General features: G+C 36.6%; 6 protein-coding genes across 7 annotated transcripts; 5 read left to right on the plus strand and 1 right to left on the minus strand.

Moving 5' to 3' along the window:
* Positions 1-24,173: 24,173 nt before the first annotated feature.
* Positions 24,174-29,408, plus strand: LOC104119001 (protein NRT1/ PTR FAMILY 7.2-like). Its single transcript, XM_009630389.4, has 5 exons — positions 24,174-24,459; positions 26,606-26,720; positions 27,427-27,644; positions 27,757-28,316; positions 28,412-29,408. The coding sequence occupies exons 1-5, from the start codon at positions 24,397-24,399 to the stop codon at positions 29,277-29,279; spliced, it is 1,824 nt and encodes a 607-aa protein (XP_009628684.1). The 5' UTR covers positions 24,174-24,396; the 3' UTR covers positions 29,280-29,408.
* Positions 29,409-30,601: 1,193 nt separating this feature from the next.
* Positions 30,602-38,078, minus strand: LOC104119002 (arginase 1, mitochondrial). 2 transcript variants are annotated; one of them, XM_009630390.4, is made up of 7 exons: positions 37,780-38,078; positions 35,976-36,145; positions 35,072-35,231; positions 32,764-32,897; positions 31,752-31,961; positions 31,446-31,556; positions 30,602-31,167 (listed from the first exon to the last, which is right to left on the minus strand). In XM_009630390.4, exons 2-7 carry the CDS (start codon positions 36,114-36,116, stop codon positions 30,907-30,909), a joined length of 1,017 nt encoding a protein of 338 aa, XP_009628685.1. In that variant the 5' UTR covers positions 36,117-36,145; positions 37,780-38,078; the 3' UTR covers positions 30,602-30,906. The 2 variants fall into 2 exon arrangements, with proteins under 2 accessions (XP_009628685.1, XP_070039386.1); XM_070183285.1 differs by having other exon boundaries at positions 35,976-36,136; positions 37,780-38,035.
* Positions 38,079-39,461: 1,383 nt separating this feature from the next.
* Positions 39,462-43,485, plus strand: LOC104119003 (uncharacterized). Its single transcript, XM_009630391.4, has 3 exons — positions 39,462-41,115; positions 41,928-42,117; positions 43,063-43,485. Exons 1-3 carry the CDS (start codon positions 39,547-39,549, stop codon positions 43,188-43,190), a joined length of 1,887 nt encoding a protein of 628 aa, XP_009628686.1. The 5' UTR covers positions 39,462-39,546; the 3' UTR covers positions 43,191-43,485.
* A 2,572-nt stretch (positions 43,486-46,057) lies between these two features.
* LOC138906559 (uncharacterized) lies at positions 46,058-49,894 on the plus strand. The gene is made up of 4 exons (XM_070195628.1): positions 46,058-47,437; positions 47,534-47,726; positions 48,787-49,133; positions 49,262-49,894. The coding sequence occupies exons 1-4, from the start codon at positions 46,058-46,060 to the stop codon at positions 49,892-49,894; spliced, it is 2,553 nt and encodes an 850-aa protein (XP_070051729.1).
* Positions 49,895-56,188: 6,294 nt separating this feature from the next.
* LOC104119014 (uncharacterized) lies at positions 56,189-56,560 on the plus strand. The gene has a single exon (XM_009630402.2). It carries the CDS (start codon positions 56,189-56,191, stop codon positions 56,558-56,560), a length of 372 nt encoding a protein of 123 aa, XP_009628697.2.
* A 204-nt stretch (positions 56,561-56,764) lies between these two features.
* LOC138906560 (uncharacterized) lies at positions 56,765-59,875 on the plus strand. Its single transcript, XM_070195635.1, has 5 exons — positions 56,765-56,848; positions 57,130-57,548; positions 57,785-57,898; positions 58,125-58,373; positions 59,068-59,875. Exons 1-5 carry the CDS (start codon positions 56,765-56,767, stop codon positions 59,873-59,875), a joined length of 1,674 nt encoding a protein of 557 aa, XP_070051736.1.
* The last annotated feature ends 21 nt before the right edge of the window (positions 59,876-59,896 follow it).

Raw genomic sequence — 59,896 nt, forward strand, 5'->3', positions numbered from 1 at the left:
ATCAACGAGAGTTGAAGGCAGGTGCTTCAAAAAAATTGGTTGTTGGTGACAAAGTGCATCAACGAGGGTTGGAGACATGTGTTTCAACAAAAGTAAAAGATTGGAGAGAAGTGCGACAATACAACAAAAGTCGTATACAACTTTGAATTACGGGAGAATATTGGAAAACTAATTCAAAGTTGTAGTAGGAAACCTTAGTTATTTAGGATTTGATTTATTTAATTCATGTCTAAATAGGATTTGTAGTCAGAATTAATATAGGAATAGACTTTCATCTTTCTAGTTGACATATATTTCGTACTATTATAAATAGAGGTATTACTAGCTTATTTTATATGTGGAGAAAATAAAGAATTGTAGAGATCATTCAGAGATTTATAATAAAAATATTTTTCTTTCAAGAGCTTGTTTGATCAATGACTATCTTGTTATTGCAATTTAGTATTTCAAACAAGATTTAAATTTATTTTGCAGGAATTCCAGCCAATTTCTTACCAAAGTTGCAGACTTAAATTATTACTAAAGTTTAGAACTTTAAATAAGGCTTGAATTTACCTTGGAGGAATGTTAATCTACGATTTCCTTACCAAATTTACTTTCCTGAATCTATCCTTTAACTGTGGTTGGAATACTCGTTAGATTATTTAATCTAAACCTATAAAGAAATGAAGAGAAACAACAACGAAGAGGGGTCGAATCCATTTTCCCCCTTCTTCCCTCCCTCGATCTATTAAATAAAATATTCAAAAAAGATTTGGTCATATTCTATCCGTTGTGTATCGAATAGGGAAACTGAAATTTCTCAAGCTTCTCCCACATCGAAAGCGAAAGCAAAAGCTAAATTATCACAATAATCTTGATATTTTCCGTCATCTTCGTAGTGTGTTCATTTGGTGGGAGTAAGAGGAGTACTGGTGCATTAACTGTCATCCTTTTGTCCGTGCATACGATAAAATAGAGTAAGCAAAGGCCCCCTTATAATAATTACTATTTGCGCTAGAAATAAATGTATCACTCGAAGTGTAAATATTTTTATCTTTTTTTTTTTTATAAATGTGTTAAATTTTTATAATAGAGCATGAGTGATGATGTTAGAGATTATTGAGGTTGAAGGCTAACTTGAGTCGTCAAAGGTTCAAGACTCAATTGAGCGTTAGCAAAATTGTATTCTCACCACAAGACACTTCGAGTTATCAAAATGTAATAGTAACGTTATAGTGGTCCCATTTTAGTCGATAGAGTTAGAAGTAATAAATATTGTAAACGCACAAGTGAACGTTTATAAGTTTGGGAGTTGAAGAATATGGTAAAGATCCTCTTCTAGGGAGTGAGTGGGTGAGATTTAAACTCTGCACATAAAATCCAATCCAATTCCCAAGATTAATGAAGGGCTAATTGTGCAAATAGTAGTCCTCGTGCAAAATCACAATACAAACGACTACCGTACATGGGCAAAGTTTTGTTACTAATCCTATTAATTATTGGAATTAAATGGTTATAATTAGTTGAAATGTATTGAAAGGGGAAGAGGAGTTGTTCATCGAGCTAAGAAGGAGATAAGAGAGAGAAGAGAATGTTCTGAAAAAAATTGGACTCTATTAGTCAATCTGTCCTTACACGTGTGTAACCACTTGTATATATATATGACCTCACTAACTATTTCTAACAATACATATAAGCACATGTTAACACTAAACTAACACTAACTAATTATGTACAACTAACAATGCTAATATAGAACTCTATACTGCATCCAGGGGCGGATTTAGGGGGGCGGAAGGGGGTTCATCCGAACCCCCTTCGCCAAAATATTATACTATATATAAGGCAAAATCTATTTTTTTACATCTATATATTAAGTTTTGAACCCCCTTGACACAACTCAAAAGTGTAGCTTAGTGGTCAAGGGGGTTCAAAATCTTTGAAAGGTTATAGGTTCAATTCCCACTAGCTACGATCTTTTTTTTTCTTGAACCCCCTTCGCCGAGATCTTGCCTCCGCCACTTACTGCATCCATTGGTTTCAATACTCCCCTCAAGTTGGGTGATGAAAAATATTTATCATACTCAACTTGCAAACCATTTTACTGTGCAGTTGCTTCCCAAATGCCACGGTTAATATGTCTGCTATATGATCCCTGACACAATACAACTCCATGGACAGATCAACTTTCACACCTAGTTCTTCAAGCAATCCATGTATCCATACCAACTCAGCTATAGTTGTAGTCATATTCCTGTATTCTGCCTCTGCTGAGCTTCTTGAAATTGCACTCTGCTTCTTGGATTTTCAGGAGATCATTGAATCTCCAAGTTTTATGTAGTAGCTTGTTACTGATTTTCTAGTTACTAGGCATGATGCCCAGTCAGCATCACAAAATGCAATGACTTTGCCACTATGTTTAATACTTATCAGTAGGCCTTGTCCTGGACAGTCTTTCACATATCTTACCACTCTTTGGGCTGCATCATAATGAGACTGCTTTGGTGCATTCATGAACTGGCTTAACATCTGAAATGCAAAAGAGATATCTGGTCTTGTGATTGCCAGATATAGAAGCTTGGCAATTAATCTCTGGTATACCCTCATGTCCTCAAGTTCAGGGTCATCCTCTTGCATGCTAAATAGTTTGTCATACTCCACACTTGTTAGCTTCACATTCTGATCCAATGGGAATGCAACTGGTCCCCCCCCCCTCCAAGCCACATTCCGAGATAAGCTCTAGAGCATATTTCCTCTGATGCATAACAATGCCTCTGTATGACCTTGCAAACTCCATGCCAAGGAAAAATTTGAGCTCTCCCAAATCTTTTATCTTGAAATTACAATTCAGTATCTTTTTAGCATCTTGTATGAGACCATTTTCACTCCCTGTAATTAAGAGATCATCTACATACACCAATATGATCATTATATCACTACCACTCCTTTTGGTAAACAAAAGAGTAATCCCCCTGAATACCAAAGCCCTGTGGTAAGGACATATAGACTTCCTCTGAAAGATCACCTTGAATGAAGGCATTGTAAACATCCATCTATAACAAGGGCCAAGCACACTAGGCTGCCAGGGCAACAATACTCCTCACTGTGACCATCTTTACTACATGAGAGAAAGTCTCATAATAATCCAGATCCTCCTACTGAGTAAACCCCTTAGCCACTAACCTGGCTTTATACCTCTCTATAGACCCATCAACTTTGTACTTGACTTTGTAAACCCACTTACAACCTATGGGAGTCTTCCCTGCAGGAAAAGCTACTAACTCCTAGGTATTGTTGTATGTGAGAACCTGAATCTCAAGCTTCATAGCTTGCACCCAATTGTTGTCAGTAACAGCTTGATCAAAAGATGTTGGTTCTATGATGGATGAGTAGGATGACAAACAAGTTTGATAAGAAGAAGATAAGGAAGAGTAGTTAATGGAATCCGTGATATAGTAAGGTTTGGAGGATGAAGGTTTGACTTGATGACGAACAAAGTCTGTAAGCCATAAGGGAGGTTTGGATGGTGTTCCAGATTTTCTCAAGGGGGATGTAGGAAGAGGAGGAAAATGTTGGTGCTGTGGTGATGCTGATAGAGTTGCAGGAGGAGTGGACATGACAGGAGATGATGCTGGAGCATGAGAAGGAATTTGAGGGGTAGGGGGAGATGAGACGACTGGAGGAGTAGCTGGAGTAGGAAATAAAGCAGAGAGAAATAACAAAGGTGGAGACAAGGAATGGTCAAAGAAGGTGAAGGAGGATCAGAAGCGGGAACTAAAGGTGATGAGACATCCATAGTAGCAGGAAATGAATCATCATAATTAGAAGCTAGAACACTGATGAAAAATATAGGTGTTGGGCCTGAAGACAGAGTATGCAAAAAAGTGGACTTAGGATACTTGAAGGGAAATATTTTCTCCCTGAAGGATACATCCCTACTAATAAAGAATGTCCCAGTGGAGATATTGTATAACATGTAACCCTTATGAGAAACTGAATAACCCATAAAGATAGCAGGTATGGCTCTTTGAGAAAATTTATTTGTATTATTTAGGGTAGTTGCATAACAAAGACATCCAAAGACTCTAATGATATCAAGTGTAGGAGGATGTCTATAAAACACCTCATATGGGGACTTCCCAGATAGGACTGAGGATGATAGTATATTAATAAGAATGGCTGCAATGAGCACACATTCCCCCCAAAATTTTAATGGTGCATGAGCCTGAAATCTAAGAGCTTTAGCCATTTCAAATAAATGTATGTGTTTTCTTTTTGCTACTCCATTTTGCTATGGAGTGTGCATACAAAAACTTTGATGTAAAATTCCAATAGATGTGAAAAGAGTTGAACATCGAGAATTGAAAAACTCAAGACCATTATCTGATCTTATGATCTTAGTTATGGCAGCAAATTGAGTTTTGACAAGTGTGACAAATGATTTGATTAAAAGAAATACATCATTTTTCATTCACGTCAAATATATCCAAGTCATTCTAGAGTAATCATCTACAATGGTAAAAAAATACTTGTATCCATTGTAAGTACATTGTCTATATGGACCCCATACATCCATGTGTACAAGTTCAAAAGAAAATGCACTCCTTTTTGTTCTAGTAGGGAAAGGAAATCTAGTTTGCCTTGCTAAAGGACAAATAATACAATTCCAAGAGTCTTTATTCAACAAGTGATTCTTCAATAAAAGAATCTTTTATAATACTGCTACTAGAGCATGACCAAATCTTTGATGCCAAATAGAAGAATGTAGACATGACTTTGATGAGACACTAAAGGACTCTGGGACTGGAGTAGTAAAGGCTGGAATTGTTGAAGGTATAAAGGTGTTGAAAGCAGGAGCTGAAGATATTTCAGGCACTTTAACAGGTGATATTTTTTGGCAGGTTGAAGTATGTAAAGACCATTCTTCTCCTTACCAATCCCCCTTACCCTGCAATTGTAGAGGTCCTAAAAACTGCAGAATTCAGAAAAGAATAATGCACAATACTTTAGTTCTTTAGTTAATTTTGAGACAGATAACAAATTGTATTTGAAGTTAGGAACATAGAGGACATTATAAAATTTTAGATCATTAGAAAGAGTTGATGATCCTGTATGTGTTACTCAGGTAGTGTTACCATTTGGTAGATGTACCATACTAGAGTTAGAAGCAACAAAATTAGATTCAGTCAAAAGGTCCAAGTTAGAAACCATATGATTTGAGCCTCCAGTATCTATTACCCAAGAGTTAGCCTCAGAACCTGCAGAGAAACATGCATTAAGGAAGTCAGCTATACCTGTAATGTTTACTCTTGCATCTGTTACTGTTGGCTCTTTGTCAATTAACTTCAAAAGCTGATGATACTGTTCTGGAGTAAAGAATGGCATATTGCTGGGTCCTGATGAGCTGGTTCCTTCAGATTCTTCAACACAACTGACATTGTTGGATGTAGGTCCCTTGTTTCCTCCTGAATTTGACCCTTAGTCAAAAGTTCTCCTTTTGCTGAATTTGTGGTTGGATGGATACCCTACCAACTTGTATCAATTCTCTCTCTTGTGACCCTTCATGTGACAGTAATCGCACTGCAATGCACTATTTTCATTGTTCTTTTTGAATCTGTTACTCTATATGGAAGCTAAGGCTGTAGGATCATTCAAATTAAGTTGTTGCAAGGCTGGAGCTACATGTGTCACGACCCAAAATCCCACCTCAGGCGTCGTGATGGCACTTAGTCTCTAAGACTAAGTAAGCCGATTAGTTACAATTCAAGCCATTTTTTTTAAAAAAAAACTAATAGCGGAACAAATATAAATATAACAACCTCCCAAGACTGGTAGTACTGAGTCACTAACTCTAACTGAATACATAAAATTATCTCGAGGATCGAATATATAGTACTGATCGAATAAGAAATCAATAGTACAATAAAATGGAAAGACTCCAAGGGACTGCGACGACCAAGTAGCTCTACCTTGAATCCTTACGATCCCGCTTAACTCTGCCCAAGTCCGATATCTCTAATACTTGGCTCTGCACAAAAATTTACAGAAGTTTAGTATGAGTACACCACGGTCGGTACCCAGTAAGTATCAAGACTAACCTCAATGGAGTAGTGACGAGGTACAGTCAAGACACTCACTAGTGTAACGACCCGACTTGTCGTTTTAAGAAATTATGCCCCGTTCAGTGACTTAAAGTCTCGAGAAACTTCGCAATATGTATTGTGACTCGCGTGCATGGTCGAGTTTGGTTTTCAGAAGATTCAGAATTTAATTTAAAGAAAAATTCTCATTTTGAAGCTTAAATGGAAAGAGTTGACCAGAAGTTAACTTTTGAGCAAACGACCTCGGAATAGAATTTTGATGATGTCAATAGCTACGTATGGCGATTTCGGACTTCGGCGTATGTCCGGATTCGGATTTAAAAGTTCGTAGGACAATTCGACGCATTTTGGCGAAAGTTGAAAAATAGAAGATTTTTGGAAAAATTCTAATTTTTGGATAACGAGGTCGGATTTCGATTTCGAAGATGGGAATAGCTCCATTCCGTCATTTATGACTTGTGTGCAAAATTTGAAGTCATTCCGGATTGATTTGATATGTTTCAGCGCAAAATATAGAAGTTGGAAGATTTGAAAACTCAAAATTTGATTCGATGCGCGATTCATAATTTCGGCATTATTTGATGTGGTTTGAAGCCTCGACTAAGTTCGTATTGTATTTTGGGACATGTTGGTATAATTGGTTGAGGTCCTGGGGGCCTCGGGCGAGTTTCGGATGGTTAAACGGACCAAAAATTTGGACTTGAAGGAACTGTTGGAAATCTGCCACTAGTGTCATCGCATCTGTGATGAAATGGAGCGCAGATGCGCAATTGCAGATGCGAGGTTGAGATCGCAGATGCGAAAGGAGCAGGCCTGGGCAGTGGTCGCAGGTGTGAAAATTATCCCGCACCTGCGAGACCGCAGAAGCGGAACTTCTCCGCAGGTGCGAGAGGTCAGTGGTCAGTGGGCATCACAAAAGCGAGAAATTTCTCGCAAAAGCGAGCTCGCAGGTGCGTGAAATTAGCCCGCAGAAGCGAAATCTGGGCAGAACATTTAGGACCAAAAATGGTCATTTCGCCTTTTGCGATTTGAGATTTTGGAGCTCGGTTTCTGGGCAATTTTGAAGGAGTTCTTCACGACTTTGACTTGGGTAAATATTCTATATCCTAAAGTGATTATATTTCATGAATCTATGATTATATTCATCGTTTAATTCGGATTTAAAAGGAAGAAACCAAAAACGAAAATTTAAGATTTGAAGGTCGAATTGTTATTGGAATTCGATAAAATTGGTTTGGGTGAACTCGTATCAGAATGGGTTTTCGGATTTCATGAAAATTATGTCGGGTTCCGAGAAGCGGATCCCGCGTTGACTTTTGTTGACTTTTTGGAATATTTTAGTCGACGTATTATTATCCGGAATTGTTTCCGATGAATTTTAACGAAGTTATACAATTAATTTGGATAGAATTGAGCGGTCCAGAGGTCAATTCAAGCAAGAAGGCCAGTTTGGAATATCAGCATAACTTCAAAAAAAAAATAAGTATCTTGCCTAACCTCGAGTGGGAGAATTACCCCTTAGGCATTGAGTCTTATGTGCGATTTGTGTAATTGAAAACCATGTACGCGAGGTGACGAGTACGTACTTGGGTTATATGTGCAAATTATATTGGTTAAAAATCTTTAGACGCCCTTATGTATTAAATGGAAAATTATTGGCACCTATTAAATTCTCTATTTGTCATGCCTAGATCCTTGTTTGTTGAAATTATTTTTACATGATGATTTGGTGTAATTGCCACCTTGATTTTTATGTGAAATATTATTTTGTTGAGTTGTTTATTTTTGAATATTTTGTTAAGATTTTTGTGCACATTATGGTCAATCCATGGGCTCCTTATTGTGGAAAATAAGGTATGGTTGATTTTTGTGGCAAGTTGTGATATTTGAGCACTTGATGTGCAATCTATGATAATTGTAATATTTGAGCATTTGATATGCAATCTATGCTATGTTGTAATATTTGAGCACTTGAGGTGCAGTTTATGAGATGTGATATTGGCATATTATATTGTGGGAGTTATGTTCGGGTGTTTGCACGAGGTTTATGCCGTGCTATTGTTACTATTGATATTTGCACATGCGGCGTGACAAGGCGGGATATATATATATATATATATATATATATATATATATATATATATATATATATATATGTGTGTGTGTGTGTGTGTGTGTGTGTGTGTGTGTGTGTGTGTATATATATATACATGGGTTGCGCATGTGGCAAGACAAGATGGGAACATTATTGTGCACGTGTGGCGAGACAAGGCGGGCATTCACTTTATTATTGCACACGTGGCGAGACAAGGTGGGCTATGTCGGGGATTGATTTGTGATGCCCTGGGGGCATTGTTGATGTTGCATATTTACTTTTGGGACTACGAGGCGTTACCTCGGGAGTACTCTTTTTGTTGATATTTTCTATGGTTGCACTTGCCTTTGGTTATTTTATTTTTCCGTGATATGTAAATCCTTGTGTTCTTCCGCGATGTATTATTTGATTTTATTGTGTATTTATATTCCTTCGTTGTAATGTGTTGGCTTTGGCCCTTGTACGAGACTCTGAGGATTTGTGTTTTCAGCTTTTACTAATTGTTAAGGTTAAGTTGTTTTGAATAAAAGAAATTGTTGGATGTTATAATTCTTATAAGTTTCACATCCAAATCAGCAACTATCAGGTGTTTCATTTTTATTGAAATGTTATTTTCTCCACCCAAATGATTTCTAAAATAAACTCATTCTTTTGTTGATTTTCTACTTGATTTAAATATTTTAAACTTATCTTATTGGGAATAAATTGATCATGTGGATCTTATATACATTGATATTATTGGCACGTAAGTAGTCCATGCAGTTGTGATAGAAACATGGGCACGAGGTGCCGTGAAAATATAAAGGTGGGTTGAGACCCGTATTTGATGATTATGAAATGAGGTGTCACAGGGTGACTTCTAAGTTGAAGAATTTTATTTTAAAGATATTTATTTGAAAGAGTTTTATATTCGAAGGGTACATATTCAAATGAAATATATATTTGGAAGGTATTTTATTTGAAGGGTTCTTATGTGAAAGACTTGTTTAATTGGTTGTACTTGTGTCCTTTCTTATTTGTCGGAGCAATAATTGTGGTATTTTTGCTGCCTTACTATTTATATCACTGCTATTTGTTCTCGATTATTTTAGTATGACACAGGTTATTTGACTAGTGAGTGTCTTGACTGTACCTCGTCAATACTCCAGTGAGGTTAGTCTTGATTCTAACTTGGCATCGCTGTGGTGTGCTCATTCTACACTTCTGCACTTTTGTTTTGTGCAGATCCAGGTATGTTTCGTTAGTAGCTTTGCGGGTCGTTGCTGTGGAGACTCAAGGTAAACCTGCTGCTGCGTTCGCAGGCTTCTAAGTCACCTTCAAGTTTTCATTTTGCACTGTTTATTCTTAGTTCTGGACAGTTGTATTTAGAAGCTTTCTAGCAAACACTCTGTAGAGCTTATGACTTGTACTGCCGGGTTTTGAAAATTGTAAAACTTTAAGAGATTTCTATTTTAAATTGTTAGATGTTGTTTAAATAATGTTGTTGTTTCAATTAATGTTAGGCTTACCTAGTCCTTAAGACTAGGTGCCATCACGATACCCAAACGGAGGGGATTTTGGGTCGTGACAACTAGTCTAATAACCTGTGCAATATAAGATACAAAATAATAGAAAATAAATAGCAGTAATAGCAACACCAATCAACTAGTTATTTAAACAACAAAGTAACAAGAACACCATAAATATTACTCAAACGAATAATAAACACAGGTACAACCAATTAATCAAGTCCCTTCAATATACATCTTTTACCTATATATTTTTCAATAAAAGTCTCTAGAATATAATCCTTTTTAATAAATATATTTCGAATATACTTTCTTCAAATAAATATCCTTCCATTAAAATTCTTTCACATAAATATCTTTCGAGTATAATTCTTTCAAGTAAATATCTTTCTAATATAATTATTTCAAATAAATATCTTTCTAATATATATAATTCTTTCAAGTAAATATTCTTCTAATATAATTCTTTCAAATAAATATCTTTCTAATATATATAATTCTTTCAAGTAAATATTCTTCTAATATAATTCTTTCAAATAAATATCTTTCTAATATATATAATTCTTTCAAGTAAATATTCTTCTAATATAATTCTTTCAAATAAATATTTTTTTAATATATATAATTCTTTCAAATAAAAGTCACTATGTGACACCTCATTTAACTTTCCTGGCGTGAGAAATATATTCAACATATCACATCAAATGGCACAGCAATACCTTCGTGCATTTGTCTCATTCTCACCCAATATATATATGTAGATCAAATCAATTGCACGGCATCACCCTTCGTGCATTTATATCTTTATCACCGTGCATATATATAACAGTACCAACTAGGTGGGAGAAATGTCAATAACAATAAAAGAAATAAAGTGGAGGCACACACGAAGCAACAACGAGTACAAGTCACACAGAAAATATAGGTACACGATAACGTCTCAAGATAAAGGAATGAATGCATACACAACAAAACGATATCACAATGTAATGTATGTCTCTCGTCCTCGCCTGCACGGAAACACCCTTCGTGCCATGAATATATGATAATATAAAAATAATTGCACGGCATCACCTTTCGTGCTTTTACTCTCGTCCTCGCCTGATAATATAAATGAAATAGCACGGCATCACCCTTCATGCTTTACACTCTCAATGGTACGGCATCACCCTTCGTGCTCTACACTCTCAAATGGCATAACATCACCCTTGGTGCTTTACACTCTCAAATGGCACGACATCACCCTTCGTGCTTTACACTCTCAAATGGCACGGCATCACCCTTCGTGCTTTACACTCTTCCTTACCAAGCACATGTATATCATTAACAAGAAAGGTAGGAAGCATAAATAACATCAAGGAGAGTGTTTAAACCACAACACGATACAACAATTCATATCATAATTTTTCACTGACCACAACCAAATTTCAAATATGTAGCAGAATCAATAAATTTCTCAACAAATAGCCCAAGGCTCCACACAAAATATAATTAACCTCAAAACAATCAATAGAGGTAAAAAATACTCAGTATAAGGCAACGCCTTCATTAATCCAGATTCTTGATAATTATATTAACTCCTCAATTTAAACTTATTTAATAAATATTTACAGAAAAGGATTCCATTATGAATTTAATTCCAAGAAAAATATCAAATCAACAAACACACTGAATTCACATAAAATCCAAGTGATAATAACACCAAACTATTATATAAAATACAAACTTGACAATTAAGGAAAAAGGCGTGATAATTCAAGGATTTACTAATGCTAACAATTATCTAATTCAATACTTAAGAATGCTTAAAACTTTAAACCAATAAAATTTATACATATAAGCCCGAGTACATACTCGTCACCTCGCGTACACGGCTTTTAACATTTCACAAATGGCACATAAGACTCGATGCATAAGGGGTAATTCCCCCACTTGATGTTAAGCAAGACACTTACCTTATTGAAGTTATGCCGATATTCCAAAATCGTCGGCTTCTTGCTTCAATTGACCTCTAGACAACTCAAATCTATCCAAATTAATTGAACCACTTCATTAAAATTCATCGAAAATAATTCTGGATAATAAAATACCAACTTAAAAGTTTATTCTAAAAAGTCAGCGCGGAGCCCGCCCCTAGGAACCCGACAAAATTTTTACGAAAATCCGAATACCCATTTCGATACGAGTTCAACCATACCAAAATTATCAAATTCCGTTAACGGATCGCCCTTCAAATCTTAAATTAAAGTCTAGAGGATTTCAACCATTTTCAACCCAATTCACTAATTTAGTGATAAAAACAATAATAGATTCATGTAATTTAACCAAAATCAAGTTAGTAATTCTTACCCCAATATTTTCCTTGAAAAACTCTCAAAAAGTCGCCTCACCCGAGCTTTCTTGGTGCAAAAATGGAAGAATGAGACGAATTTGGACTTTATTCTGCTGCCCAGGGATTTGTTCTTCGCGTTCGCGACCCTTCCCTCGCGTTCGCGATGAATAAATTCTCCAACAACCATTTTCAAACTCTTCTAAGATAGCCTTAAGTATAATGGCCATAACTCTTTGTATAAGACTCCAAATGATAAATGGTTTAACTTTCTGGAAACTAGACTCAAAGAACTATAACTTTCATTTGTTTCTTAATTCCTTATTCTATATAGATTGCGAGATATAAGCTTCCAAAGTCAGCCTTGTGCAACAGAGATTTCCAAACTCTTCCCAGACAGCCTGTAGTGTATCCATTATAACCTTTGGTACACAACTCTAAATGACAAATGGTTTACCTTTCTGAAAACTAGACACAAAGGGCTACAACTTTTAATTTTGGATCATCTCCAAATTCCTTATAGATTGCGAGATATGAGATGGTGCATAATAATAAAAATTACTTTTGGACTTATAGCCCTCAATGGTGCACAAAAATAAAAATGATAAACACGGGCTCACATCTTCAAATCTCCCAAGAAGGATAAACATATAAGTGGATCACACAATTATGAAGCTCATCCATAAGCGGAGCATAATAGGAGGACTCAACTCAATATTCAGAACCGAATTAAACTAAGGAAAAATATCCTTTTATAACAGAATCAGGATCGTACCTGTAACGACACCATCTGGTGTATCGGCCTCAGCCAAAATCATAGCGATTATATCAACGGGCCGGGTCTCCACCTTTTAGGCGCCCTCTACCCGCCTGTCCTCCACCTCTAACTGACCATGCACGTGGAGTATTAACTGGAATAACCACTGTAAGAACCTCGTGCCGATGGCACATTAAAAGAACTTACTGTAGCACCCTGAATATTTTGAAATTGTTGTTGTGACCCCGCTGGTACTGAAATGTAGAATTATTAAGGACGCAGGAATACCGTAAGCCCCAGCATCATCCCATACAAATCTCACCCCTTAATCATAAACAAGTTTCAGAGAACATTTCATTACCACGTAAATACATCTCAGGCCAAAACTGATATAACACATGACTCCGCAATCTGATCGTTGATAGTGGACTCCCCTCACTTGGCGCGAAGCCATAGGACACATGCCAATGATCCAAAATACTAACCTTCACTGGTCATAAGACACCTCAAGCCATTTATTTGGCGCATGTCACCCGCGTGACAGTTAAACTCGCTTTCTCTAGTGCCTTGGCTGCCAGTATGTACCCTTCGCTAAATAGAAATCCCAAATGAACTACATAGTCTCTAATACCACCAACTATCTTCATATCTATATCCACCTTGTGACCCTATCACGATTGTGATGATTAGGCAATTAATTAAACATTCTTAAGATCATACTTATCAACCAGATGTTAGAACCTGCTGCACCCCCATGTGCACAACTGAATGATCTCTAAATACTTCCGCATCCTCGATCTGGATGACACGTTGTAACAATGGTTGAACAAACCTGGCACCCTTATAACCCCTCTGTAGTATCACAAATTGTTGGTGCATAGTCGATACCGAGTGCGCAATTTTATACACGAGCGGATGCAAAGGAACATAAGATATATGGTTCAAGCTGAATAAATGTCGCACGATAAGGAATGAAAGAAGTGAATTCTTCCTACTAGCTCTGTAGCCTCTCGAAGATAAGTACATACGTCTCCGTACCGATCCGCAAGACTCTACTAAACTCGTTCGTGATTCGTAGAACCTATGAACCTAGAGCTCTGATACCAACTTGTCACGACCTAAAATCTCACCTCAGGCGTCGTGATGGCACTTAGTCTTTAAGACTAAGTAAGCCAATTTTAATTACAATTCAAGCCATTTTAAAAAAAATATAGAAACTAACAGCGGAACAAATATGAATATAACAACCTCCCAAGACTGGTAGTACTGAGTCACGAACTCTAACTGAATACATGAAATTATCTCGAGGATCGAATATACAGTACTGATCGAATAAGAAATCAATAGTACAATAAAATGGAAAGACTCCAAGGGACTGCGACGACCAAGTAGCTCTACCTTGAATCCTTACGATCCCGCTTTACTCTGCCCAAGTCCGATATCTCCAATACCTAGCTCTGCACAAAAATGTGCAGAAGTTTAGTATGAGTACACCACGGTCGGTACCCAGTAAGTATCAAGACTAACCTTAGTGGAGTAGTGACGAGGTATAGTCAAGACACTCACTAGTCTAATAACCTGTGCAATATGAGATACAAAATAATAGAAAACAAATAGCAGTAATAGCAACACCAATCAACTAGTGATTTAAACAGCAAAGCAACAGGAACACCATAAATATTAATCAAACGAATAATAAACATAGGTACAACCAATTAATCAAGTCCCTTCAATATACATCTTTTACCAATAAGTTTTTCAATAAAAGTCTCTAGAATATAATCCTTTTCAATAAATATATTTCGAATATACTTTCTTCAAATAAATATCCTTCAATTAAAATTCTTTCACATAAATATCTTTCGAGTATGATTCTTTCAAGTAAATATCTTTCTAATATAATTCTTTCAAATAAATATCTTTCTAATATATATAATTCTTTCAAGTAAATATTCTTCTAATATAATTCTTTCACAATAAATATTTTTCTAATATATATAATTCTTTCAAGTAAATATTCTTCTAATATAATTCTTTCAAATAAATATCTTTCTAATATATATAATATTTCAAGTAAATATTCTTCTAATATAATTCTTTCAAATAAATATCTTTCTAATATATATAATTCTTTCAAATAAAAGTCACCATGTGACACCTCATTTAACTTTCCTGGCGTGAGAAATATATTCAACATATCACATCAAATGGCACGGCAATACCTTCGTTCACTTGTCTCATTCTCACCCAATATATATATGTAGATCAAATCAATTACACGGCATCACCCTTCGTTCATTTATATCTTTCTCACCGTGCATACATATAACAGTAACAACTAGGAGGGAGAAATGTCAATAACAATAAAAGAAATAAAGTGGAGGCACACAGGAAGCAACAACGAGTACAAGTCACATAGAAAACATAGGTACACGATAACATCTCAAGATAAAGGCATGAATGTATACACAACAAAACGATATCACAATGTAATATATGTCTCTCATCCTCGCCTGCACGGAAACACCCTTCGCGCCATGAATATATGATAATATAAAAATAATTGCACGACATCACCCTTCGTGCTTTTACTCTCGTCCTCACCTGATAATATAAATAAAATAGCACGGCATCACCTTTCGTGATTTACACTCTCAATGGCACGGCATCACCCTTCGTGCTTTATACTCTCAAATGGCACAACATCACCCTTCGTGGTTTACACTCTCAAATGGCACAGCATCACCCTTCGTACTTTACACTCTCAAATGGCACGGCATCACCCTTTGTGCTTTACACTCTTCCTTACCAAGCACATGTATATCATTAACAAGCAAGGTAGGAAGCATAAATAACATCAAGGAGAGTGTTTAAACCACAACACGATACAACAATTCATATTATAATTCTCCACTGACCATAACCAAATTTCAAATATGTAGCAGAATCAATAAATTTCTCAACAAATAGCCCAAGGCTCTACACAACATATAATAAACCTCAAAACAATCAATAGAGGTGAAAAATACTCAGTATAAGGCAACGCCTTCATTAATCCAAATTCTTGATAATTATATTAACTCTTCAATTTAAACTTATTTAATAAATATTTGCAGATAAGGATTCTATTATGAATTTAATTCCAAAAAAAAAATCAAATCAACAAACACACTGAATTCACATAAAATTCAAGTGACAATAACACCAAATTATTATATAAAATACAAACTTGGCAATTAAGGAACAAGGCGTGATAATTCAAGGATTTACTAATACTAACAATTATCTAATTTAATACTTAAGAATGCCTAAAACTTTAAACCAATAAAATTTGCACCAAGGATATTCCAAAATCGCCTTTTTGCTTGAATTGACCTCCGGACAGCTCAAATCTATCCAAATTAATTATACCACTTCATTAAAATTCATCGAAAATAATTTCGGATAATAAAACACCAACTTAAAATTTTATTCTAAAAAGTCAGCGTGGGGCCTACCCCTCGGAACCCGACAAAAGTTTTAAGAAATCCGAACACCCATTCCGATACGAGTTCAACCATACCAAAATTATCAAATTTCGATAACGGATCGCTCTTCAAATCTTAAGTTAAAGTCTAGAGGTTTTCTACCATTTTCAATCCAATTCACTAATTTAGTAATAAAAACAACAATAGATTCATGTAATTTAACTAAAATCAAGTTAGTAATTCTTGCCCCAATGTTTTCCTTGAAAAACTCTCAAAAAATCGCCTCACCCGAGCTTCCTTGGTCCAAAAATGGAAGAATGAGATAAATTTGGACTTTATTCTGCTGCCCAGGGATTTGCTCTTCGCGTTCGCGACCCTTCCCTCGCGTTCGCGATGAACAAATTCTCCAACAACCATTTTCAAACTCTTCTCAGATAACCTCTAGTATAATGGTCATAACTCTTAGTACAAAACTCCAAATGAAAAATGGTTTAACTTTTTGGAAACTAGACTCAAAGGACTATAACTTTCATTTGTTTCTCATCTGCTCATTCCTTATAGATTGCGAGATATAAGCTTCCAAAATCAGCCCTGTGCAACAGAGATTTCCAAACTCTTCCCAGACAGCCTGTAGTGTATCCATTATAACCTTTGGTACACAACTCCAAATGACAAATGGTTTACCTTTCAGAAAACTAGACAAAAGGGCTACAACTTTCATTTTTGGATCATCTCCAAATTCCTTATAGATTGCGAGATATATGCCTCCAAAATCAAACCATTGCAACTGAGATTTCCTTCTTCGCGAACGCGAAGAACAAAATCCCAGAAGCCAAATCCTTTCTTCGCGAACGCGAGATGCTCCTCGCGATCGCGAAGTACAACACCATATATCAGAAAATCAGCATCCAAAGTAGCCCAAAATGATCTGAAACACACCCGAACCCCTCGGGACCTCAACCAAACATACCAACGCGTCCCATAACATCATACGAACTTAGTCGAACCTTCAAATCACCTTCAACAACACCAAAAACACGGATTACACACGGATTCAAGCCTAATGAACTTAGAAATTTCCGAATTTCACAAACGACGCCGAAACCTCCCAAACCACGTCTGAATGACCTCAAATTTTGCACACAAGTTAGAAATGGCACAACAAAGCTATTCCAATTTCCAGAATCGGATTCCGACCCCTATATCAAAAAGTCAACCCCCCGATCAAACTTTTCAAAAATTCATCTTTCACCATTTCAAGCCTAATTTCACTACAAACCTCCAAATAATTTTCCGGGCATGCTCCTAAGTCCATAATCACCATACATAGCAATTGACATCATCAAAATTCCATTCCGCAACCGTTTTTTCAAAAGTCAACTCTCCGGTCAATTCTTTACATTTAAGCTTCTAAATAAGGATTGTTCTTTTAATTTAATTCTGAATCTTCAGTAATTCAAATTCGACCACACCCGCGGGTCATAATATATATTGCGAAGTTGCTCGAGACCTTAAGTCACTGAACGAGGCGTTAATTCTTAAAATGACAAATCGGGTCGTTACAACCTATGATATCATATTTGATTGTACTATTTAGCTTTCATCTTGCATAATCATCTTGTACGCCTGATTGAGAGTGGGAACAAGGACCGTTAATAATACTTGACTCCTTGCTTGTGCATAGGTTTCATTTAAACGCATTACAAATTGTACTAGTCTTTGTTGCGCCATGTGTTCTGCATATTCCTTATATTTTGTGCAGTCACATGGCAGTAGTATCATCGACCAATACTCATCCCAAGCACATTTCAATTTTGAGTAGTACTCTGACACTGATAAAATCCCCTGGCTAGTAGTACAAATTTCTCGAAGCCGTTGGTAGACTCTAGTGAGGATTTTCTTATCAAATCGCTCTTTTAGGTCTGTCCAAACACTATGGGCATTGGTTGACTACATTATTCCATTTGCTAGCTCTTTAGACACCGATTAGTGATCCAGGATAGCACAAAGGCATTACATCTCTCCTATTCATGTTCTAAGTCACCCTTGTATTGTTCCTTGCGATATTTTCCATCTATGAACCCTAGTTTATTTTTTGCTAGTAAGGCAACTTGCATGGAATTACTCCAAGTTGTATAATTCTCTATTCCTGTTAATTGTTGAGGGATTAGAAAACTACCTGGACTCTCTGAAGGATGTAAGTAGAGAGGATGTCTGGGATGTATGTTCGTGAACTTTTCTCTGTTGCCCTTCTCAGTTTTCAAAGCTGCGTTCGTCATCTTCAAAGCTTGAAATCAGTGAGTCGAAAATAAATTCAAGGTCGATATCTTCAAGGAAAAGCTTACTCCTTGCAGGAATTTACGAATTATGAGGTGAATCGCAAACCCTATGTGAATCGCCCAAATCTCTGCTGAACTCTCTTATTCTTAACTATCCAACGAAATTGAGTGAATATCTCAACACTAGCCTTCAATTCCTCAACGATTTAGCACGAAACCGCCATGAATCTATGGCTTTGATATCATATTGAAAAGGGAAAGGAAACTGTTCATTGAGCTAAGAAGGAGATAACAAAGAGAGAAGAGAATATTCTCGAAAAAATGGGACTCTATTATTCAATGTGTCTTTATACGTGTGTAACCACTTGTATATATATGACCTCACTAACTACTTAACAATACATATAAGCACATGTTAACACTAAACACTACTAAAAACAGTGTAATTCCGTCCGCTATTTCCGACCGAATTCCGACCGATTTTAATTGGTCGGGAAAATGATGGTCGCAAACGTGTACCGACCGAAATCGGTCGGAAATTTCCTACCGAATTCGGTCGGAAATTTCAAAGCGTTGACTGACTGTCAAACTTTAATTTCCGACCGAAATCGGTCGGAAACTATTAAATATATATATATTTTTTAATTTTCAAATTTTCAACCGAAATCGGTCGGAAACTATTAAATTTTTTAAAAAAAATTTCATGTTCATCTCTCTTTTTTTCTCTAGTTTTTGTCTTTTCAAGCTCTGCTGTCAGCTTTGCGATCTTCTGTTCCATAGACGATATAGTCGACCTATCAATCGCCTCGCCTTGGGCGGAAGTCTCTATACCTTGCAATCCAGCCCTGTAGCGCCGAAATGATTTATCTGGAAGGCCGTATGCTATCCCCTTTTTAGGACCACTTACAACATCCAACCATATCCTCTGCGCTTCTTTGTCTGAAATGGGCGATCGCTCGCCTTGCTCATTGAGATAAGTTGAGAGCGCTTGAGAATATAAATCTATATAAGTTGAGAGAGCTTGAAAAAACTAACATGCTAGTCGTCTTCGTCGACGTATCCTTCCTCGTCTGAAAATCCTTCCTCTTCACTTATTTCATTTTCATTAGGTGATTCTTCATGCTCATTTTCTATGATTGTTATTTCTTCCATATCTACATAAAGAACGAATAAATTACATGTTATATTGATCATAATTCAAATTAATTTATAGAATTAAGTTGCATAATAAATTATAATTTGTTAGCACACTCAATTAATCAGGACTTTGTGCAATATTAAGCCATATGTTTCGACATGATATATATATAAATAATTTCCCTTTCTCAATAACCACATTTAACCATTCTACTCTTTTGTATTTCATATAATACATGTAAGAATTCACTACATATTTTGAAACATATGAAAGCATGTTTAATCAAACATATGAAAGCATGTTTCCTTGGACAAGGAGAAGCAATTTTGCACAGTTTGTTTTGTTTAGGCAGTAAATAAAAACAAGCTTAAAGCAGTTCCAGACTTCCAACAAGTGTTTAGTTACTAAATTCTTCAACTGAATGATTTTATTCACATCTCAGAAGCTAACAAGTGTCCTGTTTCTTGTTTATTTTACTTAGATACTGCTCTTGCGCAGCTTAATAATGATAAGAAGTCTGCATTTATCAAGGCATGAGAAGAGAATGAAAATAGCAGAGTGGATAACAAGTAGGATTTCTAACTTCCTATATATGTTGTCAATTGTTAGTTATCATACAAAAAACTAATACTCATCAAATTTTAATAGAAATTACTGAAACATATACTAGTCATTATTTTGTTATCAAATACACTGAGAGATTATCATTTTTCCTCATCAAAAACAGAACTTTCTGAATATATGAGCTGCCAAACAATCTATTTTTCACATAAATCAACCCAAACAAAATTACAAAAAAATAAATACCCATCAAATATTTCAAAAATACACTATCATGTTCAAACATCTATATCATGTTCTCTATGCTCAAACACCTTGACAATTAATTGATATTATATTAGCTGGGATAGCAAAAATTTCAACGAAAATTAAGATGCTGATTCAAAACCCCCAACTGGTCAATGCAACAAGAAATTTTAAGGCATGAAAAAAGGAAGTTCAGAAACAAGAAATTCAGCTAAAATTTCAATAAAGACACTTACTTTAGGAGTAGAATAGTCAAGTTTTGGGTTGAATCCTAACTGTGACTCAATATCAGCGTGGCGGCGGTGGGCGGAGGGAGTCAAATCCGGCGAGGGTGGTCTGAGGAACCTTTTAAAAATAGCCATAATAAGGAACATAAAGATGAGAATAGCAGTGGCAACAAAACCGAAAGAAACAACATTCACAGCACTCACCCAAAAATGACCTCAACCACCCCCAAAAAGAAAACTTACCAGAGATGGAGAGGAGTCTGAGTGCCGACGATGGCCGCTTGGATTGCCGACGACAATGGCCCCTTGGGTTGAGTGTCGACGACGCCGGTGAAGCGGGGATTTGCTGAGAAAGAGAAAGAGAAAGGTGAAAGAGAAAGAGAAAGAAGTGAGGCGGAGAAAGAGAAAAGAGTAAAAAAAGTTAGGGCTTTTGCTGAGAAAGGCGTGTTTATTGATAGAAAAAAAAACATCTAGATAATGACCCATAATTTTGGTGAGAAAGACGTGTTTATTTAGAATCTACCATGTAATAATATAAACCAAAATTGATGATACAAGCTAATTAATTATTAATATTAATTAACGATGCAACTAATATATTTCTACTTACTTTAGTCATCAATTTAAGATAATTAAATAATCACTAAGATTTTTCACGTATACCATTAATAAACTTCTACTTAGTGTATAATTAACAATGTATAGGCTAGTAAATCACTAACATTAGTTAAGGACTTATCCTTAGTGCGTACACTTCTACTTAGTATAATTATCAATATCTATAAGCTAATTATAACTATTACACTTTTATACTTAATGTAATTATAAATTAATTGCATAATATATATATAAGCTATATTCGATATAACATTAGTTATATTTCGGATTTTATAAGTTTCGCCGGATTCCGAGAGTGGGCCCCACGGGTGATTTTTGAACTAATTTCGGATTTTATCGAAAGATGTAATATTTTCTTATGAAATTGATTCCTATAATTTTATTTGACTGTATCGAATTAATTATGACTAGATACGAGTCGATCGGAGTCGAAAAATCGAGGAAAATGCATACTACTTGGTTAAATTGGAGCAAGTCGAGGTAAGTGACTTGTCTAACCTTGTGTGGGAGAAATTTCCCCTAGGATTGGTATTGAAGTGATAAATTATAATGTGTTGAAAGTTGTGTACACGAGGTGACGAGTGTGTACACGGGCTAAATGTGAAACATTATGTTTTTAAATTGTGTAGATCATTGTTGCGCATTAATGAAACTATTTTATTCTGATATATTCTTCATCATTGATTTAATGTTTTAAAGTTGCTTGACTTTTTCCTGCTAATTGTTTTACCTGTTTAGTTGAAACTTGGTTTCTTTTATTCTGTGCATTATTTGAAGTTGATTTTCTTTAAATTAAATATTATTAATATGAAGTATTTGACATTTTTAAATTTGGTATTGAAGCAACACATTAAATATTTTAAAATATTATTTTGCTGAATTATTTATTCCTGAATCTTTTTGTAAGATTTTCGTACTCATTGTGATGGAGCCGTGGGCTCTTTATTGTGGAAAAATATTATTGATGATTTATGTTGGCATGAGTCGTGAGCTCTTTTATTGTGGAAAAATATTATTGTTGAAGTATTTTGGCAAGTTAAATTATTTGAGCACTTGAGGTACAAATTGTGATATATTGTGATGTTGATACGCATGCGGTGGTATAAGGTCTGGGTATTGAAACGCATGTGGTGAGATAAGGGTGGCTTGATACGCGTGGCTAGTAGGGGGAACTACTAGAAGTCATGCGGTGTGATAAGGATGGCTAAAACGCGGGATGCTATTTCGAAAAAAATATTTTCTTTAAAATAAATTGTGAAGGCTCCCGCGGTGAGATAAGAGAATGAGATATTCTAAATTTATTTATGATTTGGGACTACGAGGCGGTACCTCGTGAGCGCCCTTGTTGATATTGATTTATGGTCATAGTTGCCTTTGATTAGTTGTTGTGATTTTCATAAAGTTGAAAGGAACTCTGTTTTGATTCCACGAGATATTATTTGCCATTATTTTTTTGTAATTAAATAGTGACATGCTACTTGATTCATTTCCATTGTAATTTTATTTTATTATATTGTTAAATATTTTACCATGCAATTATTATTTTTCAGTAGGGCCTGACCTGACCTCGTCACTACACTACCGAGGTTAGGCTTGGCACTTACTGGGTACCGCTGTGGTGTACTCATACTACGCTTCTGCACATCTTTTTGTGCAGATCCAGGTACTCCTTACTCCTTACAAGCCCCGACATCAATGAGTTACATGTACACGGAGGTTTCGAGGTATATCTGCCAGCGTCCGTAGACTCCGGAGTCCCCTTCTATCATTATTGTGTTGCTTCCTTATTTTCTTTAGACCTTGATATATATATATATAGAGACATTGAGGATAAATTCTTAGAAGCTTGTGACTTATTTCTACCGGGTTTTGGGAGTTGAAATTGTTTGAATTATAGTTTATTTATTTCAGATTTAAATTTTTATTCTGCATTGATAGGCTTACCTAGTCTTAGAGATTAGGTGTCATCACGACATCCTACGGAGGGAATTTGGGGTCGTGACATATATACTAAATGTATAGTATATAAGTTATATTCGATATAACATTAGCTATATTAAGATGTTATATATATATATATATATATATATATATAATTATTTCAAACTTGGGCGGGAATTAATTATTTCAAACTTTTCGACCGATTTCGGTCGGAAATTTGAAAATTTTTTAATAAATAATTATTTTTGTTCATTATATACACGTATGACCAAATATTTGACCAATTTCCGACCGAAATCGGTCGGAATTTTTATTTTTTTGCTGTCAGAAAATTTTTGTTGATTTTTGCGACCAAATACTCTTATTTCCGACCGATTTCGGTCGATTTTTTTTCTGACCGATTTCGGTCGGAAAGCTTTGGACGGAAATCACCTGATTTCTAGTAGTGAAACTAACACTAACTAATTCTGTACAACTAACATGCTAATGTACAACTCTATACTACATCTATTGTTTTCAACAAAATGCTTTCAACACTTTTGTGTAAAATATTCCAGGAATAGAAAGATATCAACAAAAAAATACAGTTTGGCAAGACGCGAAAGACTGAAAATAGCTGTCGCGGTAAAACAAATGAATTATTTCCTGAATTTTGGTTTTGGAAAAAGTTGATTAATACATATGTATCTAAAACTGATGTAATAAATGATGAAAGATGTGTAGGGACCAAAGACAATCTCCGAAAAACAGAAAAGATAGAGCAAAAAGGCTCCTTAGAAGGGATTTGCTGACCCAAGAAATTTACTTCAATTCTCTTTGACTGTTTTGTTAGCTATATTCCAAACTTGTCGGCCATAGTCTGCCATTCACTTTTCTTATGTCATTTATTTGCCTATAAAACCTCACTTCAAATTCCCAGACTTTCATGTTACTCGCAGGTTTTTGCACTTTTACTGAAATAGACATATACATAGGCATAGCCATTGCATGGTTCCCACGTAAGATAAAACATTCCCCTAACTCTTACCCACAAAACCCACATTAAGACACTTGCCTTTTCACTATAAATTGCTGGTTTTAGTGCTCATTTTCTCTTCATTATATTCTGCCTTCCTTCTTTTATTTTCCTTGAAAACGTCTTGGAGCCATGGACCCAAAACAGCAATCTGCTGTCAGAGATGAATCCTCAGTTCCCATGAATGAATCCGAGGTACATTTTCACCTCATCTTTTTATTTATTTAATTGTTTAGCTATATATGATCATCTTGTTTGTATTTTTGGACTGTGTTGTATAGGATTCCTTTGGTTTTTCTTGTTCTATTATGGTTCTTTAGGAAACAGCATTTGCGATCCAACTATGGATTCGCGAATTCGACGGCTTTCAGTACCTTGATGTCCAACTCTATGTGTATCATCTGTCCGAAAAATTAAACACGTATAGAACGAGTTAGATATACATTTCATAATTCATTCTTTCGGCTCAAAATTCACGTCGTCTAAATTATGAATCAGCATTTAACAAACATAAGATTTCTGTATATACACCATTGTAGTTGATTAATTTGATTGATTTGATATGAAAAAAGTAACAGAACAAAGAAATCAGCCGAAAGGTTTGGCTATGATACAGCCAGCTGGGAGCTGAATGCTTTGTGTGATAATTATATCTGATTGTTTAACATGAAAAATGGTAATCATCGTCCATCATTGTATTGTCACTTGTTTATCTGACCAAAAAGGATACAGCCATTAATTAACTTATATATGTATCTAAGCCGCCTAATTAATCAAATAAACGAAGAAAAGAAAATTAAAAGGCATGCTTAACTTCACTAAAAAGTGACTTTAACTTTTCCTTTTTTTTTTTTCCCTTAAACAAAAACTCGCTATTTGTATTAATGCATGCTTTCTTCTCGTGCATCATGCAAATGAAAACCTTCAAAAAGGTAATAATGGATTTCACCTACTTTTAGTTTTTACTCAATCTCTCTAGTGATCATTATTATAAGTTCATTGTTTCTCTTTCACTCTTTAAATAAATAAAAAAGTCTGAACTATAAATATTTTTAAAAGTATTGATTTTACATTTGCTAATTAATATATACAAATACAGTAGTACAGTAGTTTTTTGCTGGAGAACACACCGAAAGGCAATTTCACCAAATCTTTTCATGCATACACTTTGTGTGGTATTATGTTTCGTTTTGTTAGCTTCTAATTCACAACTAATTATTTTGTTTTAGTTGCTATTTTCTCAATACTCCTTTTTTTCAATCTCAAATCTATAAAATTCTGGTCCTTCCCAATTATTTAGGACGTAAATCACCTTAAATTCCTTTTGCTATTTATAAGTAATGGCATTTTTTTTGGTTCTTTCCATTTTTTGTATTCGATCAACAAAATATAAATTATATACGTCTTTTTTGTGTGTGTGGACAATATAGGAGGTTGTGGGTAGAGAAAGAGTATGATTTGGTGAAAAATGGACCTTGCACCTCTCTCTACACTTCCAAGAAATGTGAGCTTTGATAGTCAGTTGAATTCAATACTCCCTCGTGTCCACAATAAGTGACTATTTTATCTTTGACACACACATTAAAGAAATACAAACTCTTAGAAACTAAATTAATCTTAATTAATTGTTACTTTGACACATTGGAATATGTAAATAAGGGCAAATTTTGAAAAAATAAAATTAATTCCTTCTTGATTATGTAAATGGACACTTATGTTAAACCAAAATAAAAAGGTAAAATTGTCCTATTGTGGACCGGAGGGATACCAGATTAGCTTTTTTCTCCGTCAGATTGATTATCCAATTTGACCACAAACTTTTTGTTAAAACAGAAAAAGACATAATCTAGACTCTAGAGTAAAGATTTGCATTTTGATTCCGCTCATAACTAAATTTTCTTTTGGAAAAAGAAACTAAATGCTAATAGCCATCTTAGCGTTATGTACTTTGTCAACTTTTATTTGGATTTCATGATCACCTCAGATTTATTGTGTCTACATCCAAATCTGACATAATCCTAAAAAAGTTACTCCTCTTTTTGACTCAACTTTTCAAAAACCTTTTACTAGAATTTGAAGCGATGAAAAAGAATTATCCCCTCTTTATGGTCCCACACGATATTCTAATTTATTCTTATCAAAACAATTATAGGTAAGTCAAAGTTAATCTAATTGCCAAAAGGAAATCTTATACAACATTTTGTTTGTCTTCGTTTTTTTTTTGTGCGGTGGGGGAGAAAAAAAGGAAGCATGCTATATATTATATAATATGAAACCTCATCATATTTGATGAAAGGATATAATATTTGAAATGCAATATCTTTTTATGTATGGCCAACAGGAAGGGAAAAAGAGACTTTTGGATTGTTGTACAAAAGATGGATCAACAGACAGGCATGGGAAACCAGCAATCAAGGCAAAAACTGGTGGATGGAAAACTGGAGCTCTTTTATTAGGTCTACTAATTATACTCTTATTAGCATAGTTCCCCCCTGCCACAACATTTTCTATTTAAGCACTTATGATAATAATTTCAATACTCAGGACACAGAGAATGAAAGTAATAGTTTTGTATATATAAAAAGATGAGATAAAGTAATTAACGACTAATTAGATCAAGCCATTCGAAGAGAGTAGTCAGTAGTTTAACCCATAAAAGTAGGGGAAGAAATTTTAAGACAGTTGAGATTAAAATAAAAATCTATTCCATTCAAGAAAAGATCGAACCATATGCATGGCCATTGTTTCTAGAAAAGCTTAAATACACGGAAAATGTAAAAAAATTTTACACTATCAATAGTGTAATTTAACATGTTCTGCCGGGTTATTTACTTTATTTATTAGGTTACCAAAATCATATTTGTCGTAAACAGTTACATGTTATGCCATTCATTAAGCTTAATCTGACTCTTTAGAGAAGGGAAGAGAAAGGGTTTCACCCTTGGGTTCAGAATATACATCTACAAGAAGAAAGAAAATGAGGAGTTGGTTTGGTGATGTCAAAATATACAAACAGAACTAAGAAGTAGAAAAACAATACGAACTCATAATTTCCAAGTTTAAAACATACATTTACAAAGTGCATAATATATAAGCTGAAAATCTATGAATTATACTTCTTTTACGATAATATAGTAGCTATCTGTTCTTTGCTTGATGCAGTCAGTGAAGGATTGGCTGCAGTTGCATTTACTGGAGTGGAAGTGAACATGGTTCTTTTCTCAAAGACTGTCTTAAGGCAGTCAAATGCTGAAGCAGCAAACATGTTCAGCAAATGGATGGGAACTCTTTATATTTTCTCTTTACTTGGAGCTTTTCTAAGTGATTCCTACTTTGGAAGATACCTCACTTGCATTGTTTTTCTAGCTGTTATGAATGTTGTAAGTTATATTTTTTCTCATACCCCCTTTGGCCCCACAATTCATTTTTAAATAATTGACGTTTCTGAAATGTGAGGATTCATATAGTAGATTCCAATTTGCTTTTTTGCAGGGTTTAGTGGTATTGTCTCTGTTAACTCAAGCATTTATGCTTGAACCTGAAGGTTGTGGCAAGTTGGGAGAGCTATGTAAGCCTCAATCACAAGTCGAGGTTGCCATGTTCTATTTATCGATATACTTACTAGCTCTTGGGAGTGGCTCTATAGAACCAGCACTTGCCACACTAGGAGCTGATCAATTTGATGAAGAGGATCCAGAAGAAAGTTGTTCCAAGACGAAATTCTTTAGCTACTTCTATGTTGCTCTCAACCTTGGATCATTGGTTGCAGAGACACTTCTGGTTTATATGGAAAACATGGGAAGATGGGTACTTTCCTTTTGGATATCTACAGCTTGTGGCTTTGTTGCCTTGCTCTCAATCATTAGCGGTGCCCCTAGGTACCGCCATATTAGACCTTGTTGCAACCCCATCTCCAGGTTCTCTCAGGTAATCATCGCTTCTATTAGGAAAATAAAGCTTACTGTTCCTTCACATGGAGAGGGGTTGTATGAAGCGCGAAGCAGAAATGAAAAAGACAGCACCAGAAGAATCTCTCATACAGATGACTTCAAGTAAGCTTAGCTTACCCTGTTTTAGGATCTTATAATGCTGATTAATTTCATCAACTCAAACATATGACACGTTCCTTTAACTTGTATGAGAATAGGTTTCTTGATCGAGCTGCAGTTGTAACCCCATCAGACATGCTAATATTACCTGATAAAAGTGAAACTCATAACCAATGGAGGCTCTGTACTGTGACACAAGTTGAAGAAGTGAAATGTGTGCTAAGGCTACTTCCAATATGGTTCTGTACAATCTTGGCATCCATTGTCTTTGTGCAAGTGCTTTCTCTCTTCGTCGAGCAAGGATCTGCAATGAACACAAGCACAATGATCTCGGGGTTTCACATTCCACCAGCAAGCATGACATCATTTGACATCATAAGCACATCCTCCTTCATCATTTGCTATGAGAAGATCATAATTCCTTTGTATGTGAAACTAACCAAAAGTAAGCCAAAGCTTCCGAGTGAGCTGCAAAGGATAGGGATTGGACTTGTCATTTCAACAGTAGCTATGGTGATTGCAGGCTTGGTTGAGCAACACAGACTAAGGTTTGCTAATGAAGGAGGGGAAGAGACAAGTTCTTTGAGTATTTTCTGGCAAACTCCACAATATGTGCTTGTCGGAGTAGGGGAAGCATTCATCTATGTTGCTCAGTGGGAATTCTTTGCATCACAAATTCCCGATAATCTGAAGAGCATGGGGCTTGGGTTGTCCATGTCTTCCTCAGCACTAGGTAGCTACTTGTGCAGCATTATATTAAGTGTGGTAATAAAGATCACAACAAGGCATGGAAAGCCAGGTTGGATACCTGCAAATTTAAACGACGGGCACTTGGATAGGTTTTTCTTCCTTTCAGCTGCTTTGGCTGCACTAGATCTTGTACTATTTATTGTGTGCGCTAAAAGGTACAAGTCTATAGCACTAGAAAAAAGAGAGATAGGACAGGAGATGGAAGCTACAGCTTGAACTAATGAAAATTGTAACAACTCCACAACAATTGTTCTATTGTTTAGGAAGAAACACAAAATGAAGTAGAGCATTGTGGAGCCTTACTCAAGAGGAAAGAAGAAAATTTAAATAGAAACCAAAAGAAAGCATGCTTAATTAGATACTGAATGTGTTGTGTTTTATGACAATCTTGGTATTGACAAAAACCTCCTTGCAATCTTGATTTTGTTGTAATGCTTCATATATAGGATCATGTTAATGATAGAACAGGCATGTTTTCATGTTTTGGTAGTCCACTCTCCACTCATAGTAACAAGACTAAAAATCTTTTGAACATTGTAACAGGCACTCATTCTACTGACCTCCAGTTGCAGGTCTTTAGCAATAGTTTTGTATATCGCTGCCATACCTATGTCACGTTAATGAGTTTCATAAAGCTATTTTAGGGACTGCAGTTTTCCTTCATAAATGTCTGCTTGTGGTTACATAGTTAACTGAAGAGCATTTAGATTTGGCAATATTCAGACTAAGCTATAACACATATTACTGCGTCAACCAGTTAAATAAATCGCCATAAAAGAAAATGTTATAAAGAATGAAAACTGGGACTCCCTAGGAGCAATGCAGCCTCTATCTGCCTCGTGCACACTTTACATCTTGAATTATTTGGACCTGTAGCCCCCAAACATTGTGTTTGAAGTTCTCTTTACATCTAAAAATATTTTTCTCCTAAAATTATTAAACTGGGTGGCTTAAAATATTAGGATGTATATACAATTTTATATAAAGGACAGTCCGGTGCACTGAGCTCCCCCTATGCCCGCGTCCGGGAAGGGTCTTGTGGTTGGGTCGTACCACAAGGGTCTATTGTACACAACCTTATGCAAGAGGCTGTTTCCACGGCTCGAACCCGTGATCTTCTGGTCACATGGCAGCAACGTTACCAGTTACGCCAAGGCTCCCCTTCGTATATACAATTTTATGCCTAGATAATAAAATCAATTCTTGTACAATGTATTGCTTTTGAATTATTCAACGTTTAATGCATTTTCTCTAAATTTTTTTAAAAATTTAATCTGTTTTTATTTCATTTTTTATTTTTAGAATTATCAGATAAAAAATCATGGGACATGCTTCCGGGCTATGGCTCGCCCCGTTGGTAAACACTTTGTTCTACACCACAAAAGATTAATAAACATCCGTACACAACAAGATTTGCATTACTTTCTCTTATTCTATAAGTGAGAGTTTAGCAGTTCTCCGTCAACATGTCTGTTTCACTACAAGGTTATTTCCGAAATTTCATACTTTATCTGCTTGGGCCTAGTACCAGTTATAAGTAGGAGCAGCGAAGAAAGCTTATTTTGGGAGGTGAGTTTACAGATATCCCAATCAATGACATGAATTAGTTCTCCTTGTCTAATTTGATCTTGCAATGAAAAACTGAGCATCTACTAGGTCTACCTGATACTTCCATTTTAAGTTCTAATATGCTTACAGTGCTACGATAAGGTGAATAAACACTTGCTTTGGTGCTTATCCTCTATTAAACTTCCCAGTAAAAATGAGTATAAATCTAGTGCCAGCGGTCTATATAGGATGCACAGTACTGCGTCCTTCATAAATTTAGAATAACCTGTGCAGATCATTTGGATATCTTGGCAGTAAGTTCTCTTACCAGCTTCGCAGCAACCATCGCAGTCATGCCATCAACAGTATCACGCTGTGGGTTGAACTCAACAACATCAGCACCAACAACATCCGCTTGAAGGTTATGCAGTATGTTTAGAACATCACGGAAAGAGAGACCGCCTGGTTCTATATGAGATACTCCAGGAGCAAATGCTGGATCCATACAGTCAATATCCACTGAGATATACACGCCCTTCACACCTTCACCAAGTTTCTGAATGTACAAAAAATATTTATCAATGTAGCAATGATGCACTGCCAGTGTACAGACATTGGAAGTTTAGTATTGCTACATTTGACATGAAATCAAAGGAGATAATGACTTATAGTAGGAAATACAGAGAATCAGAGAGAAGTATATGATAATATACATCTGAAATAGACTCGGCACATTTGAGACTTTTGAAGTGATGAACACGTTTGCAAGATATAATTCAGGGAGAAAAAACAAGAGGGGAAGGGAAAGGAAAGAGGTGGTAAAGAAAGACAGACCAGATTCTCCAAAAACTGGCGGTCTCTGGAAAAAGTCCGCATTTCATATTGCTCCACGCCAAACCTTTTCCCTTGTTCACGACCTTCTTTGGTAATTGATCTAATTCCCACCTACAAACAAGATCAAGGGTTTTGTTAAACAATTTCTAATGTTTATGCTAGCGAGAGTAGGCAACTTGTAAACCCAAAGAGTACATCATTGAACAGCTAATCCTATTGCAGGAGAGATCGCTTTACATAGGAATGCAAGAAATGTAGTACAAAGTCATACATGCTTAGTTGGTCTATAGGGAAAGCTTAGATTACTTGCAAAAGCCGTCGAGCGTAACCACCCTCCATAATTCGTGCAAAGCTTGATGCATGTGAATATTTGTTTCCTTCAAAGGAATGGTAAATATCAGGATGAGCATCAAGGTGAAGGATATCAATAGGTCCTCCAAGCTTTTCAGACACAGCTCTTACAACAGGATAGGATATGGAGTGATCACCCCCTAACACCAAGGGGCGCAATGGATCCTGAAAAGTCAATACGAGAATTGAATTAACAAATTATTAAGTACGGGGAAAAGAAGAGAAAGAAACTGAAGCATATAAACCGTTGCCTAATAAGAACTACTTTGAGTAGAATTCATAATTGTAGAGAATAGTTTATCCCGACATCAAAGTATATTAACATTCCATTCAGAAGCAAGGAAATCATACAACAAAAGTGAGTTTTGATGCTTCATTGGATAACAGCTGGGAAAAACTGATTTCTTTCATTCAACTGAAGATCTTTTTCTTTTGTTCACTTTGAGGTGAAAATTTTGGCAAGGACTATTGTGGCAGTGCAGAGAAAGCAACAATATTTTGATGCCCATATAGTCATCAGTAAACTGTCTCAAGCAGGTCCTTCCAGCTCTAAAAATCATATTATGGATAAAAGATCCATGAGAACGGCATATGACGTCATGAAGAGAACTCTCCTTTTCCCTTTTTAACTTCTCCTAGACATGAATGAAGGTGAGAGCTCACATTGGTAACTTTAAATAATATAAGCATAGAAAAGATAAAGTTAAAGCTAAAATTTTAGAATGGAGCAGGTAGGACTCAGACATAAGAAAAAGAAATAAAAAATTATATATCCTTTTTTTTTCCTGGTTTTGGGAGGGAGGGGGTTTCGGAAGTTTGATATGACGTTATAAAACGGATTTAGTAATTTCTCTAACTTGAATGGGTGCCACTGTCCTAGCAAGGCCTATGATTTTAGTATCCATCCCTTGCAGAAAAAGGACTCCAAATACTTTCTCAGAAGTTATTTACATAAAAGATGGTTTACCTCCTCCATCACTAGCTTGACAGATTCACTTATGATACTCATCAACCTATCATCATCAACGCCACTATCTCGTAACTCTTGAACTGGCACATCACCAACATCGGTCAAGATGCGTGGATCATTTAATTCTTTTCCTGCGTAATAGAAATAACTTGTTTAGATTTCAAACTTCGAATATCAGTTAGCTAAAAGGAATGGCAACATGTATGGTGAAAATTGCCGATAATAACATTCAGGAGGTTTAGCAAATTAGACTGAGTGCCTGGCTGTTCAAGCAATCAGACAGCATTTTTTGGTGCTACTTTATAGTGAGACTTCCTAGTGATAATTGAATATCATGTTATCTAGAAGGATCCGTCAAATAGAGAAAATCTTCCAAACACCATTGATCAGTTGCTAAAAAGCTGATCAGTAGATGCAAGAGATGAATAGGAGAACAAGGAAGACCGAATTACTCTAGATCAAGCGGTCATCGCAGAAAAAGGGAACATGAAATAGTGATTGATTAACCCTTCAGATTATGAGCAAAATCCGGAAGAGCGACCATAAGCTTCAAGCCACACATGGTTAAAACAATTTAGAACATCAAGTTTCTTCATTAAGATTCAATTAATTTATTTTTATTTTTCTCTCTTGGTTTCAACCAATAATCTTTGAAACTTCATTACGGTGCATTTGCCGAAAAAATAGCTCAATCTAGGCTACTAAGCTTTACAAAAATGTAATATAGTATTGTAACCAGCAAAACAACACTTCTCTTAATCATAGAACATCAAAGCACCAGCAGCAAAGCGTCAGATATCCAAAATTAAAGTTAGCACCATGACATCGAATTTCTACAACAATGAACTAAATACGTAACTTCTACCTAGCAGCTTAAGGTTTTCGATGAGACGATTAGCACACTTTAATATTTATCAGCATACATGGGTCTTGAATTTGAGTCTCACTATTGACCATCACAAAAATACTTACGTGCGTGGCACAATGAAAATTAGGCCCGCCCATGATGAGACTGCAATCTAAAATAAATAAATAGAAAATGTCCATTTCTAACAGTTTAAGAGGTGTTTGGCTAAGCTTATAAGCTGGTCAAACTGGCTTATAATCATCTTTTGGCTTATCTACGCGTTTGGTAAACACCCAAAGTGCTTATGAGCTAAAAGCAGCCATAAGTCATAAGTTGGTCACCCCCAACTTATGATTTTTCAGCTTATAAGCACTTTTAGTTTGACCTAGGCTTTTACTAGTTTATCCTTAGTAATATTTTTTAATTCACAAAATATTTTTCCCAAAATAAATTTTCTAACTTCCTCTTCATTCCATATTTGTTGTTCATCCTTTTCATTACAAGAAACTTTTTAATTCATAATCTTTTGTAAAGTTTTTAAGGATATTTTTGTCATTTTATTAAAAGAACAGCTTATCAGCACTTTTCTACCAAACACATCAACTGCTTATTATCAGTTTTAGCACGTCTATCCAAACGCGTAAATACTTTTTTAAAAAATCAGTTTCAGCACTTCAAACTTATCAGCTATTTACAATCAGCCAATCCAAACGGGCTCTAAATCAGTCGATGAGCCAGTTCACACACTTCAACAAGACCTACAACAGAGGAGGCCAAAACACCGAGGTATCTGGCAAATGAACCAAATGGACATGTGCAGCAGCCCGAACGGGAGATAGAACAGCTACTAGTAAATGCAGAGAAAAAGGTCTACGAAGTGAATGATTCTGACCACTTATCTAATAATATAATTGAAAGCTGCGCTTTGCGTCAAGATAAAATCTTGGATAAAGGGGCTAGTTTGGCTGGTGTAACCACTACTGAACTAAGGTTTTAGGTTCAAACACCTACATCTTCTTTACAATTTTCGAACCCCCCCCCCCTTCTTTCCCCTCACTATTAAATTAAACAATTCCAGAGTAATGAATTCTTCCTTACACAACATGATGAAAGTGATTATTGACTTTCCAGACTTCTGTACGGTAATTTACATGGAAATGCAGATGGTTCTGCAAAAAATACGCATTGCACTCTTTAGTCACTACAAATAGATTTCAAGAATGACGTGAGAAGAATCCGGGGGTGTTAAGAAAGATGGCTTTCACCATGTATATCAAAATCTCAACTGGAACTAGATCTGATATGGAATAGAATGAGTATAAAGCTTAACCCAATATTTATTGAATATAGGATTGTGATTGATACTCCCCAAAGAAATTATTGTCGTTTGAACCTCATCTCGCACGAAGTAAATGATGTGAAGAATAATCGTTTTAACAGGTAGATAACTTGATTTACCTTCCTCGGTTGTGGAGTTAGTGCTGCCACACCAAATAGCCTCTCGTATACGAGGAGGAGCGAATGCTGGCCCTTGGAGAAATGAAGAGTTATGTCCCAACGGAACTCCAAGAAGAGACGTTGAAGCCACAGCACCTCCGAGAGCACGAATAAGCTCTCCCTATAAGAATAACTTAAAAAGATCAGGAAGGGAATAAGGTCACTCATTCACGTCAATGGTCTTAAAGAAAAATAACTCAATCGTCAAAGCAGAACCAACTTGTAAGTCAGTGCGAATGAGAAACAACAAGCCCTTAAGGGAGAGCTTGTAAGACAATGCAACAGAAGTAGCTGCTAGCTTCTTTCTCTCCTTCTCCCCTGGTACCCCCATGTTCTATACTATTAACCATGATAAAGAAATTGACCATTATCATATTAGGATACACCTACCACTTTCCCATTACATTTGTATGACTAGATTAAGTGATGATGTAGGGATACAGATCAAGCAGAACGTTAACACTGTTTTTAAAATGGCAAACAATTGCCTGTAATAAAGCAAAAAATACAAAACTTAGAAACATCTCTGCTGCTGGCGAAATGTTTAGTCATGCATTTCAATTCCAGTCATACAAAACTTTTTTCTAATGATGATTATCATATGTAAAACTACTTTACATGAGAACTCAATACTGAATCTACAATCACCCACACCATTAAGAACCACCAAGATAAACCAAAGAAAGCTTTTGCATGGGTGCTGTTAGGCCATTAGTTCAAAACCCTTTTACAAAAGGTTCTACTCATAATTAGTACTTGCACAATTAGCTTGCTGTAGCCAAATACAAAAATAAGCAATACTAATGCATATCATTTCATCATATTTGCCCCACTATAAATTACATTCTTCCACGTCTTACATTACCTTAAGCTTTGCTCTTTCACGAATAAGTGTAAGAGATGCTTCTATAACACGATTCTGTCCTTTTTCTACTAATTCTTTTGGAACATTCGCCGCGTTCAATTTCTGCATATAGTGGATTCCCATCCTTCCTGCACTCTTCATATTTGCTAATTCTGGTTATCCTGCAAAGTCTGGTCAACATAAAAAAAACAAAAGGACATACAACTTAATACAAAAATCTAGAGCTGCTAAACAGACAAGAACAAGGCAACATAGAGAGGAACTAACAAGGTATGAAGTGACGCAACAAAATTCACCAGATATATTATATGACCTATCTTCAACGGTTGGTCATGTTTATGAACAAACATCAACCACCAAATTGCTATGTTTCTCCTATTTAAATCCCCAAAAGAAGAGAGGGCACTTAAAAAGACCCTCCACAAGTCTGTTAAGATTTCAAGCCAACCATGGTCTATCTACAGGAATAAGTCTGCTTTTTCAAGAAGAGCTTTTCAATTTTGCAATTGTTTCTGGTAAAAGAGTTTGTCGTCAACCAAATTGTAAACATACAGAAGCAGTAGTATAGTTAAGCCATGTCCTCACCAACAACAACTACATCTCACCCCTCAGTCTCAAAAAAGCAGGGTTCGGCTACATGAATCCTTACTGACTATATGTCTCCAGCTACGCTCAACTCATGTCATCATGATATTGAATAAAAATAAAAGCATTTAATATACATAAATAATATTAAAAGTTCTCTAAATTTTTAAGGGCATAATAATATATAAATCTATGATGAGGTCAAAATACTCCTAGAAAAGAAATAGGTTCAAAATCAACTTACTAACAAGACTAAAACCTATTTCCAACTATTCCCCACTAGTAGATATATATTCTTTCATCAGATAGAGAAAAAATAAAAGGGAAGAAAAAACAATTAAGGAAGATTTTTTGCAGTAAACTTATAATAGCATGTTTGGCCAAATTTCTAAAATCTGATTATTTGAAAAGCGCTTTAGTGCTTTTCAAGTGAGAAGTAGTTTGTGTTTGGCTAAATAATTTGAAAATCACTTTTGAGCAACAATTAGTGTTTGGCCAAGCTTTTAAAAAGTGCTTCTAAGTGTATTTTTCTCAAAAGTGTTTTTCAAAAAAGTATTTTTGAAAAGAAGCTAATTTTTCTGCTTCTCCGAAAATGCTTCTGCTTCTTCTCAAAGCTTGGCCAAATACTTTAATTTTGACCAAAAAAAAACACTTTTTGACTAAAAAAAAGCACTTTTGGTCCAAAAACAAAATCTTGGCAAAACAGGCTATAAGTATGTCTGAGCAAAAAAAAATCAAACTTTTTTCTTGACCAGAGATCCTCCAAAATAGGAATTTTTTTACTCAAGCTAAATAGCCAAACCCATGCTCATATTCCCGTACAATTTCCAGTTCTTACCTATTGTTTTGTTAATCAACCAAAAATAAAGCAATTTTCTTTTACTCCCATTATTTTTTCCAAGGTTATCTTTCTGGGAAGAGCTAAACTTTCTCTGTAAACGGAAATAGTACAACCCAACAACAAACGTACATACTTATAGATGAACAATGTTTAAAGAAGCACCAAATTCAAGAACAAAAGCTTACTTCTTGAATGGTTGATATAGTAACAAAACGGCAAAGGTATCAAATTTGCAGATAACATGATTAAATAAACACATAATTCAAGACAAAAAAAGCTTAATTGTTGAAGGGTAAAAGATCAACATAGTAGTAAGAAGGAAAAGAATAAGGTTCTAAATAGGGTATGAAAAGGAACAAAGCAAGAAAGTTATCATACCTGCAAGAAACAGAGGCAAACACTGGATCAAAGAACCGAGAGCTGAGGTGAGTTGAATAGATCTAAGGAAGAAAGGGTTGTGGGAGCACCGAAGAGCGAAAGAGGAAGAGGAACATGCAGTCCTTTTTGTAGTTAGTGATATTTGCTTATTGCAGCAAATGGAGTGTGAAAAGTGGAGACTGCCAGTAATGTTAAAAATATTACTCCTGTAGTTATCCAACTAGATTAGCGCACATTGCACGTAATCACCAACTGCTAAACCCAATCCATCCCCCTCTCCTGAACCGGACCAACCTAATTAAATATTCTTGATAATTCCTCGTGCTTGCTTTTATATGTCGTGGAACGATCGGGTCTAATTTGTGACTAATTGTATATATATATATTAAGTTGACGGGTCGGATTGTGATTAATTATTTACTCTAAATTAATCCGCCTATGTTGATCCAATCATATTATGAGCTAACCATTAATCTTCCGTTATCGTTAATACTCGTTTAAGGGTGGTAGTCAGTAGATAGTGAATACTGAATTGGAAATGAATTCAGTTACCCAAAATTGGCAACTCTGACGACATCGGTTACTTTTTTGCAAAGAACGCCGAATTGTTAGCGGCCCGTTTCCCCTTGTATATCACACTCTTCTATGTGTCAGTCACTACCGCGGACGCCGCAATTGGGCGCCTGACAGCCACCTCATTGGCCAACCATACTCCACCTCAAATTTCTCTAACCGGGGCGGATTTACCTTAGGCGCGGTATCACGTAATACTACTTCGCCGGAAAATTTCACCAAATACACATATAAATAATATATAAAAAATAATAAATATCGTGTAATAATATATAATGATACCACTTGATTAATCTAGATTGTTTGGTCGCTGATTAAGTCGTTACAATTCTCGAGTTTCATTCTAGGTTCGAGCCCAAAATAAATACATTATTGGCCTTTTAAATTTTACGTTCCCTTAGCATCTTTAAAAATGATTGATATGATTTAAATTATTATTTTTGTAACGCCATTTTAAATTTATTTGTTTACTCTTTTAAATGTGATATCGCTTATAAAAAATGCATTATGGTGTACTTATGCAAGTTCTAGCTCCTAGTATACGACATTCGCTATCCTTTGAAAAAGTAAAGTTAAAATGATTATGAACTTAGGTTTCGCAACTTGTTTGGAACGGGAAATTAAACTTGTTTGATTTTAAAAATTAAACCTTATTCGTAGTGTTTTGATTTCCAGACATAGGAAAGAATTCAGACTAAAAACAATGTTTTCATCAACATAATTATTTTTATCTTTGGCAGAGACGCTAAATATATTTGTACATTTACACCTTCATATATGTTAGTATACAGGATCACATAACCCAACCCAAAATTAAAGACCAATGCTGAAAAATGTCGATACACCAAGTCAGCATAAGAACTTCAAGAATTAAGAGCTAAAAACTGTCCATTTTTTTTTTCAAGAGAAAAGGGAGGGAGCCGCTGCTGGGATTGTTGTTGCATGTCACCCATTGGGCCTAACCTCAGATCAATTGCAGGTACTCACAGCTGGATTGTTTACATGACCCGAGCCCAATGAAAGTAACCCGTTGACGCTCGGAGCAAGTCGATCTAATATGGGTCCATCAAACATGGAACATTCCGAAAACTTCAGGTACCAAACCAAACTTCTTCTCCAGAACATTACCCCCCCTTCCCAAAATATGGTTAATGACAGTTATAGAAATAGAAACAAAAATAAAACAGCAGAAAAATGCTTCTGCTTCATCACAAAATTCCTCTTCCCTTCCACCGTCAATCTCTCCTCTTCAACCCCAAAATCATCCCCAGAAAACTAATAATCCCAATTCACTCCATGTCCACTTCATCTTCACAAACAACTCATCAACAGTTGGACCAACAGCAAGAAGATGAAGAAAAACAAGCTTTATTATTAGCGCAAGTCTTGAAATACCACAAAGAAACGAAACACTCTTTCACAAACTACGCTCGTGGCCCTCGTGGTCTTGATTGGGCCAATCAGCCCAACCCTTTTCGCCGTTACGTTTCTTCTCCACTCATCCCTCTCTTACACTCTCCATTTCCGGATGAATCATCTCCTCTTTACTCCTCACTTTTCAAGACTCTCCCTTTTCCAAAACCCATTTCCCATTCCACAATTTCTCAGTTTTTTTATGATTCTTTAGCCTTATCTGCTTGGAAATCTACTGGGTTTTCAACTTGGTCCCTTCGGGTAAACCCTAGTAGTGGAAACCTTCATCCAACTGAAGCTTATATTATTTGTCCACCTGTTGAATCAGTGTCAGATAAAGGTTTTGTGGCCCATTATGCTCCAAAAGAGCATTCTTTGGAAATTAGAGCTCAATTTCAATCTGGGTTCTTCACAAGATTCTTCCCTGAAAATTCTTTCCTTATTGGATTATCATCTATTTTTTGGAGAGAAGCTTGGAAGTATGGTGAAAGGGCATTTAGGTATTGTAATCATGATGTAGGTCATGCTATTGCTGCTGTTTCAATGGCAGCAGCAGGGCTTGGATGGGATGCGAAGGTTCTAGATGGATTGGGTTATGAGGAGTTGGAGAAGTTAATGGGCCTTGAAATTTTTCCCAAGTTTAATATCCCGTCTCGGCCAGTGAAGGGGACAATGCCTGAGATCGAAATTGAACATCCGGATTGTGTTCTTTTGGTTATTCCTAGTGGTGTGAATGAATTTGAAGTGGATTATAAGGAGTTGAGTAATGGTATTTCGGAGCTTTCGGGTTTGGATTGGAATGGCAAGCCTAATGTGCTTAGTAAAGAGCATATTTGTTGGGATATCATATATAGAACAGCTGAAGCAGCGAAAAAGCCATTAACAATGTTTAATGGATCTGTAGTTGATCCATTTCAGAGAAGTGGAACAATCAGTGAAAGCTCTTATAAGGATTTAAGTTTAAGGGAATTGGTTAGAAAGCGTAGGAGCGCGGTTGATATGGATGGTTTTACCGAAATGGCAAACGACACATTTTATCAGATATTGTTGCATTGTATGCCTTCTGGTTCTTGTGACGGGGAGAAGCATGCTAGGCAATTGGCATTGCCATTTAGATCACTTGCTTGGGATAGTGAAGTCCATGCTGCTCTGTTTGTTCATAGGGTTGTTGGCTTGCCTAGTGGATTATATTTTTTGGTAAGGAATGAGAACCATTTGGATGATCTTAAGAAAGCTACTAGAGCTGAGTTCAAATGGGTGAAACCAGATGGTTGTCCTGATGATCTTCCTCTGTATGAGCTGGCAAGAGGCGACTGCAGGGAGCTTTCAAAACGATTGTCATGCCATCAGGTATATACTTCTGCTCTTTGATTTGATCATATTAGTGGGGCTGCTTTTGGATAAGTCATATTAGTTGGGATCAATTTGTCTTTAAAAGACAAATATAAGTGCTGGAATGAAACTGGAGCAAATGGATCAGAACAGATGTTGAGGATTCATAGAGCCGACCAATTTAGTTTTGTGTTGAAGATTAATTGTTGTTGTTACTTTGATATGATCATGCTTGCGCATAACTTATACTATGCCTATCAGAATGTTACTATTTCTGTGATCAGATACCTCCTGTACCAGAAGATATACTAACATAAATCTTTTTACTTCATATCCAGATTTTTCGTCCTCCATTTCTCTATTATCTTGTTGTTAATGAGTCTTTTCACATTTCAATTAGCAAACCAATTATGGTTCCTACAGTTTTTTGATGTTGTGGCGGAATTTTCAAAGGTTGTCAGTGTACAAACTCACAAAACATATGATTAGTTCTTACCATTGTAAAAGCATCTTGGTTGAGTAACATACAATCTTATTTCTTTTTTTTCCCCATTCATACTAAGTGAATCAACTCTATATATCTGATTATAAAATTTCGAATGAAGTGTTTCATTCTCCAACTGAAATTAAAGCTAAAGACAAGGGTGAAACAATCTTTTTGTTTTACTTAATATATCTTGATGTCAAATGTAGTTGATCTTTTACTAGTTTTTCTCTCTTTTAATTGTCATACTATGTAGAATCATGATGCTAGGTGGACTTACAGTCAGATCAAGCCATTTGTTGCTTGTAGTGCTTCAAATGACCTCTTTGGGAAATTCTTTATGCAGGACATTGCTAGTGATGGCTGCTTCAGCTTGGGTATGATTGCTCATTTTGACCCCACTTTGCGCAACAAGGGTTCTTGGATGTACCCGCGGTTATTTTGGGAGACAGGAGTTCTGGGCCAAGTTTTGTATCTTGAAGCGCATGCAGTTGGCATCTCTGCAACTGGAATTGGCTGTTTCTTTGACGATCCCGGTATATCCTCTCTACCCACTCTCTTTATCTTTACATTGTAAATGTTTATTACTCACACTTGCCATGAGTCTCTTTCCTTGTTGAACCTCATTTAGGGAATAAAAATGTCCAAGCTGGACTCAATATTATCATTTTTAGAATTGTATTTTCCACTTAAGATATGTAAGATATTTTACTTACCAGTTCCTAGTCTTAAAAGACCAAAAGAGAACCTTGCATCCAAGGGTGTAGCCTAGAGGTCAATGAAGTGGCAGGAGAACCATGGGGTCTCAAGGTTCAAATCCCAGCGGGGTAAAAAAAAAACACTAGGTGATTTTTTCATCTGCCTAATCCTGGGTGGGCATAGTTACCCGGTACCTATCCTAGTAGGAGGTAGTTGGTATCAGGTGGATTGGTTGATGGGTGCGCAAGTTTTCCCCGACATCAGCATCATGAAAAAGAATGAACTGAAAGACAACCTCGAAAAATGTAAAAGAGAAAGTGGAGGGAAAAAGGCAAGAGGACAATGAGAAGTCTAATAGTAATATGAACTTGGTTATTGATTTAATGAAAGTAATATGAACTTGCGGAGTTAGCTTATTGTGATTCTTGATATTGTGAAAGTTGATGCATATTATTATCACCTTTTGTTTAAAGCACCTTATTTTTCCTTTGAAATCTGTCACATAGAAAACCTAATGTATGTGCTACCTCCAGAGAATAAAAAATCTAAGTAATCGTATTAGCAAAATGTGAACCTGAACATATGCATATATTTTCCTCTGGATCGTTGGTATTTGACATTTGTGAATGATCTAGTATGCCCCTTTTTGTCTTCCCCTTTCTTTTCCCAGATGATTAGTAAGTGGTGTCGTGTTATAGCTTATAACTGTATTTGACTAGAGATTAATTGGATGTTGTATTGCCACTAACCTATCACCCTTCCTTTTGCATGATCATTGGCAGTGCATGAAATTCTTGGGCTCAAAGGATCAGAGTTTCAGAGTCTCTATCATTTCACAGTTGGAGGTCCAGTTGTTGACAAGCGGATAATGAGTCTGCCAGCATACCCCGGCCCAAGCGTTGATGCCTGATCAGAATAATACCAAAGGTTGTTTGATTCATTATGTCCAATTTCACAAACATAACAAGCTATTACGCTGAATTTCACATGAATTGTGTAGCAAGAAGGTTTACTGCTCATATTTCTTCAGACAAAATATGGAGAAAATAAAAATTCCTGAAACCTAAAGGTGAAGAAAAATGAATGTCTTGATATACTAAACTATATAGTTAGGAGCCATAGTTGAACCTCTGTACACAAATTCCATCATTGTACAGAACCAACATTTTCCTCAATGGTGAGAACTTGCATTAAAGTTTTTCTCACTTATCTTCTATTCTCTTTCACGCATTTCAGCATCTCATTGTCAAGTCTCTGTGAATTGTGGACTATGCACGTATTGTTAAGTTTCTGTTTTAGACCTCTGTATTCTTGTCTTTCATTGAGAGCATCAATGAGTGCAGGAAGCAGGGGCGGTGGGAGAGTGTTACCTACGGGTTTGGACGAATCCATTAGCTTTTTGCTTATACATTGTATTTGTATTAGAAAATCTATTAAATATGTATAAATATTTAATTGCGAACCCAGTAACTAACAAGCTATGTGTTCGATTACAAATTCAGAATCCACAAACTTTAAATTCGGTCTCCACTAGTGGCTAGAAATTGTTTGAAAAACAAAAACGACTATTTATGCTTGTCAACCTAATTAAAAGATAAAAGTCAAAGGCAGGGTTTTGTTTCAAAGCTACGTATTACTTTCTGTTTCCATTAGTTTTATTGTGAAGTTAATCTTATAATGTCAGCCATTCACTGGTATAATAATTACTATAGTTATAGCCTATAATTATGTAGTAGTAGGATATATCATTCGTGTGATAAGACGTCAAGTTAAAGGAAATGGAGATTTGGATTTGATTTGGTTTTAAAGTCAACTTGGTAATAATAAAAAGAGCACTTCCTAAGAATTGTAAATGAAAATTTTTTCTAAGTGAAAATTGAATCTTGCTCCATTGGTTCCAATTTATGTGATACAGTTTCATTCGGCACGGAATTTAAGAAAGAAAAAACTTTGAAACTTATGGTTTTAAATATGCTATATCATTTGTGTGGCTATAAAACTTATGAAATTTATGGTCTAGCACATGTCATATCATTTGTGTGGCTATAAAAGCTTCTCATTACGGGGAAAATAAAAAAGTTGAAGTTAGATTATTTTCAAATATGAAAACTTGTCATTCTTTTTTAAACACTAATAAAAAAATAGTGTCACATAAACTGAAACAAAGTGAGAATAATTGATCACAAAGAGGTGTTCATAATGAAAGATCCATATACCAACTCCTCTGAAAATTCATGCATAATAACCATCGAACTAATTCTATGTAATAGCAGAAACAAGCCATCGGCAGTTACTTGGCTCCTACCTGTGGAGGCTCCAGTCAATACAGAAACTGATTCTATCAAGGAAAACCAAATTACTAGAGGACAAGCGTAGTGGCTCGAGATATGATTAAAATCTCTTTTGGCTACAAATCTAAAACATAAACTGTACTTTAATTATATGGCTTATTAGTTGCTTGGCTTCTCCACATATGAACTGTTTTCATCAAATCAAGCTCTTTTTAACACCTCACCCCCCCCCCCCCCCCCAAAAGGCAAATCTAAGAAATTTATACTTTCTCAATACATGTAGCTTTTTAGCTGTATTTAGATAACCAGCAGTGCCTCGACAGCAAAGCAAGTTCCGCAACTGATAAATCTAAAAATTCTACACCCATTTGTCATCCACAGATTTCTAGCTTCTATAAAGAAGTTGTAAATCCAAAGAAATGCTACTAATTTTTGCTCTACTTTTCCGTTGCTTTAGCTGGAAATTTTAGCACCATCACTAATGATAATTGAGCTTGCTCGCCGAAAATTCACAATTCTGCATATTGTTTAGGTGAAACTTAGTCTGAAGCTTCAAATTTAATGAAACTGCACGTCAGGATATATGACACTCTTATCCTATAATTTAGTACTAAAAATGAAGTTCTAAAATCTGTCCGAGTTTATGTATGAAGCTTTGTGGTTGTTGAATAGCAATTATCTTCTGAATCAAAATATCAACAATCCAAGATTTCAAAATCCTACCACAAACCAAACAACTCTATAGACTGTTTTTGATAATATCAACACTTGTTAACCAGTGTGTGACTAAAGCCCAATCCAACAAAGGAAAGCAGCTGGCCCATTAGTGTTTGCTGAGGAGAACCGGCCCAGTGTAGTTATTCATTTACTTGTATTGTATATTTTTACTTGTATTTTTCTCCTTCATATACTAGTAAATATAAAAGGACATAATCAGTTTCGGGTCGATTAATATTTGGACCAACTCATATCTTTCTCTCGAACCTTCTGTGCCTCTCTTCTCTCTTCTGTCAATGTTAGGGTTTTCTTTTTCATTTGTCCCGCCATAGCTGGTCCCTGTACCAAATTGACGTGGTATTAGAGATGGGATCTAAATTCCTCTCATCATGAGCTCTCTTCCGATTGTACCCTTGCCAGAAGTTTTTCCCGTTTTGGTTTTGGTTGAAGTAAAAGGTAGTCGAAATTGTGCTATTTTTTTTCACTAGAGAAATTTGGGGGGGTTTCAATTTCGATCCTTGGTTGAGGTATATCTTCTCTGAAATTCTGGGTTTTCACGAAGGCGTCGTTACATTTGGGAGCAAAAATCATGTCTAGAGTTTGCGATTAGACGAGACCTTACTTCTTCGGGTTTTCAAAAGAATGCTGGTATATTTTTCCCTATTTGCATGTGTTGATTTTCTGTTGATTGCATCTCCGTTTTACCTCTGTTGTTGCCAGTCGACTTTTATTTTTTTGAATTGTGAATTCGTTCTGATTGGGTGTGAGAATGCGTAGTATACTGAATAATGATGATGTGTCTTCGACTCCTGATGGTTTTATTCCTTTTTCACTGGATCCATCTCACCCTCTCTATATTCACCCGTCTGATAATCCTGGTAGTCAATTAGTGTCTGTGCCATTCAATGAGTCTGGATTTGTACTTTGGAGAAGTAGTATGGTCACTTCTCTCTCTGCAAAGAATAAATTAGGGTTAGTAGATGGTAGAGTCTCTCGGCCCATACAAGATTCCCCTTACTATGCGTATTGGGAACGATGTAATGACATGGTCAAGTCTTGGATAACAAATTCAGTATCTAGAGAGATTGCTACCAGTATGATGTGTTTTAGGACTGCCAAGGAAGTCTGGAAAGACATTAATGATAGGTTTGGGCAGTCAAATGGGTCTAAGTACATCCAACTTCAAAGGGAAATCCACTCTGCTACTCAGGGGTCTTCTGACATAGCATCTTACTTTACAAAGATGAGAAGCCTCTGGGATGAGCTACATTCCTCATATGTAGGACATGTATGCTCTTGTGGTGCCTTGCCCAAATTCATAGAAGATCAACAATTATTCCAATTTCTAAATGGTTTAAATGACTCTTATTCAACTGTAAAAAGTGCTATTATGATGATGAACCCTCTTCCACCAATGAGCAAGGCTTATTCCCTTCTTCAACATAATGAAAGTCAAAGGGAAGCTCATTCTTCTGTCCCAAGTATTTCTGGAGATACATTTTCCTTCCTAGTTTCTCCTGGATCATCAAATGGGAACAGAACCTTCAGTCAAAAGGTGAATTTTGAATCCAGGAGGTCTAATACAAATGCTTCTTGCAAATATTACAAAAAACCTGGACACACTGTGGACAAATGTTACATGCTCCATGGATTTCCTACAGACTTCAAGTTCACAAAGAACAAGAAGTCTGCTTCATGTGTTCAGACTGAACCTCCTTTCACTCTCTCTACACATCTACATGGTATTCTAACTACACAGCTCTCTGAGTCATCAGCTCATGGTTTTACTAAAGAGCAGTACCAACATCTCCTAGCTCTATTTCAGCAGGCTCAACTATCTTCTGGGTTAACTCATGATGATTCTAGTGTCAACAACACTGCATTTGCATATTTTGCAAGTTTGTTTAGTAGTTATGTTGAAAGTTCAGTGGACTCTCATGTATGTGCTTCATCACAGTTAAAAGTAAATCCTTGGATATTAGATACAGGTGCAACTAACCATATGACTCCACATAAACACTTACTCTTTAATGTAAAACCTTTAACTAAACCATTTCTTGTCACTTTGCCAAATGGATATAAAGCCAAAGTAGTTTCCACTGGATATTTACATCTCAGACATGATGTAGTCTTACTCCATGTTCTTCTGGTTCCTTCCTTTCAATTCAATTTGATTTCTGTACACCAACCCATCTGTCAATTAGATTGTTCAGCTTTATTTACCAAATTAATTTGTTCTTTACAGGGCCCTTCTCTGAAATGGCCACTGGAAATTGGTAAGGCTGCAGGAAGGTTGTACTACCTATATCCAGATGCTGATCATTTTTCTGTCACATCCACTTCCATGTCTGTTTCTCATTCATATGTTAGTTTACCTATTTCTGCTCATTCTGTTAACATTAGTCATGTAGTAGATCATGTTGTTGATTTTGTCTCTTGTAATCACACATCTAAATCTAATAAAGTGGATTTGTTTTAGCATCAAAGATTGAGGCATATGCCTTTCCACAAAATGAAGTCCAATATATATTTGTCTGACAAAATATCACCTAAACAATCTTTCTTGTGTTCTATTTGTCCAACGGCTAGACAACAAAGACTGCATTTTCCTGAAAGTGTTATACATTCTATTGTCCCATTTCAATTAGTCCATAATGATATTTGGGGTTCTTATAATACTAAAACTTACATGGGTTCAGATATTTCTTGACCATAGTAGATGATTATACAAGGGCTACATGGACTCACCTTCTTTCCTGTAAGAGCATTGCACTATATATCATTAAGGGTTTTACAGCCATGGTCAAAGTGCATTTTATATCCTCGATTCAAACTTTTAGGTCAGTCAATGCTCTTGAACTTGGGGGCAGTTCCGAGGGAACTCATTTCTTTAATAGTGAAGAGATTTTACACCAAACTACCATTCCACACACTCCTCAACAGAATGGAGTTGTAGAAAGAAAACACAAATATCTACTTGAGGTGTCTAGAGCTCTTCTTTTTCAGTCTAATCTTCCTCTCAAATATTGGGGTGATTGTGTCCTAACTGCCACTTACCTCATCAATAGAATGCCTTCATCTATCATTAAGAACCTTTCATCCTATGAAAACTTACATGGGATCCCTCCATCCTATGAACACCTCAATTCATTTGGGTGCCTATGCTTTGCAACCTCTCCCAAACTAGGGAGAGATAAGTTTCAGTCTAGGGTCCTACCATCTATTTTTTTGGGATATCCCTGTGGCAAAAAAAGGCTATAAGCTTCTTAACATTTCCAGTCAGTCCATTTTTGTTCTAGGGATGTTATTTTCCATGAATATGTGTTTCCCTACAAGTCCCATTCTTCCCCTGTTCTGTTTCCTCTGCCTATTCCTGCTTCCGTAGATGTCCTACCTACTTATATTTCTCATACTCATGGCAGTGACCTTTCTTCTTCTACCAACCCTTTTTCCAGTCTAGCTCCTAGTTCTCCTACCCCTCATTTCATCATTCTCCAGTGTATCTATTTGATCATTCCTCTTCTTCATCTTCCTCATCATCTGATTCTTCATCTACTCCTCCCTTTATTTCTCTAAGAAAATCTTCCAGACCAGTCCAACAACATGTTTACCTTAAGGACTATGTCTGTTCTTCTGTACTCGCACCTACATTTACACCACATACCAAGGTATCTTCTAATCCTTCTTGGCAAGAGGCCAGGCTAAAGGAATTTCAAGCCCTTGAGGCAAATCAGACATGGGAGATAGTGCCTCTTCCTCCTCACAAAAAGGCTATTCCTTGTAAATGGGTGTATAAAATTAAGCAGAAAGCTGATGGGTCTATTGAAAGGTATAAAGCAAGACTGGTTATAAGGGGTGATTCTCAACAGGAGGGTATTGACTTTACAGAAACCTTTTCACCTATTGCTAAGCACACTACTATCAAATGCTTACTAACTCTAGCTGCCAAGAGCAAGTGGATTATTTTTTTTAGCTTGATGTTAATAATGCATTTCTGCATGGTGATCTACATGAGGAGGTCTACATGAAGGTGCGCCCTGGTCTTGATATCTCTGGTTCTTCCTCTTCTTCTACCTTGGTTTGCAAACTCAAGAAGTCCTTATATGGCCTTAGACAAGCTTCCAGACAGTGGTTTTTCAAACTGTCTGAAGCTTTGCTCTCCAAAGGCTACATTTCAAGTCTCAATGATTACTCTTTATTCACCAAATCTACTTCTGATTCTCTGGTTGTGTTGGCTGTGTATGTTGATGATATTCTGTTAGCTAAAAATGATTTATCTGAAATGCAGTCCTTAAAGTCTTATTTAGATGCCACTTTTAAGATCAAAGATTTGGGTTTAGTGCATTATTTTCTAGGGTTGGAGATCTCTCTTCATCCTCAAGGATACATTATGAGTCAACAAAAATTCACATCTGATCTTCTCTATGAGTTCAATTGTCAACACTTTTCTTCTGTCTTGACCCCCTTGGATCCTTCTGTCAAGCTCACTATGGACATAGGGGAGCCTATCTCTAATCCTAGCTTATATAGAAGATTGGTTGGGAAGCTAAATTTCTTGCAGAATACCAGACCTGATATATCTTTTTCAGTACATCATTTGAGTTAATTTCTACAAAAACATCAAGTTCCTCATATGATGGTTGCTTTGCATGTCCTTCGATATCTCATGAATGACCCTGCCCAAGGTGTTCTCCTCTCCAGTTCTTCAGATTTTTCACTTTTAGCATACTCTGATTCTGATTGGGCTTCTTGTGTGGTGTCTCGCAAATCTGTTAGTGGATATTATATTACTCTTGGTGGCAGCCCTATTTCTTGGAAGAGTAAGAAGCAACCTACCATTTCTTTATCCTCTGCCGAAGCTGAATATCAGGCTCTTCGCAAAGTGGCTGCTGAAATTTCTTGGCTGGTTAGACTTTTGGGTGATCTTGATTTACTTATCAACTGCCTAGTCTTTGTTTTTTGTGACTCACAGGCTGCTCTACACATGGCTAAGAATCCTGTTTTCCACGAGCGTACGAAGCATATTGAGATTGATTGTCACTATATTCGTCAATGCTTGTCTTCTGGTTTATTCGGACCAGTATGGCCAGGGAGTTGGAGATGGACATCACTTATCAGCAGTTTCTTCCTCGAATCAATTAGCTGATATTATGACCAAAGCCCTCATTGGGCAACCTCATCATGAGATTCTTTCCAAGCTTGATATGATATCACCCTCAAGCTTGAGGGGGGTGTTAACCAGTGTGTGACTAAAGCCCAATCCAACAAAGGAAAACAGCTGCCCCATTAGTGTTTGCAGAGGAGAACCGGCCCAGTGCAGTTATTCATTTACTTGTATTGTATTTTTTTACTTGTATTTTTCTCCTTCGTATACTTGTAAATATAAAAGGACATTATGTGGGAAATAAATCAGTTTTTGGGTCGATTAATATTTGGACCAGCTCATATCTTTCTCTCGAACTTTCTGTGCCTCTCTTCTCTCTTCTGTCAATGTTAGGGTTTCCTTTTTCATTTGTTCTGCCATAGCTGGTCCCTGTACCAAATTGACAACACTTGCTTGAACCTTTTTTTTATTTTAAAAAGTAACACTTTCTTGAACAATAGAGACCCCCTTTTATAATCTCAAACGAACTTTCACCTAGAACAAAATTCACAAGTTTTAAAATCCAGGAACCTATCCAATCAAATCGAGACGTGAAAAAGATAACCTTGGCAATTCCTATCACATTGATATGTTTTACACTAGAATTGATGTTCACTAGAAAACAAAACAAAATAAAGCAAAAATGTCTTAGGCGAACTGCAAAGCAACATCACCACTAAAATTATTGATGCCACATTGGCCAAACAAAACCAAACACACAAGACATGGTGCTTACTTTTTCCTTCTTTAGTAACTCTACTATCTAAAGAAATGCATGATAAGGTGTTCTATATGAGATCATTGTAAGAAAAATGAGTAGATAATATTGACTAAGAACAAGGAGGAAAGAAGAACAACTTATCAAAAATACTGTATCAACTTATCAAATCGATTTCGGGTCGATTGGGTGCAAATCGTTAAGATCGGTCACTTTCCAAGGTTCTACAGCACCTCGAAACATGTGCACTCTTGGCTGGAAGTTTAGAATTTACACAAAACAGTTGCCCAGAAAGAAGAGAAGATGAAGGTATTTTCTGTGTTGGATAATTCACAAAGAAGATTACCTTTTTATAGGCAAAGTTGTTGGACAGTTACAGAGCTGTTACAGAAATTAAAAATGTTGTAGGAAGAAAGTAATGATTAGCAAGATGAATTCTTGGCTAAGAATTGAGTTAGTTATGATGGCTAATCCACAACCTATTTATAGGTAATTAGGGAGATTGCATGTATGACAAGTGTGGAGACCCTTTTAACACTTGTCCAAATATATTAGTCCACTTGGCTTAAATATTAACAAGTGTACCTAGTTTTCCATGCATGAAAATACATGGTAGATTTGCATAGCCACTTGTCAAAGCCCTTCAACACTTGGATTTAAGGTTTCATGCAAGAAGCCACTTGGAAATTGATAGGACACTTGTAAAATAAAAAGACTCATGGCTATTGGTGGTAAATAGATTTTCAAAAAGAAATCTTTGACTTTGCATTATAAATAATACCAACAATCCCCCACTAATGCAAAGACAAAAATAGAACAATTCTGGGCAAAAGAAGGAGCATGTACTTAAGTGTCAATATCTTTCGATTTGAATTGACACATAGTGAAATGAGGCAACAACTAACATCCACAAAGTGAAGTACTTTTGAACTGAATGGACATTAGTTGAGAACCCCACAACACATACTATATCCTTAATTTTATGCAAACTCTGTGATACTAACAAAGTGCTTTTATGGTCATGCACATACCTTGGGTCTCATGAGTGCTATAGAAAGACATCCCAAGTCTTTCATAAAAGGCGACTGCACCTTTACACTCACATAGGCGATTCCATCAAGTCTATCTACACATAGACTATCTTAAGGTTATGGAATCATTAAGAGTAAAATAAGCTCAACCTTATAAAGCACTACCACACGTCATAGGGATAGGGAATGTAGTGCATATTGAGGTCTCATATGGCTTTGTTTGACCACAAACGGGTATCCACCATACTTCCTCAATCCATGGGCAAAGCCCCATCGCCCTCGACGTTTCAAGGATAACTTTCCTTGCCAAACCCTTGGTTAAAAGATCCGCCAAATATCTTTCGGATTTTACATATTCCAAGGAAATAACACCATGTTTCAACAACTATTTTACCGCACCATGCCTAATGCGGATATGTCTTATTTTTCCATTGTACACACTATTTTTGGAAATTCCAATTGCCGTCTGTGAGTCACAATGTAGAGAAACTAGTGAAGCATGTCTTCCCCATAAAGGCACGTCTGCCAATAAGTTTCTCAACCACTCGGCTTCTTGCCCTGCCAACTCAAGAGTAATGAATTCAGACTCCATAGTAGATCGTGCTATATAAGTCTGTTTTGAAGACTTCCATCAAATATCACATGCACCCAAAGTAAACACATAACCATTAGTGGAGCTAACTTCATCATTGTCAGTAACCCAGTTTGCATCACAAAATCCTTCTAAAATAGCAAGAAATTTATTAAAATGCAAACACCAATCCATAGTACCTCTTGATAATAGGCGATAAGTATGTAGTTTAGCTACTATTTGCACTCTAACTTAGCTGCACTTTATTGATATTTGAATGTTAAATGATAACAAATTGCTCTAATTAAGAACTTTATGCTTTGCAGGAGCAATTCTGGGTTTTGAGGACGTTAAAGAGCATTTTGGAGCTAATATGAAGCATTGAAGGCCAATTATAGGTTAGCGCGCTTAAAAAGAAGAAAGAAAAATTCTACAGAAAATCCTCCAAGTGCGCGGCCGCGCATGCCAGGCAGAAACTGGCCAAAGTGTGCGGTTGATGCGCGACCGCGCACGTGCTTCCGAGAAAAATCGTCCAAGGCCAATTTTATAATTTGAGAGGTGACTAACCTTGACCTATATGAAGCCCAGCTCACCCAAAAAGAGGGTATCTCTGGTTTTTAGAAGAACTTTGGAGGCAAGAACAAAAAGAGAGCAAGACGGAGAATTCTCTTACGAGTTTTTCATCTTCATCTTCTTAATTCCATTGTTGGTTATGACTTTTTATATTGTAATCTTGCATAGTAGTATGAGTAGCTAAAACCGTCATCTAGGATTGATGGAACTAATTGTTGGATGAAGTTTTGATTACGTTTTGATATAATTGAGCCGTTTTTACTCTATAATTGTTCAACCATGTGTTTCTTGTGATTAATTGACAGGGCCCTTGATTAATAATGTCTAGTTGTCTAGTGTTGCTTGTGAAAGAACACTTGATTAGATTGTTGTTGAACAACGCCACTTTCGAGTAAGTTAAGATATTAATTACTTGAATTTAAAAGCGGGATTAGAGATACGAAGCTTTGGTGTGATATTTATGAGTTGTACAAATTGTCAACTAGAGTAGTTCAAGAGAATGCTTCTCGTAAATTATCATAATTGATCGAGAGATAAGTACGGTAAGCAAGAACTCATCATCTTTATAGAGCGTTACAGCGAGATTATAGCTAACGTGTCAGGAATTAATCCGACAATTGGGGAAATCAATAACCCTAGATTCTTTTACCCTTGAATTCAACTTCATTCTTGCTTATTGATAGTTTTTTATTGTCATTTTTTTCTTATTTAAATAATTTCTGTTAATTATCAAATAAAATCTTGAACTCTGAAAATTGTCTGAGCTTATCATTAGCGATACTAAAAGTTGTAGCAAATAGGTTAGTTCCCTGTGGGATTCGACTCCGGTCTCTTGTACCAGATTATTGCAGCGACCGCTTAGTCCTTTTTACAAGGCATAGTTGGGTGTGATCAAATTTTGGCGTCGTTACCGGAGAACTAACGGTGTTATTTATTACAACTTGGAAGTATTGCTAGGATTTTTAGTTTAGATCAATTTTCTGTGGTGTTAAAAATATTTCCATTGAAATTCTGACGTTTGAACTCTTCTGTGACTCAGGTGCATGCCTAGAAACTCCTTGAGAACTGGTAAACTTTTTGAAGGACTCTCAGATCCCGAGAAAGCATTTAGGGCATTGATTCGGGCTAACAATAAGGGCAAATAGCTAAAACAAGATGAATAATTCGAAATTGAAATAGACGACGTCAACAACGTCAACGATAACAATAGGAATGGTCGAGTTGACCCAAACATCGAAGTGGTAGCACCTCTTGTGCCGGAAGCTGCTCTATATGATTGGGCGCAACCAACTACTGATAACCTGGCTACTGTAATTGCATTCCCTCCGATACAAGCAAAGATGTTTCATATTACCAACAACATGTTGCACTTGCTGCAAAATAAAGGGTTGTTCTCCGGGTCGTACATCGAAGACCCACAACAACATTTGAAGAACTTTCTATCAATTTTTGTCACTCAAAGACAGCCGAATATGACTCCTAAAGCAATTAGATTATTATTGTTCCCATTCTCAGTGACCGGGGAGGCTCAAACTTGGCTGAATTCGCTCCCAATAACTCCATTGCTACTTGGAAGGAACTAGTCAAGCAGTTCTTAAACAAGTTCTATCCACCCAACAAAACTGCGAGGCAAATTGATGAGATATTGCAATTTAGGCAGAAATCAACTGAAACTTTGCAGGAAACTTGGGAGAGGTTTAAGGGTATGCTAGTGAAGTGTCCACAGTATGGCATTCCAGATCAGATGCTAGGACAAAGATTCTATATGGGTTTGGCTGACGGTCTGAAGGCCAATGTAGATGCTTCAGCTGGGGGTGCATTCTTGATCAAAACATTCACAGAGTGCAAGATTCTTCTTGACAAGATGGCTCAAAATTCAGGCTGGATGACGAGAGATACAACACTCACTCCAATAGTACATTCTGTTGCTCTTGACCCAAACAATACAAATGCAGAAAACATAGCCACTCTCATGACCCAGATGAGCTTATTGACAAAGAAAATTGATGAGATGGGTACAAAATAGGTGCACATTGTTGATACGACAAATGGAGGCCTATGCACTCCCTGCAAAAATCAGTCATATGTTTGCTCGTGGAGTGAAGAGAACGATAATCAGGGGTTCAGAGAAGACATGAATTATGTCAATAATTTTGGGGGTCAGAGGCAAGGTGGACAACAATGGGGGACCTCAAAATCAGCAGTACAGACCAACCCAGGAACAATACAATACCATTCCAGGGAGAGCACGACCACAAGGCCAAGTTGTGCCTTATCAAAGACAGCAGGGCTACAATCAGCAGTACCAACAACAGTTGGCTTACCAACCGCCTCATCAACAATATGACAATAATATGATAGAAATCAAGGGCATGTTGCAACAACACATGGGGACAAATGGAAAGATGCAAGAAAAGTTAGCCGCACATGATTCGACTATTAAAGGCATTGAAACTCAATTAGGCCAGTTATCTATGGCCTTTAACAATCGCCCACAGAGAACGTTGTCTGCAGACACAAACATCAATCCAAATGAGCAGAATCCAAATCAGCTAATGGCAATGAGTCTCAGGAATGGAAAGGATTTAGACAGAGAGCACGAAGTTGTTCAATCTAGGAGAGACGTATTGCCAAGTACTCCAGTGACATTAGAGACTGACGAGTCAACGGAGCTCACAGAAGTTGTAATTGAACAGGCACACGTGGACAAAGGCAAGGAGAAGGAATTTGAACAACTCCCAGAACAGGTGGTGGAAAAGGCTCCTAATAAAGAAAAGACACCAAGAAGTGGGTAGAAGCTAACTCCTGCACCATTCCCTCAAAGGTTGGCAAAGCAAAAGAAATATAATCAGTACAGGAAATTCATGGAAATGCTTAGACAAATTCAATTGAATATTCCGTTGATGGATGCTTTGAGGGAAATGCCAGGCTATGCAAAAATGATGAAGGATCTAATGTCTCGAAAAATTGACTTCCAGGACCTGTCTACTGTAACTCTAACTCTAACTTGCAGCGAGATAGTGACAAGGCCTATGGCTCAAAAACTGTCTGATCCCGGTAGTTTCACTATCCCATGCACAATTAGAAGTTATGCTTTTGCTAAAGCATTGTGTGACTTAGGAGCCAGTATCAACTTGATGCATTTGAAAATCTACACAAAATTAGGCATTGGCAGAGCTAGACAGACCTCAATGTTGTTGCAACTGGCTGATCGCACAGTTAAAAAGCCGACATGAATTCTGGATGATGTGCTCGTCCAAGTGGGGAAGTTTGTATTTCCTGCCGACTTCGTTATTCTTGACTGTCAAGTTGACGAAGAAATACTAATAATTTTGGGGAGGCCGCTCTTAGCCACTGGGATAGCATTGATCGACTGTGAGACTGGAGAGTTAAAAATAAGGTTGAATAATGAGTAAATAATATTCAATGTTCAACAATCTATGAGGAGGCCCAGCGAATCTGCAAATTGTTCACTAATGGAGGCGGTGGATGTAATACTACAAGAGAAGGATGAAACCCTTAATGTCAGTGATCCGTTAGAAGCTTGCTTGATGAATTTGGAAGATGAGGATGGTTAAGAATTGGCAAAGTGGGCCATGGCTCTCGAAGGTCAAGGGTTCTGGAAAACTGAACCCCAGTTCGAGCCACTACACTTAGAAGAAAGGGCAACACCACCTGCGAAGCCATTAATAGAGGAGCCACCACAGTTGGACCTGAAACCGCTTCCAGCTCACCTCAGGTACGCCTTCTTAGGCCTAACTCTACTTTATATGTTATTATGTCATCCGGTTTGTTACGTGTGCAGGTAGAACAACTCCTACAGGTGTTACAAGAATGTAAGCCTGTTATTGGTTGGACCATGGCAGATATAAAGGGTATCAGCCTGGCCTTTTTCATGCACAAGATTCTCTTGGAAGAAGGGCACAAACCTTCCAGAGAACATCAAAGAAGACTGAACCCAAACATGAAAGAAGTGGTGAAGAAAGAAGTGATCAAGTGGTTAGATGCGGGTATCATCTTCCCCATCTCTGACAGTAACTGGGTCAGCCCAGTTCAGTGTGTGCCAAAGAAGGGTGGAATGGCGGTCGTGCAAAATGAGAAAAATGAGTTGATCTCAACTCGTACAGTCACGGATTGGCGAATTTGCATGGATTATAGAAAACTGAACATAGCCATCCGGAAAGACCATTTCCCATTGCCATTCATTGACCAAATGTTGGATAGGTTGGCTGGGCGGTCTCACTTTTGCTTTTTGGATGTATATTCGGGGTACAATCAGATCTCAATAGCCCCTGAAGATAGAGAGAAAATATCCTTTACTTGTCCGTATGGCATCTTTGCCTTTCGGAGAATGCCGTTTGGCCTGTGCAATGCACCGGCTACATTTCAGAGGTGTATGTTAGCCGTTTTTACTAATATGGTTGAGGATATTATGGAAGTCTTTATGGATGATTTCTCAGTGGTGGGGGAATCATTCGAATACTGTCTTCACAATTTAAGAAGAGTGTTAAAAAGGTGTATGGAGACAAATTTAGTGCTGAACTGAGAGAAGTGCCATTTTATGGTACAAGAAGGTATAGTATTGGGGCATCGAGTGTCCAGTAAAGGCATTGAGGTCGACCATGCTAAGGTTGACGTGATTGAGAAGTTTCCACCATCCACTTCACTCAAGGTAGTGAGAAGTTTCCTTGGGCACGCCGGGTTTTACAAGCGATTTATAAAAGATTTCTCTAAAATTGCTAACTCCTTATGTAAACTCCTTGAAAAGGATCATCCCTTTGTGTTCTCTGATGATTGCAGGTTGGCATTTGAGGAGCTGAAGAAGAGATTGGTGACTGCACCAATCATTGTTGCACCCAACTGGGAGCAACCATTCGAGCTCGTGTGTGACGCGAGTGATTATGCTATAGGAGCAGTCCTGGGGCAGTGTAAAGACAAACTGGTGCACCCAATTTACTATGCAAGCAGAATGCTAAACGGTGCACAACTCAATTATACCGTGACTGAGAAAGAGATGTTGGATGTGGTGTTTGCATTCGACAAATTCAGGTCTTATTTGGTTGGTTAAAAAATATACTGACCATGCAGCACTTAGGTACTTGAGAGCAAAGAAGGAGTCAAAGCCACGCTTGATCTGTTGGGTTCTTTTGCTATAAGAATTCGATTTGGAGATCCGCGATAGGAAAGGGACAGATAACCAAGTGGCAGACCACCATTCAAGGTTGGAGGGAGCTTAAAAGAAAGTAGAGGTTGAAGATATAACTGAGACATTCCTGGACGAATAATTACTAGTTGTGGCAATGGAGGAGACGTTATGGTATGTTGATATTGCTAATTATTTGGCAAGCGGTATTGTACCTTATGAACTCTCTTCGATTCAAAAGAAAAAGTTCTTTCGCGATTGTCGGTCTTATTATTGGGATGAACCTTTACTTTTCAAAATATGTGTAGATAACATGATCCGGAGGTGTATCCCCGAGAAAGATCAATCTTCTGTTTTGCACGCTTGCCATGCTTTACCATATGGTAGGCACTTTGGAGGAATTCGGACAGCGTCGAAGGTGTTGGAGTCGGGTTTGTATTGGCCGACTTTATTCAAGTATGTCTATGCTTGGGTGAAAAGTTGTGATGAGTGCCAAAGGACATGCAACATATCTCGCTGTCACGAGATGTCGATGACTACAATTCAAGAGGTGGAAGTATTTGACATGTGAGGGATTGATTTTATGGGACTATATGTCAGCTCGTATGGTAACAAGTACATATTGGTAGCAGTTGACTACGTCTCCAAATGTGTTGAAGTTATGGCCCTTCCAACAAATGATGCCAAAGGAGTGACAGGCTTTCTAAAGAAAAATATTTTCACATGTTTTGGCACTCCGAGAACTATAATCAGTGATGGTGGAACCCATTTTTGCAATAGAGCATTCGCAAGGCTGTTAGAAAAGTATGGAGTTCGCCATAAGGTTGCCACACCTTATCACTCACAAATGAGTGGGCAAGTGAAAGTGTCCAGCGGGGAAATCAAAAGTGTCCTGACCAAAACAGTGAATGCGACAAGGACCGATTGGGCAAAGAAGTTGGATTATGCATTATGGGCGTACCGCACAACATTTAAAACTCTAATTGGTATGCCTCCATACAAGTTGGTGTTTGAAAAAGCATGCCATCTTCCAGTGGAGCTTGAGCATAAAGCCTTATGGGCATTGCGGCAGTTGAACCTGGATATGGAAACCGCAGGCACAAGTAGAGTCACAGAGCTACATGAACTCGAGGAATTCCGGTTCCATACATTCGAGAATGCAAGATTGTACAAAGAAATGATGAAGATGATGCATGATAAGCACATTCTAGATCGTAACTTCAAACCCGGAGATCTAGTGTTGTTATACAACTCGAGATTAAGATTGTTTCAGGGTAAGCTGAAATCTATATGGTCAGGACCATTTAGAGTTGTGCAAGTGTTCTCAAGTGGAGCAGTAGAAATTGAGTCCGAAGATGGAACGAATAGGTTTAAAGTGAATGGGCAAAGGTTGAAACATTACCCTTGAAATGGTGGAAGAAAAATGGGA

Source organism: Nicotiana tomentosiformis, chromosome 1, assembly GCF_000390325.3.
Source record: "Nicotiana tomentosiformis chromosome 1, ASM39032v3, whole genome shotgun sequence".
Taxonomy (NCBI): domain Eukaryota; kingdom Viridiplantae; phylum Streptophyta; class Magnoliopsida; order Solanales; family Solanaceae; genus Nicotiana; species Nicotiana tomentosiformis.

Excerpts from the sequence above, each read along its gene's own strand:
- LOC104119002 (XM_009630390.4), bottom strand. The coding sequence starts at position 36,116 with ATGAAGAGTGCAGGAAGGATGGGAATCCACTATATGCAGAAATTGAAC. Across the intron at positions 31,962-32,763 it reads TCAAGCTAGTGATGGAGGAG|GATCCATTGCGCCCCTTGGT; the intron begins GTAAACCATCTT and ends TTGACTTTTCAG. Across the intron at positions 31,168-31,445 it reads GCCAGTTTTTGGAGAATCTG|AAACTTGGTGAAGGTGTGAA; the intron begins GTCTGTCTTTCT and ends TTGTACATTCAG.
- LOC104119003 (XM_009630391.4), top strand. The coding sequence starts at position 39,547 with ATGCTTCTGCTTCATCACAAAATTCCTCTTCCCTTCCACCGTCAATCT. Across the intron at positions 41,116-41,927 it reads AACGATTGTCATGCCATCAG|GACATTGCTAGTGATGGCTG; the intron begins GTATATACTTCT and ends TTCTTTATGCAG. Across the intron at positions 42,118-43,062 it reads CTGTTTCTTTGACGATCCCG|TGCATGAAATTCTTGGGCTC; the intron begins GTATATCCTCTC and ends GATCATTGGCAG.
- LOC138906560 (XM_070195635.1), top strand. The coding sequence starts at position 56,765 with ATGAGGAGGCCCAGCGAATCTGCAAATTGTTCACTAATGGAGGCGGTG. Across the intron at positions 57,549-57,784 it reads ATTGACCAAATGTTGGATAG|TGGTGGGGGAATCATTCGAA; the intron begins GTTGGCTGGGCG and ends ATGATTTCTCAG. Across the intron at positions 57,899-58,124 it reads CCATTTTATGGTACAAGAAG|GTTGGCATTTGAGGAGCTGA; the intron begins GTATAGTATTGG and ends TGATGATTGCAG.
- LOC104119001 (XM_009630389.4), top strand. The coding sequence starts at position 24,397 with ATGGACCCAAAACAGCAATCTGCTGTCAGAGATGAATCCTCAGTTCCC. Across the intron at positions 24,460-26,605 it reads TTCCCATGAATGAATCCGAG|GAAGGGAAAAAGAGACTTTT; the intron begins GTACATTTTCAC and ends TATGGCCAACAG. Across the intron at positions 28,317-28,411 it reads TCTCATACAGATGACTTCAA|GTTTCTTGATCGAGCTGCAG; the intron begins GTAAGCTTAGCT and ends GTATGAGAATAG.
- LOC138906559 (XM_070195628.1), top strand. The coding sequence starts at position 46,058 with ATGCGTAGTATACTGAATAATGATGATGTGTCTTCGACTCCTGATGGT. Across the intron at positions 47,727-48,786 it reads TGTTGTTGATTTTGTCTCTT|TGTATCTATTTGATCATTCC; the intron begins GTAATCACACAT and ends ATCATTCTCCAG. Across the intron at positions 49,134-49,261 it reads AAAGGTATAAAGCAAGACTG|CTTGATGTTAATAATGCATT; the intron begins GTTATAAGGGGT and ends TATTTTTTTTAG.
- LOC104119014 (XM_009630402.2), top strand. The coding sequence starts at position 56,189 with ATGGAAATGCTTAGACAAATTCAATTGAATATTCCGTTGATGGATGCT.